We start from the raw sequence: 63,746 nt of genomic DNA, 5'->3' as shown, positions 1-63,746 counted from the left end.
TTGTCTCAATATATTCATTTACTGATTTTCTTTCTCAATCAACATTTTGTTTTTAAATATGTGTACAGAAAACACTTTTGTTTTTACTTATGGTTGATCACGACAAGTATGTCTTTTTATTAAAACAATCAATTGAGTTACCAGTTTTATTATGAACTTTGATTTTATATAATCTACTATTTAATTTATTAAATTTCATGAAACATTGTATACAATCACAACAATCTTATATAGAATATTTTTAATTACATAAAAATGTATAATTATATCAGCTAAGGTAATTTTGATTATTATGTTTATTAAGTTGACTTCCTTGCTTTCCTTGTACAATGGTATAGATATTAATATTATATTATAAGTTATAGTTACGTAAAATTAATTAATTAAACCAATTAGAGTATCAATCGATCTCATATTTTTCTTTGATTGATTAGGGTATGTTGTAAATTGTATCGAAGGAAGAGACTGAAATGTTTACCTACCATATACTTTTTTTTATAAAGAGATAACAAAAATGTCATTCCTATAATATTAAAACCTTAAAATAGCAATATAATAAAGATTATATACAAATAACAATTATAGTTGATTAGTAAACATAAAAATAGTAAATACGATGATAAGGAAAATAAATAGTTTATAAAAATCACAATTATCAACTTCTTTTCAAGATTACCTATATTAAAGTAACTGGTTTACATATTTTTTGTAATGATATTAAATTTTACTCAATTAAACAAACTCAACTTTTAATAATTAAATTTAGGTTCTTTTAATTATTATTGGACCCTCGGTTTACTAAACTTACTATCATGATTCAAACTTATAGTACAATTTTAATGATTTTATTTTAAAAAATAACATTCTCCAAACATATTGTTTCTTGAAAATATGTTTACTAAGCTTAGGTTTTTAATAAAATTATTCTTAAAGGAAAAGTAGCTAACCTTTTTTTTAGTTGATATTTTTTTATGCTATAAAAATATCACCTTGTTCTTATTAAATTATTTAAGATGGTAAATAAATGAAAGTTTTGGATATATATATATATATATATATATATATATATATATATATATATATATTATAAAAGCTGATAGTAATCTTAAGAAACAAGGATGTGAACTTTTTTAAACTCAGCTTATTTCTATTGAATTTTATGATATATTAAAAGGGATATTGAAATTTTGAACAATATAAAATCTGAAGCAAAGCAAAGCATATGTAGAAATATGCAATTTGGATTTATTCCCATCATTGGTTTTTCCAATTGTGGTTGAGATTCAAGGTATGACTTTAATCAAAACACACTAGGTTGCGTAGACACAACAAACTTTGACCAAAATATGAAGGCAGTTTCTTCCTGCAAAGAATATTGTGCAAAGATAAACCAAAGAATATTTTGCAAAGATAAAATGGTCCCTATATATAAAAATTGTATATTTATTCCTTTTCATTATTGTATATTTATTCTTTTTCATTCTGGATTGTGAAATCTGACAAATTTTTCAACAAATTTACAAATTTTTGGACTGAGGTTCCTGTAAAATTTCGGATTGACACGTCTGATAACTTTATGGATTAGTGCTTCTTGTAACCTTTTGGATTGGTGCTTCCGATAGTACATGAATGACAGTGTTAATCAAAATAAAAAATACAAAACATCCATAATTAAAAAAATCATTCTAGATCCGTCAATCCGTAATTCAAAATATACATTCCAGATTCATAATTGAAAAAAATCATTCCTAATTCACCAATCCGTAATAGAAATTAGGCTTCTGGATCCAACAATTCAGAAATCAACGATCCAACAATTCAGAAATCAACGATTTATGTAAACTTTGCTTTCAGAACATCCTTCATCCAAAAAATAACATGATTCACTTCCATATTCCAATTTCAAATAAAAGATGAAGGTAAGTTAATTTATAAAATTGTGAGGGTAAAAGAAAAAAAAATGTAAAATTACAATAACAAACCGAAAAATATGAATAATGAGCGTCATTTCATGTTAAATTAAACCACTTAACTTTTTCAAATATAAGAATATATGTTTCTGTTTCTGACAATTTTATGTAAACTATTTTTATATTTTAAAAATATAAAAATTTAGTCATTTTTAAAAATCCATTTTTTTAAAGTTGAGAAAGATTAAATCTACGTCTTTTTTAAGTTTAAAGACAAAAAATTATAAAAATCTTGCCACCTTTATCGATTTATAAAGATTAAAAACACAACTATTTTTTTTTTCACCAATATAAGAAATGATGGACTGAAATTCTTTTTTCAAGGAAAAAATTCACTTAACAATCATAATAATACATATTCAAGTAATAATATTTTAATTAAATTTTTAAATTTATAATTTAAAATTCTAATTTATATTATTAAATTATTAAAATAAATTTGTGTATTATCAGATGGTCAATTCACCTCATAAAATAGTCGAAATTGACCTCAATAACATAATCTATACTTAAAAGAGTCCCTTGATAAAATTGTCTTACAATAATTAAATTGTACTATTTTCAGACCAATATATAATATATTATCAATAATATTCGTGCTAATTAAAATTCATTAATATTCGATTAGAACATTAATTCAATTAAACTCTATAAATAGATTGACAAATAACAAATAAAAGAAAATACATATTTATTATCTTTAAATACCGAAAAACTATCTTTAATATTTGATAATTTTTTGCAGGTATCTCAAGCGGTCACCAAGACCTTATCACGCCAGTTTTTTCAGTCCGAAATTGACATAGAAACCCTATAAGAAAATTTTGTATTGTAAGGATTATTTTTGATTAAAAATAGTAGAAGTGTGAAATTTTTTAGGTGGGTAGCTCCACAAAGAGAATTAGGGTTTTCACGTGAAGAAATAGTCGATGTCCCCCATTAAGGTGCTACAACACTGAGAGAAGATGCTTCATTTATATCCGTCATTCATGTCTCTACAATACCCAATTATCGATCACATGTTCTGTCAACTAAAAAAGGGGCCACTGGTTCAATGGGACTGGATTTGCTTTCTGGGTTTTCCTCGCTTAATCTCTCTACCTTCACATTAGCGTCACCATCAATGTTCTATTGAAAAACAATCTGGATTTTGAAGCTATTATTCCTTGGTCCAGTTTTTCATCTTTCCTTGGAGTGTAAATTACGTGTTCAAGTGAGCCAAAATTGCCCCTTCAACAACACCCTTAGAAGCTAGCTAGGCCAAACTTGGAATATTTAGAAATGGAATGACAGCAATAATGTAAGCATGAATTTTGATGAGTAAATGTCAAAGCAAAATGGTTCATGATATATAAGGACCCCTGGGCTAGTAAAAAGTAGGAACCTTGCCAAGTCTGCGTCTTATTCACAAAAGAAGTGTCATTGATTTTTTACAGCAGATACACATTTCGCTTTTACTTGAGACTTAATCAACGTCTCTGCAAATCACATCTGCACTTATTTTTATCTGTTTTCTTTTCACTCCTCCATTTTTTTTCTTTGAAGAGTATTCATTATTCGAATTCTGAATCATCCTCGGAACTGTACTCAAATTTATAGATATATTGCCACGAATTATCATATAATTTGTCCTAAAATCAAAAGCCGTTTCACCCTAAACATACAAGGAAAATGTTACTTAAGGGACACTAACTTGTGACCTAAAGAACATGTCATGCATGCAACCACATCCCTTCTAGCCAGGCTTGTTTCACACTTTCGCCAAGCTCAAGCATCATCATCCACAAACACAATATCATAACCTTTTGAACGATGATTTTGACATCAGAGAAACAAGGGTACACGAAAGATGAAGGCCTAGGCTACAAAGATAATCGGAAGTTACTATAACGGGAATCGTCGTGAAGGACAAACCAAACTGAGAAATAAGAAAAGTGGAGTTGCAAGCTGTAACTGGACTGTGTAAGCTTGCTTAACATGTGAGAAAAGATTCCCTGCCTCCATGTGGTCTTCTTTTGCAACCACCTATCTTCTGTGTTTCTTCCTACTTTTCTTGGGTTGTTGAGTAGTGTGAATACTTTTTTCCTAGGATTCATAATTGCAATCTCTTTCCTTCATATTTTATTTCAATAACAGAAATTATACAGACTAAATACATACCACAAACTAAATTTTAGTTGGCAATGTTCTCATACTAGTTTCTAAGCCTGGTTTACTCGCATTATTTTCTCTTCATCTTTAATTTTGGGCAAAAGAGAAGTTAATGCTACTCTTACATTATCTTCTCAGCATCTTATAATAAAAATAAGAAAAGTATTTGTCAGCATCAATACTTTCTACATTTAGTAACCAAGAGGATTAATTTAGAATTATTCTTTAGAAGAATGCCAATAAAGGAATGTAATAAGATACCACCGTTGAATGGGTACTAACAAATAGCATAGTTGAGTATTACAAGTGTAAGAAAACTACCCATCAAAGATTCCCTGCCTCCATAGTGGTCATTGCAATAACTGTATGTTTCGAGTGCTTTCTTCCTTCTTTTTATGGATACTCATAAAAGATTCCCTGCCTCCTTAGTGGTCTTTACTACTAACTCACGTTCTGAATGTTTTCTTCCTTTATACGGGTTGTTGCGCTCAGTTTAATTAGGTAAGTAGCGTGAATGCAATGCGAATACTATTCCTACTATTCAGGAACACATAATTGCTATTTGTTTTCTTCATCTTTTATCCCCAACCGATATACTGTTACACCAAACCAAATACACACCCCTGATTTAGCTGCTAGGATTCTCCCAACTTTCCCTCTCGACCAGGGTTACTCGCATTCTCTTTTCTCATCATCTTAGGTTTTGGGAAAGAAAAAGGTAATTGCTATTCTTCCTAATTATTCTCTAGTTAATCTTCCTAACATTCTATAGAAAAATATATTACATAAAAAAAACATGTTTAACATCTTAAAAACATTAATACTTCATGCATTTAATAAATAAAGGGTTAACACTTGGCAAAAGATTTAGAACTTTTCTTTGGAAGAATGCAGTACTAACAAACACCATAGTCCGGTAGTGCGAATGCAGAACCGCTCATCAATGTAAAAACATTCATCTCAGACAAAATTATTTCCTTTATAGTCTTTATACCATAGTCAACAGCTGCCAAGAAACAGATTACCTTTTTTCTTTTTTTGTTTTCCTTCAGTTCGATCCCAAGATAAGCATATAATGTAAACACAGTAAGTCTTTCTACAACTAAACCGAACAGTGGTAGTTGAGTTTCTGATGTTTCTTGGCCGTCCTAGTTACTTTCCACAATCACCTAGTACTATGGGATCAACATTAGAAATACAGCTTCTCCCCATGCAGAGCAGGAAGTGGGACAGTAGTTATAATTAACACACAGAACTGCTACCGTTAAACGGTTAGTGATTACAAACAACATTGCGAAAGTAAATTGGATCAAGGTCGTCATATCAGTGGTTACCATCTTCGAGGGTTGTCATTTCTATCGGTAGTAAGCCTGCTGATAAGTGGGTGCCAAGACATTTCCATAGCCACCATATGCAGGATAGTTCATAGGAGCCGCTGGGTAAGACCCTGCAATAGCTGGTGCAGGCTCGGGCGAATAAGCAGCATAAGGATTTGCTGGGGGACTTCTGCTGCCATACATGTGGGGTGGGGAAGGGTATGGTGGAAGAGCAGCTGGGTATTGCCCGTGTGAAGGAGACCTAACAAATGTAGGAGCAGCAGGGAAAGATGATACATACGCATTCGTCAAACGCCCAGCTTTGGCTGGTGGCATTGGACCTCCATTGCTGTTGCTTGCTCGAGTTCTCTTATTGGCAGGAACAGCAACCGGTTTCCTTTTCTCGGTCTTCACTGTCTTCACCTTCTCCAACTGTTCAAGTCGCTTCTTCAGATTTTCTGGAGGGAAATCAGCCTCAAGTTTGTATTCTTCAATGCATTTAATCACAGCCCTGAGTGCAGACTGCTCTTTCCTTGCAGCTAGGTACTGCCAAATTTCATTCAACACGGAAAAAAACAAAAAGATCGTTAATATATTAAACCCACCTCTTCTAATAACTCGAAAAAACAACACCACACAAATAGAGCGCTTTTACCATTTCCTGCCCTTTTTTTTCTTCCAACTAATCAAAGAAGCAACACAAATAGATGAGAAGAATCAGAAATCAGATCAGTATCTAACCAAGTACTAACACTAAGACCCTGAAAGATATCACCACTCTATTCCCCTATCTAAAACTGAATCCTAGCCATATTCTTTCTAATAAGCTGCATCCTCTGTCTATACAAAATAAACCAAAAATAGAAAACATGTTCGAAGCACCAACTACACATTCACAGCTATACTCGTCAAGCATGAAAGAAAAGAAAGTTCAGCCTCCACACATCGAACTAGTAAGGGCTGATTTGAATAAACTACTCCATAACCTTTACTAGAAGAACGAAATAAACCGAATTAAACTACTTTCCTATGCGCTAGAATTAACTTCTGGAAAAGTTTTACTCGTTCAAGTACTAAACCAAACCAAACCACGCATAAGCAAAGACAAAAAGGGAAAAATACCGCTGCTCGGCCTGCATTATTAGGATCTTCCAAAATAGAAGCCGCAACTTTCTTAGCATCCTTGAGAAAAGACTTCAACAAGGGAACAGGAGGGAACTTGTCCACAAGACCCACTTCATATGTAAAATGAACCGCATCAAGCTGCTGCCCTTTGCTGATCAACTCTTCAATCATATCTAGAAACAATACACGCAAACACAACACTTTCAGCAAACAAACAACAAATCCACAAAATCAATTTGCGGAGAACCGTAATTGTAACTATACCAGGCATTTGCTGAGTAAGACCAAGCGAAAGCGCAAGCTTCGGCATCTGTTTCCTCCAAGCGGAAGCAATAACAAGCTTCCTGTACAAATCCAAGTCCTCGTTCTTGACAATACCGAAGGTAACCACGTGCTGCAAGAATGTGTGGACGTCAGGTGTCTTCACGTTTTCCACGCCGCCACGCTCCTCCAAGATGGCCTTCCAAGTTTCCGCTATCTCCGTGGCCTGCTCCTTCACGGTGGGGGTGACCAACAGCCTCGATTTTCCGATGACCGGGTCGACAACGACAGGAATCAGAGACTCGAGGACAAGGACGCAAGCCCAGCCTAGGTCGTGGCCGGGCTTCTCCCCTCTCTTGTCGACCGGAAAGACTTCGGAGATGGCCTCCAGGACGAATTTGGCCGGATCGACGCATTCTGCGAGGGCGACGGGGACCTCGGCGCGTAATCCGTCGAGCTCCTTCTTCTTGGCGCTGAGGAAGGTCCAGAAGCCGAAGGCATCCATGCGGAGACAGAAGGACTTCAGTTTGAGGACGAGGCCGGTGGCGTCGTCAACCTCGCCGCCGCCGTCGTCCGCGTGGTCGTCGAGGAAAGAGGATAGGGCAGCTGTGCGGCGCGTGTCGAGCGTGCGGAGGGCGATCTGGAGCGTGGCGTCGAGGGATGTTTCGCGGCGGTCGAGCAGGCGGAGGGAGTCAGAGGTTGCAGTGTCGAGCGTCCGCATCTTACCTTTTAGGGCTTCGGATTTGTGCTTGAGGTCCTCCTCAAGAGAGGAGAAGTGGTCGGAGAGCTCCTTCCAGAGGAGGGTGCAGCTGGTCATGAGAGAGGTTTGGCGCTGGAACTCGTCGAAGCTCGGCTGAGTCAACTCGCTCAACTCGCCAGGATCGGGGATGGACCCCATGGTCGCGAACTGAAGAGAGAACACACGAAAACCCTATCTCGCTCGCTCACTCACTAACTCACTCACTGCGTTCAATCAATCAGAGAAGAAAGAAAGAAGCAACGAAACAAAGAGTAAAGGTGGTGCTGGTAAAATGAAATGAAGAGTGAGGGAAAGAGCCTCTGCTGACGTGGATGGGTAAGGTGGAGACACGTGTTGTCGTTGTCTGAAAAAGGTGGTTGAGGGGCGATGCTATAATGCGCTGGGTGTGCGTACAGGGAAACAAACTAGGCCAGCTTGATATTAGTTTCTATAAATTATTCATTTTCACTTTTCAAAATAATAAAACAAACACACATGTTGCCGTATATAGTATATACTTGTTTTCTTTATATCTGCTTTTAGATAATGTTTCAAAAGTATAATAGCCCTGCAAATAAGGAAGTAAAAACTCAAATACACTCTTTTTGTACAAGTTTAAGTACTCTAATTTAATCAGATATTATTATGTAAAATAAAAATCACGATTCAATAAACCTAATTAAAATTTTAAAAATCCTTAAACAAGTTTCATATCAACACGTTAAAAATGTTGAATCTAAAATATTAAAATAATTGTAAAGAAATAAATCTCTTAATCTAAAAAATAGTAGCATTCCTTGATAAGAATAATTATAAATATCAACAGTTTATTGGGAAGAATTTCCTTAAAAACACGTTTAAAATAATTATTTATTTATAAATTAAAATTTATTTACGTTAACATAAACAATTTTACACTCCATTTTAATTTATACAAATTAATTTTAACTCAAAACATTTATTTGATTATCTTATTTTTTATTACAAAATTTATTGTCCAAATTATTATTTTTATGTTGATAACTGTTATTTTTATTTTGATAATAATAAAATAATAGATAACAAAGATATTAATCATAGTATGCTAGTTGATTATAAATATACTCAGAGCAATATACAGTGCCCACTACCAAGCCAAACTTGCAATCAAATACTCAAGGGTATGTTCCAGTTAAGACTGTATTTATTCAATTAATCTATTTGAATCATCCTATCAATTTATTTTTATTTATCTTATTAATTTTTTTTTATCTTTAATTATATATTAACTATAAGTATCACATCAAATTGTACAATTAAAATAAGATATAACGGTAATAATAATAATTAAAAATTAGAAAGTTAATTTAAATTGTTTGACTCAGATAACCATTCCTTTTTGTTTGACTGAGAACGTATAAACTGAACTAAACATACTAATTACTTTAGTTTAATGCTTGAGAAAAGAAGAAAAGACAGTACAGTTTTTTTAATAAACATTTAATAAGATTCTATTATTTTTACTTTTATTAATATGATGTGGGAACAATATAATTTTTTTATTAAATGTGTGAAAATATTTTGATTTCAATCATAGATACAAATGCTGAGAATAACATGGTAATCTTGAGAGACATGAAAAGTTACATTTTTAGTTAGAAATAGAGGTGGTAAAATTAGAGTATAGAATAAAATTGATGAGAAGGGAAGAATAAAGTTAAAATTTGTCTTGAAAAGAATGATAATTGAAATGTTGAAGTGAGTTGGCAGAAGAATATTTTAGAAATTAGTTATGGTGAAAAATCCATAAAAATGATTGTGAGAGTGTAAAGGAGAGTGTCCTAGGAAACATTGGAATAGGGGCGTATGGGATGAAAGAATGTAGAATAGTTGTGTATAAATGGTAGAGAGAAGAGAAGATAAGAGAAGAGAAGAGAAAGAACTTTCCCAGAAATCGAAGATGGATCTGATGACAGAAAGAGACAGAGAGGAGTGGAGCTCCACATGGGAAGAGTCAGATAAAGTGGTAAAAGTGAGTGAAGAGAATGAAAGATAAGAGAGTAATTTAAATTAAATTAAAAGGAAAGGATTAAAAACAGACAAACACTATAAACATTGTACAGCACCTGCTATCACACACAGACACATGCATGCTTACAAATCTCTGTCCCTGTTAGGATAACCTATAATTCTCCCTCCACTTCCATCTCTCTTTTTAGATTCCACTCTTTCAATTAATAATACTTATTTCTTTCTAAATTCTCTTATATTTCCTTCTATCACATTATCCTTTCAGCCTTTTTCATTTTCTTTGTTGTGAAATTTTTTAAATGATGTGTCGGTGTACAATAGACCGACATTCATATGACACATGTAAACCATGTATCTATGAAGTGTCCAATTCAAAAAGTATTTATTAAATTTCTTACAATTTTAGTATGGTTCTAACATAATTTTTTTTTAAAAAATACAGTAATTTTTTAAAAATTCAAATTTTATTATATAAATTGTTATTATGATTATAAAAATAAGAAAAAAATCATTGTGAATCAATTATGAAAAACATCTTTCTATTTCAAAAAATAATTTAAAACATAGTTGTGCACATTACTAATTTATATAATTCATAATCGTATAATATATAGATACTCCTACATTTTAAAAAAAAATTATAGAAAATGTTTGGAAATTACGAGAGAGTACACCAACATATTTGATAAAAAAATCATATTATATTGTTTTGAAGCGTCCTTGCTTTTTTAGTAAAAAAAATCGTAAAAATATTCTTAACACACAAGTTACTATTATTTTCTCCTTAAAACTAATTAAACTAAACAAAAATTTGATTTGGAGATGGCTATATTATTCATATACATGAATGTCAAGAGTAATTGTGCATTTATACCAACTTTGAAAAGTAATTATTTATACATATATGTAAACCCCTTTATGATAAGGGGATTCTATCATTCACGAACACGTTAATATACTCTGGAAACTTAAAAAAGGTTACTTTAATTTCTGGGCTTAGACTTCCCAAAAACACAGTATTGATTATATCATCCCTAAAAAGATAATGCTAACGCACAGATACAAATATAAGAGTTTCAAGAGGTTTATTCCGTATATAATACAGTTTAATATAAAAATTCATGCGAGTATCTTGTTCATTTTGTTAAATAAAACTAATTTCTTTAGTGACCCTGCCAATTCAAAAACACATAAATTGGTTTTCTACGAGCACAAGAATAAAAAATAAAAACATGCATTTGCTTTAAATGAGCATAAATAAAAATAAATAAAAGCATACATGATTTTTCAGGCACTTCTAGGCCTAATTAGGTTTCCATGTTGATGAATGAAAATCATTACTACTGAAAGGAAGCTAAAATCTCTACCAAAAAAATAATGTGAACTGAGTTTTAATAGCGACGATAAATTGAAGTTACATTTGGGTAAAACGGCAAACCAGGATAATCAAAACACCAACTGGAATACTTATATATATATATATATATATATATATATATATATATATATATATATATATATATATATATATAGAGAGAGAGAGAGAGAGAGAGAGAAATATTAGACAATACATTATTTACATTTAAAGATATCAGCAATATAATTAGCTGATAGTTAAAGAACAAACAAATTATACACTAACAATCTAATACCATTTTCACTTTCTTCTCATCATAAATTATCATAGACGATAAATTTATTAACTGTTATAACCATTATCATTAAAATCATATCAATAACTTATTTAATTAACAATGTATAAACATTGGACTCATTTAAATGCATATAATCAACTAAACTTATTTAAATGAAGGGTAAACATGAAGAAACCAAAATAAGAAAATACTAGATAAAGAAATGTCCTTTTTTGGTCATTTAAACATATCTACAAAGTAAGAATTGTTGTGCGTGTGTGTGTGTATATATATATATATAAGGGAACAGACCAATAAACTGGTGGGGAGAAAGGCTGCTTTTAACTTTTCTTTGTAATGCTAAAAAAGGGATGTTTTTATAACAAAATATATGAAATATAAAATTATAATGTTAAAAAATTAAAAGCAAATTCTAATTAATATCCTAAAGGTATTGGTTAAAGAATTGAGAAAAAAATATTTTATTCAACTACAGATAAATACATTCCCCTATAATTACGTATTGTGCTCACATGTTTCTCAATAAAAAAAAATTCTTGTATATTTTTTGAACCAATGTAGCAAGAACAGTGGTTAGTTTTGGAAACACATTGAATACTGTGTCTCCATTGCCCAAATGCTTCCCCTTAACTAAGCACTATTAACAAGATAAAAATGGAGCATAAGAAGTTATCCAATAACACACGTGTATCTGAATGCTTATTAACATCCCAAGAATAAGAAGCCGAAAATGTCTTAAACCCTAAAGATAATTATTAATGTCTCTAAAAAAGGGTCCTCAGATGCGAAGTTGCATTCTGGGTGAAGATGTATTTACCATTTAAGTTTAATAACATAATTATAATATACTATAAATTAAATCTAAGATGAATACATTATACTCACTATAGAAACGAGATCGCTTGAAAATAACACAATCCTATTTATCTTACGAACAAGAGATAAACTACATCCCCCAGCAAATATTGTAGCCAGACCAGAGTATATCATCTGCAGTTATTCATAGACACTACTTTCGCTGGTGTACGGACACCAAGATCTAGCTTTACTTCCAACTCAAATAGAATCCACTTATTTCTATGACAAATAATTTCTGAACACCACTTGTTGTGAGAATAATATATAAAAAATATGCATTGGTGCCTTTAACTTTAGTAAGCTGGAATAGAATCACTAAGTGGTGATCGTTGCTATGAATCCAACATCCATTAACTCCACCATAACCTTCTTTATTTGAACTTTAGGTTATATCACCAAAGAGCCCTCCTTCTACAGCCTTGTCGACAAATTCAAAGAAAGGTTGAAAGCAAAAATAGAGGAAACGAACACAATCAACTAGGAATTTGCAGTGGATAGAGGGTTTCCTCTATCAATTAAGCTGAACTGCAAATAATCAATAAGGAGGGCTACTGATAAGGGATTTACAGAGTTCGCAGGAATCATGAGTACATATTTCCATGCCCCACCATTGTAATTAAAAAATGTAAACTGTATACAAAGAGTTCCCAGCCAACATGGGGAAAAGCTAGGATAAGACTAAGACTTTGGACACCAGTCATTGACTTTTAGTGATAGTGCGTTCCAGGTTGTCAGATGGTGTAAAGGCATGCAAATCTTCTTAATGCACCTAAATAGCAACTATGGCAGGAAATTCAGCATAAATTTAGAATTAAAATAAAAATGATGGCAACGCTGCCTCCTATCGTACATTGAAACGGTCAGCACAATACATAAAAGCTTTTATCATCTTCAGGAATCGTCTCTATGCAACTGGAAAGACTTTCCATGTATCCCATTTTACATTGGCATATAGTCCAAACACTACATGGGTGGTTTGTATTCTCTCCTGCTCTCTATGGCAGCCTTCTTCCTTGTGTCAAAATCAACTTTGTCAAGATCAAAAGCAGTCCCAAGATACCCATACAAGACCCTCCTTTTCTCTCCTTTTTTCTCATCCACCTTAACAAGGTTTGCATTATTCTCATCATCCTTTCCTAATGTTTGTGACTGCACACGGGCCCAATCGTTGCGTCCATGGTTTTCCTTCTCAAAGTGCTCAGCAAGTCGAATGGCCTCCTTAAAGCCTGATTGGTCCCCAGCAAATTTAACCAGTGTTACGCCCAAATGACCATCTCTTCCATATAATGACTTTGATTTGCCACCCATAAATCCAAGCTCTGGAAAACCATGTATGAATATCAGATGGAAAAAATATAAAAGCTCACTGTATCATCAGATATGAGAGGATGATGGAAAAATAAACTTTAGAATTTGTTAGGTGCTTCCTAACAAGGAGCGTTTGCATAAATGCTGCCATCAAAGGCACTTAGACCAACTAATTTACATCATCACCGAGGAGATTTTATGCCCAACAAAATTAATGTTAGTCAAGGAAAACTAAGAGGGAGTGAAATCTGAGGGAAGTAGAAGAGAGAAAACAAAGGGCAGACCAGTGAGCAAACTATCTAAATCAAGAGACTAGAAATCATGGGCAAGCAAATGGACTGTTGGAGATAGATTTTCTGTATCATCTAAATTTCTACTCATCCATATAGATGGTTTATTTGATTAGGCCAAAACAGACTAATGTCAATATAACATAATATAACCAAAAACAGGTCTAAACTGAATTAGCTTAAAAGAACAAAATAACCAACTAAGTACTTGCAGTACAACTACAATCACGATTTACAAAGATTAGCTGAACTCACAAGTTAGAAGGTGATGAAAAAGAGAGTTTAAGAGAATAAGCTTATAGCTATTTAAAAGAACAAAGTACACAAGAACTTGCAGTAAGACTACAATCACGATTCACAGAGATTAGTTGAACTCACAAGCTAGTAGTTGATAAAAAAGAGAGTTAAGAGATACTAGTTACAATTACATGGAGCTAGAAAAGTGAGAGATGAGAAAAAATGGAACAAGTCCACCTCAAAAGAAAAAGTATATGCAAGCAGAAAGAAGTAACACTTCACGTCAGTCACTGAGATTTGACAGATAGTAAAGCCAGACCAGGCTGAAAATTCCATTTGAATGACATCAGGTAGAAAAAAACACTAGACGTGTACAGCATTATTCATATAAATTAAAAGCAGAATCCGGGTCAGGAAACCCATAGATAAAAAATAAACTCTTTTCACCTTGTTCAACATCAAGGCAGTTGCATTACCTTGACTAGTTAAAAATGCAGACAAGCTACAAATATAATTTGAATTTCGATCTCTATATATAACATCAATACTACAATATGTGCTAAAACAATGTAGTTTATGTGTGTGCATAATCGATCTGCTACATGTTGGCATGCATAAATGGACAGGTAAGAAAGATATGCACATGCACAACTTAATATTCTCCATCGCAAAATAAACACTCTCGGTGCTTGATGCAAAAACAACATAGTTAAGCAGAAATTATACACAAGTGAAGAGTTGTCCTACAATAACAATCACCAAAACTTCTTTCTTGTTATCCAACCTACCATCATTAAAATATCAATATAGGCATGGGCATAAATGCACAGCTACATTCGTGCATACTTACATAAATGAATGGACATTCATATGTCCAGACACACAATTCAATTCAAAAACATTCCCTCAAGGCTAGGTATCAAATCAAATGAAGAACACACTTAAGCAAGAACTAGATTAACATCGGAAAACTTGGGCACAACATGAAGAGCAACACATCCTACTAGAATAGCATAGTTAATAACAATCACGTCCTACTTTCCTTGTTGTACAATCAACTGTCATCGAGATATGAACACAATTGTGCATGCATAAATGCACAGGTAACAAATAAATATCCCCTAGCAGTTATGCAATCTAAGTAGAAAGATCTATTCATGAACAACTCTCATCTATCTACCAAGAAAACAACTTTAAAGCTAACCAAACGAACTTAAAATTAAACAGAAGAATCATCCAATAATTCAAATTATGAGAGAGGGGCCGTAAAGACATGTTTCCATTCAGGTCACATATACAGTCAACATAATGTGCTACACAATGGAGGCATGGGTAAACATTTTAGGCTTCCAAAAAGTAAGCTTACTCAACTAACACCAAAATTAAGAAAACTTCTGCAGAAGAAATAAATTTAAATTAAAAAAATTCATCAAATCCAAACTCTATTTTATACTCTATTTTTTGGCTTATATGTCCTTGTACCAGTTATTGCTTAAACTTGTTTAAAGGAAAGGACTGTTTTAAAGGATCCCATATTTGTTTGTCAATGACAGTATCTTTGTGCCAAAACCCATTTTGAGCTACTCACCATTGCTTTCCAGTTCTCAGTTCAGTGTGCAATTATAAAAGATATCCAAAGAATGGGTGGAGTGGAAGGGAAGTTTTAGAGATCCAGAACATGTAACAAACCAAACTGATGATGAATTCGGACCAATGTTTAGTAGTTCCTTTTGTGGAAGAAGCCGGGTATAAAGGAGAGGAGTCATCATGAAGTTCAATGGAAAGGAGTACAATGGTCGTTATTGGAAATGAATCTATGAAATAACTTCTCTATATATTTCGACTAAAAAAGCACATATTATATCATCATGTGGAGGAATAACATAGTGCCCCCACACAAAGCTACGTGCTCAAACATAGACACAGATACACATGCTTGTCACTTAACATCAACACAATTTTCACCATGTGATTGTAGTTAGATGCCCCTATACACACACTTTGGCATGCATGAACTTTGCTTCTGCCACCTAACCAACTATGAGATGTGACTCCTGTTCGAGTATCAAACATCCCTCCAATGAACTCTAGTCACGCTCTAAATCAAGAGTGATCTGTATTGATTATTGAGAAGTTGAATCCTGAGGAAGATATACCTAGGAGTTACTAAAACAATTACACCCAGACAACCCAAAATCAATCCAAAAATGAATACAAAATAGCATTCAGTTTGACTCTAAGGAAATTTAATGAATATATAAATTTAACATAAACAATCTAACAAATCTAACCCATCTACTCAACTCAAGCATCAATGCATTATGACAAAAATTCTGAAAACTTAATTCAAGTAAATCAAGAAGGGTAAAATAAAAAACTTATCAACAATTTCATAATCTTGTCAAAGCTATAATGGAAATGCATCCATGGATTTAGAGTGAAACAAGTTCAGCCAATGAGAGCTAATAGCTGCACATAAAAAACTTTTTTTTTTTACATACCAAAACAGAATATCAGAAAGTTACAGAGAAACTAACTATATTTTTTAGATCTAATGAAAACAAAAAACAGTGAATATAAGTTAACAGCTTCTACTACTTATGTCAAACTGATAGGGGAGCAGTAAACACTACTGAAATTAAAAAGACAAAAATAAAAAAGAAATAACCAATATATTAGACAGGACTCATTACTATGCAAAATTAAAAAAAAATGCAAAAGAGCAACCTTGACAGAAGAATCAACTCCAAAAACTCTTTGATATTAATGGAAAGTCAAATATAGTAAAATAAAATCAAAATTTGTATTTTAAATTATGGACGAGACGGGTCTCTAATGTCCAAGTTTCTAGTTTGATGTTGATGGCAAATCCTATAAGATCAAAATGGCTTCTCATCTCCTTATCTTTGAAGAGATAATGCCAAAAGAAATTCCATTAGACATCAGCCTAAAGCAGAGTTTGGCTAAAAGAAATATTGGGAAAGGTAACTAACTACTGAAACTGCTCTAAAGGGTCCACTCAGTATGCATGCAAGAAAGATTTTCCTGAGCTCATTGCCACCGTTAACAGAGACATCATAATAGAAGACGATAAAAAATGGAGGTTCACATTATACCTCTAATTTTATTATCCATTGTTTTGTTTCCCAAACCCTCCATACGGCCATCTCTATTTTTTCCGGTATTTGTGTTATGAATGATCACCAAAGGTGGCCACATGATCAAATCATCCTGATTTGCAGCTGCTTCATCAGAGGATAAAAACTGATACGCCTTTGAGTTATCTGGAGGCTTTGAGTAGTTCCAACCCATTAAGACACACAGAGCTTTGTGCAATCCCAAATGATCAACTTGTGAATCAGCATTATCTGAGTTGTAAGTGTGCATAATGAGAGAATGCATATCTGGAAAATCTTTAGCAGACCTGAAAGTTGGAATATCAAGGGCATTGAAGAATATATTTTAGGGTTTCATCCTGTAAGTACACAGAAAAGGTAAAGTAAAAGTACATATTAATTTCCTTTCATTTAGATTTAAATCCTAGGATGTTCTTTCTGAAGTCACACAGAGAACCAACATCCTAAAGTACATCAAAGCACCAAGGTCCTACTTAAGAAGATCCAAGAGTGGAGAAGCACCACTCGTGAAAGTTCTAATCAACACTACAAATTGAGCTTGGTCCCAAACAGTTGCAGATACCAAGATTTTCAAAGACAAATTGACAACATAGAAAAATTATTCCTTTCTGTGCAATATAAAGGTACATTGCTCTCTCTAAAGAGATACAGAAGGGTAACTCTATTTGGTAAAGAAAATTATCACCAAAGTTTCTGTTCTAAAAAGAGTTCAATTATTTGTGAAGATGTAAAAGTTCAAGTCACCAACGATGCCAAAGACTGAACTTCAGAAGCAATGAACTAAAGAAAATTGACTGGGCATAACCTAGGACTTGTAACAAGGCTAAATTTCAGTACAAAAAGAACAGGTAAGCGAGAAAACTCAGAAGAAAATGTCATCCCCTTAAGGAAGCAGGAGATAAAGTGTATAAGGAATATATGCATGGTTCTAAGGTTCCACAAAAGACAAGAGATGGATGAAGCCCACTTATGTATTTAAGATGATAAGAACAACCTACATCAAGAGCATCTCTATGACCCTCAGAAAATGCCCATATCATCATAAATTTCTTTTGAACAATCAAGCAGCAAAATTGCCCCAGTTGTAATTAATGAATAAATAACATAACAATACTCTAACAATCATTGTACCACATGTTCAAAATATTAAAAAACTTAATATATACAGAACAGAGAAGGCTATGTTGCCTTCATATATTAGAATAATTAAGAGTTTGATGGCACTGTATTACATTTTATAAATCAAGCAACATTAGAGAAAAGGGAGAAAAAAAGGCAAACCGACACACTTTTCCCATCATGTGAAATCTAAGGAGGGTATATACATAAACCCCTTGGATCAGAGAGGCTGTTTTCACAATATGATACCGTGGCCTCTAAACCGTAGGTTATATATTGTTGCTCCAAGGCCCAACATCTAAACCAAGTAACACTATTTAAAAAAAACAAAAACACAACCATTTCCATATTAAAAGGCAGAGAGAACTGTAAACTTTTTACAAATATAAAGCTAAATGAAGCAGAAGTTCTACAAATTCCAGATTGGAAAACATAAGAGCTCTAGCCATGTTATATGGCAACCAAAATTGCTCCAAAGACAAGCCACTAGCCCACAACAAAGATAATCATAAACGCATATGAATTACGAGATAAGCAACATCACAAGTATATCTGATCTAAGAATTTAGTTTCTCAATCCATCAGATCCTAAGGAATCATCAAATCACTCCATAGTTACAACACGTCAAAAAATACCATTTCCCACTATTTCTAACGAACTATAACAGCCACAACAGAAATGCACAAGTTCAAGGGCTAATGGAAATGACTGCATACAGACAACAGAAAACAACATATATACAAGTACACAGAATTCAAGGGCTGACTACATCAGTACTCATTATTTTCCAATTATACCTCTTAACCAAAGATCCTTCTACAAGATTTCCTGACCAGAACCAGACTAAATGAAATCACATTACAAAACTAGTTTCCAGAAGTGTCAATTATAAAATTCATAGCTGACCATCAAACCAGTTGAGATTTTTATGGACTAGAAGACTCGTAACTCTTCATACTCATAAGCATGACATCAATGTATTCTTATTTGAACTGAAGCCGTGCCCAGGTAGCACGACTTCAATTAAAAAAATCATTAACCTTAATTAAATTTGTTCTAAGGTGGCACAATTTTCGCTCCAATACCAAAGTCGTGTCAAGGTGGCACGACTTCACCTTTGCATAACCAAGGTCATGTTATGCATACATGATTTCTTCACAATGAAGTTGTGTCATGCAGGCACAACTAACCCATATATATATATATATATATATATTATATATATATATATATTTATGTATATATTTATGTATGTATAAGGTGGACTTGTCCTGTGATGGGGAGAGCCAAGGACTTCAACAACCCAAGTTGACTATGGCAACCCATCTCCAACAGGCTCGCTTTTTGGAGGCCATTGGTGGGGCAGGCTGGTCTATTTTGCCACCCATAAGTTTGAGAAGACAAAAATCAAGAATTAATATAATGAATTGGGTGCCACACATGAGTATTCTTATTTATAATGAAGATGAAAAACAATAATAAGGAACAAAATCATTCTCTAATAATGGAAATACTTGGTAAGATATTTCCCTATCAAATTATATCATATCTCCCTATTCAACATAATCAAATCATATATCTAACACTCCCCATCATGCTAAAGCATATGTATCACACGAGACAAGTCTGTTACAAATGTCATCAACACAAGACCTCTTGAGACACTTAGTGAACATGCAAGTCAGTTGGTTGTCAAAAGTACATAATGACACTAATTAGATATTTCCCAAACATGACTTTTGTTTTCTCAAAGTGACAATCAATCTTCAACATGCTTCGTCCTTTCAAATCATATCTTTAACACTCCTTTCAAGTTGGAGCATGTGTAGAGTATCACATGAGTCAAACTTGTTAAGATTTGACAGGTCACAGTAGCTCACAAAGAGAAAAAATTGATAGATGAGACAAGGGTTGCCAAAAAGAAAAAATGCTAAAAGGACACCATATCAACCATAAAGTAAAATTGATCAGAGGACATAGCAGTTGGCAGACACCAAAAAAGCTCAAAGGAAAGGACTCAGTGGTAGCTAGAAAGCAAAAATGCTCAAAGGATGTAGCCGTTGCCGGAAAGCCAAAGATGATCAGGGGACATGCCAACTGTCGGAAAGCAAAAGTGCTTAGAGAACACAGTAGTCGTTGGAATGCTCAGATGCACAATGACTGTTGGAGATCAAAAAATGGTCATCACAGAACTAAGTGCTGCTAGTGGTGGAGCTCATTTGCTGAATAGAGCTCATAGAAAAAAACATTGGTGAGAGCCATAACACCATCAGTGAACAGTAACATCGGCAGTGAACATTGACACAATAGTGAACAATGATGTTAGTGATGAACAATGGAACTATTGTGAACAATAAAAGTTAACAAAAAAACCGAAAACATACACAGTTTAAACAAAAATTGCACTTATGAGCAATGGATCCATAGAGAAAGCACGCACAAGGGTTTCCTTCTTACCAGGCTCTTAAGAGAACTAGTGACAAAACAGGTCATAGCAATGGTACGCTATGGTACCGAGTTGAGAACATAGAAACCAAGAAGGAATATAATGAGTTTTGTGTGTTGTGTACACACATGATTATTCTTACTTATAATGAAGATACAAATGATAAAGAACAAAAACAATATCTAATAGTGGGGGGTAAGATAATCCCTATTAAATCATATAATATCTCATAATTTAATGTAATCAAATCATATCTCTAATATAAATAAATCATATCTCTTAACATAATTTATAGGCTACAATAGGAAGAAACAACAAGATCCAAATAATTCCTTTGGTTCCATGTTGCTAAATGGTGTATCCCTGGCAAAATGGCATGGTGGAATTTGTGTCACCATCATAGCCAATATGTGAAAGGAGACCCACTATTGAAGCACCATAGGTCAAAATGACATATTTATATGACGAAGATTTGGCCTTTCAACATTGATAACATTGCTCCTTGTATACGTAAGCTCAAGAGGTAGTCAAAAAATGTTGAATGTTGAGAAAACAGAGAGAATTTGGAAAGTTTCTGTATATTGAAAATCAGAAAATGAATGAACCAGATATTTATCGCACAAGAAATATAAAGCCTATCTAAAGTCTAATCTGACAGTTACAACTGCCACTAAGGAAGTTGTAAAAGATTTATTACAATCAACTAAACATCTTAGAAGAAATAAATAATTGTCACATTGATTCCAGCAAGACTGAAATGATATTCTCTCACAAGGGAGGCACAAGAGGGTTGGCGAAGAGTTGAACCACTTTGGTTTAGGAAAGGCTCACCTTTAGTGCCTCCGAATGTTAAAAAAATAACTAGTTGTCAGTCTCCAAGGCATTAAGAATAAGAAGCTCAGTTATCTAAATTGAGCAGCGTTTCATAATGTTGACTATGATAGTTATGATCAACTGCAGAAAGAGGGATCATTGAAGACTTTGAGAAAGAATGGTGTTCATGTAGCTTATATCCAGACTATTACAAGATATGTATGGTAGTAGAACTACTAGTGCAAAATTCTAAAGATACAGATTACATCAAGACCCAGCCTTAAGTTCTAGTTACTTTAATCTAGTTTGGTGTTATAAATATCAGAAAATATCTACGACCCCAACAATCTTTTATGAAAATACATCTGAAGCCATAAGAGGCTATAACAAAAGCATATGATATTGCATGTTGGACTTTAAAGGAACAAACAACAACAGAAAAAGGTGGTGGTAGTAGTAGAACCGATATGCTACAGGAGGAGGAAACAACAGTAGGATCAGGAACCTAATATTTTCCAAAACCTAAGCTCCAGACAAATCCAAGAGGTAAGTGTTGTCAACTGAAAAAAAGTAATGAACTTCCACTACTCAACTGAACTGTACAAATATACAAGACAGGAAAGATCTATCTTCCAAAAAAAAAAGACATAATTTCTTACTAATTTAGAGTTATCACAAAAATTCCAAAATCCTAGCAGTTCTTTTGTCTCCCTGTATCTACTAAGCTAAAAAGGTAGTAAAAGGAGCGCCTCAGGAGCAAAAAAGCATCTTTTGTTCTGGCAAGTCATACATTTAGTGCCTCCAAAATTTTCAACATAACTGGTTGTCAATCTCCTGTATCTTAGCAGCAAGAAGCTGAGTTACCTAAATTTTCCTACTTACGATTGTCATGGTAAGGTTGTAAAGTTAACCTGTACGGAAAGAACAACGTAAAATAATCATACTATACAATCCCCTCCTCCTTCTTGTTCATCTAACTATTGCCTGAAGCTACCGAAGCCCATATCACCCTCAAGGCCATGAACTAATACCTTGCTTTTAACGATATAAATAAATACACCAGCTAGACAAACTTCGAAGAAACAATGGCAATGATGTGAATTGCATCAAACCTGCCAGTGCCACAAGCAAGACAGTGAAGGCGTCCCTGCTTCCCATCCTCCAAGTAACTCCTCTTCTGCGAGACATTATCGTTGATGAGCTTCGCGAAGTTAACAAAGGCTCTCTTCAACGCGTCCTGATCCACCTGCGAGTGCCTACTGAAATTCGCCCCGTCGTGCCTCGAGTGTTTGGAGGGCCTCATCTCAGGGGGGTCCACCAACTCACGCTTGAGGGGGGTACCGCCGCTGGGGCCCGCAGAGAACTCGCCGCCGGAAATCCTAGAGAGGCCATTAGCGTTACGGAGGAGCTGCTCCCTCTGCCTGGCGAGGTCATCCCGGGAGCCGTCGTCGTTGCCGTACTTGCGCTTGGAGGCGCCAGGAGGGAAGTCGGGGAGGCGGAAGCGGCCGGGGCTGAGGGGCGGAGGGAAGCGGTGAAGGAAGTCAAGAGGGCGGGGCGCAAAGTCCTGGTAATCGAGGGGAAGGGCGAAGTACGAGCGGACGCTGCCATCGGCGAGGACGATGGTACGGCGTTCAAGCATGTGGAAGCCGTAGGCGGGAGGAGGGGGTGGGCCGAGAGGGGAGGGGTCTGGGAAGGGGAAGGGAAGGAGGGAAGGGTGATCGGATGGGTGTTTGGGGCTAGGGTTAGGGTTAGAATTGGGTTTGGGTTTGGGCTTGGGTTTGGGGGAAGGGGCGGCGGAGGTTTTGGGATCGGGTGGGGATTTGACGGAGGAGGAGTTGGGTTCCCAGCGGGATTTACGGTGGGAGGCGGAGGCGGAGGCGGCGGAGGAGGGCGGAGGTTTGTTATGGAGAGAGGATTTGGGATGGTTGCCGCCGGCCATCCTGCAGGGAGGAGGTTGCAAAGGATCTTAGCCGAACCGGCTTAATTTCACCGCTTTCTGTGCTTCAATACTCCTTCCCTTTCTCAACTTTACCACCTCAGATCCACCACTTTAGTTTTAAAACAACAAACAGATTAAAAAACGATAAACAAATAAATAAACATTCTCCTGCCAAGAACCGCAACTTTACTTTTCTTTTAGAGCTCAAGCCTCTGATTCACCATTATCAACAAAATTTCTTCAAAAAAACTTCAAAATTTATTTGCTGTTTGTTAACAGGTGAAAATCTATTTTTAGATATAAATTTATTATATCTAAAAATACATTATGAATATATTTACATATGTATTATATCTATTGTTTGTTTTATGAAATGTCATTTAAAAATAAAAAATTTAAATTATATTAATAATTCTGTTTTAATATTTTAGATTTAATTTTAAAATGGTTATTATTTACATGGAACAAAAATACATACGTATATAAGTTTTGTAATTTTTAATTAAATAATTAAATTTTGCTTGTTGCGTACATAATGATAAATAGAAAATAATTAACATAAGTGATGATTATTTTAATTAAAAAATATTTTAATCTTTAAACATTTAAATTTAATTATGTATAACACATTAAAAGAATTATCGATGTAACACACTATTACTTTGTTAACTTGAGCTGTGATACACACAAAAATGTGGATAGTAATTTCCTCTATTCCTTACATGCACACAAAATAGGTGATAATTTAACTTTTAATTTTCTTCATTTCATAAGACAGATATTATAGATGTAAGTGATATATTCGGAGTTAGTAGTATAACAGAACCATTAGGGTAAAACAAAATTTATCTTAGGAACATAAAAAATACAAATAACATATATAACTTTATTTTTTTCAAAATTTTAGACACTGTGTATTACCTTTTACATAAATATTAGGTTAATGCTAATGAATTGTTTCTGATGGTATTCTTTTATAAAAAAATATTACGTATCTAATTAATAAATATTTTTTTATCTAAAAGCATGAAATAACAAATATATTTTTGGTTAGAAAATTGGACTATGCTATCAATATATTGTTCTAATTATGCAATCCACGTTAACATCTAAATTAATTGGAAAGAGTTACACTCTATTATACCAATAAGGGGGAACTCAAGAACCAATTACAATAATATTTAGAAAAACTGAAATCAAATTTATTTTTTTGGAAGGAATAAAAATATATTTTACAAAAAAATATGAAATAAAAAAAGAATGGAAGGAACCTTTTTTTATGGGCAGTGATACTTAATAAAAATACATTCTTTTCACAACCCAGTAAATTATTATTTTAATTATATTTATTTAATTTAAAATATTATTACAATTGGCTGTCAAAAATATATGTTTTTTTTTTCTTTTCTAGTGTAAAAGAATTTTTTTTTTCCTTTTTTATTCATGGTTAAATGAGCTCTTGGATGAATAAAAAAAAGTAAAGAAGCAGGTAAAATCTGTATGAAATATAAAGAATTGTGGAATGGGGGTTTTAGCCTTATCCCTTTGGATAAGGCTGTGTGGTTGCTCGCAAAGCACAGGTAAGAAAACCAAAGCATTTTCATTTCGATCTTCCAAACGCAATTATGTTCTCTGTGTTGTGTTCAGTTATTTCTTGAAAAGTTTTACTCTCAGAATCCAGTCGTTAAGTTCTCAATGCGCTTTAAACTTTTGGAATTTTATTGTCAGTTATGCTACCGAGATTTTGAACCGTTCATTGTTGTACTCGGATGTTGCTTGCTAGTTGGTAGTGTATGGTTCTTGAATTTATATAGAGCATTGCAGTTTTTGTTTTATTTTATTTGTAATCCGATTTTTTTGCCCAATGGCGGCGCCGGGTGGGTGGTAGCCGGAGCTGGGATGGGGGGAGGAGGAGGGCAATTGGTTATGTATCACTGTGTGTTTGAATAATCATGTGTACAAGTGTCAATTCAATTGTAGAAGAAGTTATCCATGCTAGAAACAAATTCTTGATTAACTTGGTGGAATGGTGCTCTTAACTTAAGAGTATTTAGTGGGTTAACTTGGTGGAATGATACCCTAAGTTAAGAGTCTTAACAAGCATGATTGTGAGATTACTGCTACCTTGTATTTTTAGTGGATGTAGCTCTGCATTGAGGAAATTTACAAAAGGAGGATGGCAATTATCCTTGCAGCAAATATGTGTTCGATCACAAATTCCAAGACGGTTGAAGGGATAAGAAGATTTGATATTGAAGGTATGTCCTAAAATTTCAAAATGCTTTTGTAGGGCATGTTGGTGACACCTTATGTGGTTTTTTACGTTTGGATGAAAGCTACTAGTTGTAGCTTTTGCACCGTCTAACCATTTTGACGTGATCTGTTCCCGGTGAACATGTTTCCAATCATAGCTTAGTATTTTGCATGTTTGCTGTTTCTGTATTCTTCTTCTTCCTCGAGGTTCCTATTTCACTATTTGTCATGCTAAAGGGATTACATATTTATTTTGGATTGTTATTTTCTGATTGATTATATAGAAAGAATGACTTATTCTGATGAAGAAGGAAAAAAAGTAGACTCAATATCAAGATTATACATAATTTGTGAGGACAACATGATATACTGAGTACAGTAGGTCCTACGTTTATTGACAACTTCTGCAATATAACAGATAAACTGCAATCCAGGTCTAATATTGCATTGCCTCATCTGGAAGCTTCATCAAGTCGCAGGCATCTTCTAGCCAGTGTTGGCCCTTCACTGGTTACCTTGACTTGTGGTTTATCACCATCAGTGGTATGGGCTGAAGAGAATTCTGGTGATAAAGAGGACGAAGATAAAGGGGTTATTGGGGCCATCAAGTCATTATTTGATCCTAATGAGAAAACAAAGTCTGGAAAGGTGTTGCCAAAGGCTTACTTAAAGTCAGCAAGAGAAGTAGTGAAAACACTGCGTGAATCTTTAAATGAAACCACTGATGATATTGCCAAATTTAGAAGGAATGCAGATTCAGCTAAGGAGTCAATTCGGGAATATTTGGGCAGTTGGCGGGGAAGTCAGACTGTTGTGCAAGAAGTATGGATTTCTACTTGAAACTCTTTAAGCATTGAAAATTCAATGCCTTGACTAATATGTGGAAATTTTGTTGCAGATTACCCTTTTAAAGATGTATATATATGATCATGTTTTGGATGCCTTGCAGGAATCATATGTTATTTTGGAGAAAGTAATAAGATCTTTGGCAAACTTTTACTCGAAGGCAGGGCCATCAGCTCCACTGTCGCAGGAAGTTAAGTCTGAAATATTAGATTACCTAAATACAGCTGAAGATTTTTTGTAGAACATCTTCCAGAGTGTTATAGAAATAACACCATTTATAACTCCCTGGATGCTACATGGCATGTGATTAAGCAAAATTATTCCTCAATCAAATTAATTTAGTTCCGAAAGATTGATCCAACTTTTCTTTTTTTCATCTGAATTTTGATTGCTAGTTTTGGTTGATGATTATTCTCCCGTCTCTCTAACGTAACCAAACTGAGAAGACTGCTAAATTTGAGTCACTTGATGCGTTATATCGCATTCTTTATCTCTAAAGTCCATATATTGAAAGCGAAAGATATCTTTTTATTTCCATATTTTACCAGTTAATATGATATGCATTAAGAAAAATTAAATTGCGATCGAATAATAAATATTATTTTAGAAACTAGTTAAATTATTTTATACCAACAGCAAAATAAACTCCTCTTTATTTACAATTCTGGGGAGTATGTTCAATCATATGCCTCCGCCGCAGCATACATTACTTTTTAGCAGTAAATTTTTTATTTTCCTCTAGTACATATTTTCGAGCAATTTTATGTTGTTTTTAACTTCTTATGTTCATTTTTCAAATTGAGGGGAATTGCTATATTTGGCAAAGTTAACGGAATATTAAACTGTTAAGCTATTTGAATTTAAAACATTTAATAAAACTAACCGATAATTTCTTGAAAATTGATAATATACATTTTTACATTGTTGAAATTGTTAATTCTTTAAATAGCTAATACTATTAAAAATAACATAATATTTTTAAAACTTATCCTCATTTTATATATTCTTATTAAATAAAATTAGATGTTTAGATTATAATTTGATACAATATAAAAAAACAAAATTCGACGAGAGAAAAGTGAAGAAAACGTGGAGCTGCCCAACGTAAGGGTTAAAGAAATTTTCATAAAATGGTGATCATTAAAAGATAATCTAAAAGCTTTTATAGCTTCAAGTGTTAGAAAAGGCAGTATTTAAACAAAGTTAAAAACTAATAAAATAAATTCTTTCGCTAAAGTGCTTTATTTTACTCAATAATTGTTTTAAGAAAAATTAAAACTAATTTGACTACTCTTTGAAGAGGAGACTATAAACAAGTTTCCAGACCACTAAAGTTTTTTCCCCATTATTCATTTTTAAATGTACACCAGAGAAATGATTTTATTTCTAAAATAAATATGCGTACAACAAGCATTTATCATCACACCCAATTCTGATATACCAAAAATATATGAAGGTCCACCAGCAGATATTAGCTACGAGACAGAACCCCTTTCGAGCTGCGCAGAGAAATCGATTAATAGTATTAGATTTTCACATGACAAGACAACCACATTCATGGAAATTCACATAGTTTTCATAGACACATTGCAAATTAAATCCAAAGCATGAAAACAAACAAAAATGATTATTATATCATTTGAAGACAAATCATTAAGTTGGTTTCACCCTATGCAGCAGAGATATCATCTTTGTTATAAACAAAAAGAGGAGAAATATAAATGGTTTTCAAGTAATACTAGAAGCAAATAATATGGCGAATGAAATCTAGCTATCGTCATCTTAGCACAAAATCAAAGGCACCATACCTTGGTACAGTTCCAAGGCGACGTGGATCATACTCTGTTGCTTGTCGAAGAGCCCTAGCAAAAGCTTTAAAGGTTGCCTCAATAATATGATGGGAATTTTTTCCAGCAAGCTGCGCTCAGAATATATATATATTCTGTTACAATGTTTTCAGAATAAAAAACATCAACTAGAAAAGAAGCATAAGCACCAAGTTGGATTATGTAGTCAATCTGTCAATGCACGAAGAATATAGAAACAATATCTCATTTGTCTAGCCTATGTGTGATGGATTTGTGCCTTCCATCAATGTGGCTATGAGATATATCAAAGATCCTAGCTTAAACATCTATAACATCCAGTATGCTTAATTCATAAAGATATGCACAAATATATTTACAAATTGAATGACTATAACTGATGATGACCAAAGTTCTATGTATTAATACCTGCCGAATGTGAAGTGTCATGCCAGACGTGTTCACCAATGATTGGAAGAAATGTTCTACCAACTATAAACGAGGATATCCAGTTGGATTCATTAGTATATAATAATAATAAAGGTAAAAAGACAAAAGGAACAAGAAGCACTGGAAACATCAGAAGCTTGAAAAGCAGAATTCTAAACTTAACTAAGCAATTGAACAGGTATACTACCTGAGTATCGTAAGTCCCAACCCTCTGAGTGGGTATGTCCAAATTATAACCTAGATATGGCCGGCCAGACAAATCCTGGAAAAGTGTGCAAGGAATTCATGATGGAAGAATAAGAAAGAAAACAAGAGAAATTTTGTTGCATGACGAAAAGATGAACAGAAAGTGAAAGACCTCTCATTCAAGGGTTTCCCCTCACAACTATGCAGCTGTTCTATTTACCCAATGCTAAAAAGTTAGATGTTAATTCCCTCCACTACTACTCCTATTTAAGCAAAACTTCTGTCCTTTCAACCATCTAACTAACAACTGATGTGGTGCTCTAATGTAGTTATGCAAATAAATTTATAGTCAAAAAGTAAGCTTGTAATAGTGATCACATTGGACAGAAGAACTTCCTCATTTCAATTCAGAAGCATTGTGTATAAGTACTACTAGAGCTGATTATGATCGAGTCTCACAACAAGCTCATATATGTGGAGCCTCTTTGCCCGAAGCAACTAAACTTTAAAGAGTAATTTGATTTTATTTATGCACATAACAAATATGACATCGTAAAATTATTAAGGTTGCACATAGAAGAAGTCCTAACACATTTTGAAGTGTGTTTATCCATTTACTGTGTTTATAAGCAATGACAAATCACACTTTCCCACAACACATGTTAAAATTTACCAATAAATTACTATTTCTACAGGTAGTATGCAAATTACCAGCGAAACATGTATTAATGCCTCATCAAGTGGAGCAGAGAAGTCACCAAACCGGTTAATACCCTTCCTATCACCAAGAGCCTGTAGCAAAGCCTGAAGATGTAGTGACAGAAACCTCTTAGTTTTAACATGATAGATAAATGAAAAATTATTAAAAAAAAAAAAGACCGGTGTAATTACAAATCCCTGTTGCTATAAGATTAGAATTAGCATTATAATTGTTAAAATGATCAACAATTACTTAGATGCCATTGAGCATAGAAAGCAAAAGGTAATATATAAGTATATAAAGATACAAATTGCGCACCAATCTTCAATGCAAGATAATGAAGCATGTTTTAGTTTGAATTGAAATAACAAATATAATATAGAAAACCAAAAAAGGAAAGAAAGAATAAGCATATTTAATGGATTGCATACTGTTCCAATGGCAAGGGCGACGTCTTCATTTGTGTGATGATCATCAATATGTATGTCACCTGTAGCCTTTACGTGTACATCAAACAGCCCATGTGAAGCAAGTTGCTGAAAAACCACAGCAAAGTTTAGTTTCCAAAATTATCTCCATTGAATGTTTTACATCCTCAGTAGCCTTTAGTGTTCCGTTTTCAAGCAGAAAATAGACTCCTCATCACAAAGTTCAACTCTTATCCAACCAGCCTTTCATCTCTTTCATTCCACATTACCGTGTTCGTTAATCTATTATAGCACGAACATTGATGAAATTATATGCATTTTCATTTTAGATGTCTTTTTCTAAGTTGATGTTTTAATTGATTTTTTTTGGCTCCCATAACATTTATTTTCTGCATCATACATGTATATGAACAATGATTGAAATCTCAAATAACATTTTGAGGCAGATAACAACAACGGGATTTAAAAAGTAAATAAAGCAAAAAAAACAAACAATCAGAAACATAAAGCATCCTTAGCTATAATGCACTAAAATTGAGTTGAAATTACTGACATCGAGCATATGATCGAGGAAGGGAATTCCACTACTACTATCAGCAACCCCGGAACCATCCAAGTTTATTTTGACTGATACATTGGTCTCCTTAGTGACCCTTTTAACCTCTCCGATTCTAGCACCTAAAAATGATGAAAAAAAATAGAGCATTAAAACGCATTGGAAAAAGCAAAATCTCAAAAAGTGAAGATTAGAAATAGAGGGTTGCATTGACCTGAGTCAATAGGCAAAGTCGTCGTCGCTGAATCATTGTCTCCCACCACGGCAGCGGAAAAGACGTTTCTGGTAAGATCCATTGGAGTGAGTTTGCGTGGATTGAGCGAAAGGATTGAAGCTTGGAAAGGTGAAGGCGTGGGGTTGGGTATTGCGTTGAAAACCCTAACCCTAGAATTGAGAAGTGGCGAAGAAGGAGATGCTGGAAAAGAGCGAGCAGCAGATAGTTCCATTGAGAGTGTAGCAACAACGGCAGCACCGCGCCGATCTTCTCCGAGGGTGATTTTGGTCCACAAAAAAACTTGGGAAGATTTTGGCAAAAAGAATGTCAGGCCCATATAAATTGCAAGATTATTTTGAGCCCAAATAACAGGGCTTGCTAGGTCCATTTTGAAACCTAAGATGGGAGAATCTCTTCCTGCACCTCCATACATTTGTTTTGCATTCCATAAACATAAAAATTTATATTGAAAGTGTTTTTTAAGATTTTACAATCTGGAAGTTAAAAGTGTTTTTAAAATCGTGGAATATAGAAAAGTTTCTGCATAATCCATAAGTATTTTTTTTTTCGGATTATACAATTTGAAAGTTATTTTTAATTTTTAGATTCTATAATCTAGAATATATTTGTTTATCTTGAAATAAGTTTGTTAAAAGATTATAAAATTTGCATTCTATAATGTACAATACAAAATTGTGTTTCGATACATTCTGAAATATATTTTATATTTTCAATTGTATAATTCAAAATATAGATTTTCTGAGGATAATGAAGGACTAGTATCATTGTGTAACCCAAACACCATTGCTGCACTAAAGCTTTTTCTTCCTACACCCCATAATTTTTAAAATAACCATTTACATACTGTAAAGGTGACTTTCATATTACCTATTCTGGATATGTTCTAGAATTTTTGGAACATGATTTCAATAATAGAGTTTATGCAATAAGATTTTCAAGCTTTCAAAAACACATTAAATATATTCTAGAACGAGATTTTTAAAAATTCTATAAGATATTTGATGATACCTTATGAAATGAGTTTCTTATAATGAATTCTTTTTCAGAATGCATTTTCAAATTATGTTTCAGAATTTCTTTTTCAAAATTTATTTTTTGTATTCAGATTTCTTTTTTGTAACAAGATTTTGATTTTTGAATTGTATTTTTTAAATTTCAGATTTAAATCTAGAATAGAAAATAATTTAAAAAAAAGGTAGAATGCATATTAAAATTGATATGATGGACGAAGAATTTGCCATATAATTACACTTCTTTTCAAGACCAATACTTAAATGATTATGATTAAATTGCTCGCCAGCGACCACAACGGGTAAATGGATGCTAGAGTAACTCTAGACCAAGATTGTTTAATTCAACAAACTTGATGACTAAAACGTACAATACAAAATTTAGGACTAGAAATCGTAAAATTATTGTGACCAGAAGTATATTTAAACTTTGATTCTTTTTTTTTCTAATTTAGATATCAAACGAAACCATTTTTAATATTCCATCGTAAAATATTTATATAATGGGCTAACCTTTATTTCACTAAATTTGACCGATAAAGCATAGCTCTGAGTTTTTCCAAAGGAAACGTGAAATAGTAGTTTGCATGAGAGGAAAATAAAGACTCTCATTTGCTTTTTTAAAAAAAAAGCAAATGATATGATGGACGAAGAATTTGCCATATAATTACACTTCTTTTCAAGACCAATACTTAAATGATTATGATTAAATTGCTCGCCAGCGACCACAACGGGTAAATGGATGCTAGAGTAACTCTAGACCAAGATTGTTTAATTCAACAAACTTGATGACTAAAACGTACAATACAAAATTTAGGACTAGAAATCGTAAAATTATTGTGACCAGAAGTATATTTAAACTTTGATTCTTTTTTTTTCTAATTTAGATATCAAACGAAACCATTTTTAATATTCCATCGTAAAATATTTATATAATGGGCTAACCTTTATTTCACTAAATTTGACCGATAAAGCATAGCTCTGAGTTTTTCCAAAGGAAACGTGAAATAGTAGTTTGCATGAGAGGAAAATAAAGGCTCTCATTTGCTTTTTTTAAAAAAAAGCAAATGATATGATGGACGAAGAATTTGCCATATAATTACACTTCTTTTCAAGACCAATACTTAAATGATTATGATTAAATTGCTCGCCAGCGACCACAACGGGTAAATGGATGCTAGAGTAACTCTAGACCAAGATTGTTTAATTCAACAAACTTGATGACTAAAACGTACAATACAAAATTTAGGACTAGAAATCGTAAAATTATTGTGACCAGAAGTATATTTAAACTTTGATTCTTTTTTTTTCTAATTTAGATATCAAACGAAACCATTTTTAATATTCCATCGTAAAATATTTATATAATGGGCTAACCTTTATTTCACTAAATTTGACAGATAAAGCATAGCTCTGAGTTTTTCCAAAGGAAACGTGAAATAGTAGTTTGCATGAGAGGAAAATAAAGGCTCTCATTTGCTTTTTTTCTAACGGAGAAAACACAATAACATGTTTTCACAGGTTACCTGTATCTTTGGCTGCTCAAAATTTCAATGGGAAGTTACATTTCTCATTTTTTGTTCCAATTCTCTCTATTCAGTCTCTTGCTTATTCGTGAAGTTGTTCAGACTTCAGATTCAAGAAAATGGCCATCTTCGTTGAGATCACAGTGTAATTAGATTGAAGAGCTAAGAAAGTTTGTATACCAACTAAATAAAGAGGGGGTAAGAAGGTCAACTGCTGTCCGTTTCATCCCAGCATTGAAACAACTTAGTGTGGTATCTTCAACCTGCATATATGTTACTTATTGGGTACCCTTCCAGAATTGCCTTTTCCATAATCTTTTCCGAGTTAAAATAGAAAAAGGCATAACCGTTCTCTGCAATGTTGTTGGAATACAGTTCAAAAACAATAAAGGTAAGTAAACCTTGATTTTGAATCTATGTTTTCTTAAGTAATGAACACATAGTATAAGATTTAGTAAATTAGGCTGAAAAACCACGAAAGAACAAGACTTATACGTACGTGATGCAAATGCATCACTTATTCGTACGTGATGCATTGCTCAAATTTCCAAAAAAATACAATAGGAACTTCTCCAGTAATCTAAGGATATCAACAAATAACTGAGTAAAATCGAGGACATGAGAGAATAAGAGTAAAGAAAAGAGCAATAAATATATTATATTTTGGAGAGTAATAGGAGAGAAGCTTGAACTTTCAGTGTCATTAGAGCATATCATGCCTCTTATTTATAGGTAAAAGGGAAAGCTCAAAGAAAAACAATTAGTCATTCCGCGGGATTCGTAAAGATCGCCGGAAACGGAGGAGACTCTCTCTGCAGATTACCAATCCCGGTGGCACCAGATATGGAAGCTTCTGAGGTAAGCGGGATACAAAGCGGCGTCATCCTTAAAACAGCTTTTGACTCGCGGAGAAGAAGGAATGAACCGTCCGAGATTTCTGCAACTTCAGCAATGTTCTTCAGCTAGATATCATGCAACCTCTTCGGCAAACCCTCATAGATTTCTTATAGATGGATTTCACAATCCTCGCAGGGAAGAAAACATCTTTCGGCAATATCATTTGCAATACTCCCAGATTTACAACAGAAGATTAGTGTTGTCTTTTGCTTGTAAATACATAATAAAAATTTACCTGGATAACAGGTGTGATCATCCTAGGTCCACTTTGAAGTTACTCGAGTTCAGAAAATCATAAAGAAAAAAGTGAAATAATTGCAGCAACAGTACAAATATATCACCTGAAATTGCTTTTTGGTCCATGATGTATACTTCCACGATGTAGAATAGGCTATTGTCATTGAACAATATCCGCATGTTATAAAAGCTTCAAGCAATCTGCAATGATATTTAGCCCGAGTTAATAGTCGAAGAATATGACAGGTCAATGTTTGATTTAGACAATTATAATTTACGCCTTTATTTTTATCTTAATATTCTAGGTTATGTGACAGTTGTAGTAATACATGACTACATAAGTTATGTTACAGACTTATAAAAGGAAATTGAGGTCTCAGATTGTCAGGGAGTTATTCTGTGTTTGTGCTCAAACCCGGCCCAAAAACCAGATTTTTATCCTTTTTAGAATACGATGTGTTAGATTAGACTGCTAGACTACTACCATTCGGCTTTATTAGACACTCACTCAAAAGATAGATTCTGAAATTTTAAAAAAAATGTATACTATAATATAATGTACTATTCTTAAAATATATAAATACATTTAAAGGCCAAAATAACACTTGTGATGAATGCCTCCTCCAAGATTTCATGTTCTGACCATGATGGAGCAACTTCTCGAAAAGGAATTCGTTCACTCCGGCCGGCACATAATGCAAGCCAATGCTCAATCACACGAGAAACAACTTGTTAGTTCTTCTCAGTAGTCTCTATCCTATACAGTGGCCCCTCATTTATTTTTATTCCTTTTGCCCTTACTGCATCATAGCTTCCTTACAAAAGATTAATCTAGTTTCATTTTACCCACTAACATTTCTGTGACCAAGACAGAATCCCAATATTAGAGCAAGTCTCCCCTCTAACCAAACTGGCTTTAAGAATTAAGTTTATAACTGATAAAATAGAGCTAAAGAACTTCATATTAGAAATGAAATAAAATATCTTAGGCAGAAAGCAGGAAAAATCATAACATTATAATAAGTTAATCTACCTTTAAACCAAACAAGACAATGTAACATAAGTAGACTATTCAAACAATACAGAAACAAACACAATGATTTGAGTCTTATTGTTAGCAATACGAGACATAGCCCTAATTTTATGCTAATCTCAAGCAAATTGCTTTATTTATTGTTTAACTACAGAACATATTAAATAACATAAATTGTACTACAATTACTACACAAGGACACAGTTTACTTATGGTAAAAGAAAATATAGCAGTGAGGTTTATAACAAAATCATGTAAATATAGCATAGTTTCTAGCATAATATATCAATGAATATTTCTAGAAAGATAAAAATTAAATTGAAACTAAAATGAAATAGAATAACGTTATCACTTCCAGACTAAAGCGGCATCAATCAATTAGTTATCGATTTTACACATACCTAGAAGTTAGAACCTTTAAAGACAAGCGTGAGAGTCACTGAATTATCTGAAGTGGTTGATTTGATTCAAATCCCAAGTTGCTGAAAATGACCACTTTGGTAGTGAGACTTCTTCTGCTATCTTGATTGTCTCAATCATAAATATTCTTTCGTCGTCAAAACTGTAGAAACGCAGAACGTATATATTGTGGCTTCTGGCCAGACCCACACCAAGTGGGTGCAGACACGGATCCAAAGATGTGGATAGAAAGAAATGGCAAATTTATGCTTTCAGTTCAATGTGCCATGAAACCCCTGGTCAAATTGTAGTCTACACCAAATTTAACCGTTTCTTCTACCAATAATCCTGACAAGAGCAAGAACCATCCTTGAAATGATGAAATCGGGTTGTGTCTCTAACTATAATTTCTCTTTTCACTAGCTTAGAGATGTATTTTATGGCAGAATGGCAGTCATTACAAACTCTAAGGTTCTTCATGATCCTCAGTGTAGCATGCTCTGGAGTATTTATTAATGCAAATGCAATGGCAAGTTTTTCACTATGATGTCTAAGGATCTGTTCTTTCACTTCTTGTTCCAGGTCATGCAATACAGAATTGGTGTCAGGAATAAAGCCCATTTTCTTTATCTCATTCCATATTTTTGAAATCATACGGTAGATTGCATCTCTTTGCGGGTGAAGTGCATCGTCAACCCCAAAAGTATGGACTTTGTTTTGGATTTGAACCCAACTGAATCCTTGTTCTTTCTTTACTGCTCTGTCCTTCATTGACTTCCTAACCTTAGCAGCATCCTCCCATTTACCACAGGCTGAAAGTGTATTAGCAAGTGCTGAGTAAGCCCCACTATTATTGGGATCAATAAAAAGCAACTTTTTAGCTGCTACTATAGCCAAATCAACATTTTTATGAACCCTACAAGAAGACAAAAGTGAACCCCAGGCTACCACATCTGGTTCAATGGGCATAGTTTTGATAAAATTATATGCTTCTTCAAGCAATCCAGCACGCCCAAGAAGGTCAATCATGCATGCGTAGTGGCTAGAGGTGGGTTCAATGTTATGAACATTTTTCATCAAATTAAAGTAACTTTTACCCTGTTCTACCAATCCCACATGTGTGCAAGCAGACAACACACTAACATAAGTAATGTGATCAGGCTTTAGGTTAATTTTCAACATCTTTTCAAACAGTTCTATGGCCACATTTCCAAGTCCATGTTGAGCTAGAGCCAAAATCATGGAAGTCCAAGTCAATGTATCCCTGTAGGAGCATATCTGATTGAATATTTTCCTAGCATCTCTGATGCTACCAGATCTTGAGTACATGGTAATTAATGCATTACCCACAGAAATTGATGATGCTTCTTCCAATCTTATAGCAACTGCATGAAGCTGCTTACCATGATCCAGAGAAGCCAAGCTTGAGAAGACACTTAATAGTGCTGCCAAAGTATAACTATTTGGCTTTGGACCTTCTCTTATCATCGACCTAAAGAGAGCCAAAGCATTACTAATTAAGCCATTATGCGCATAACCAACAATCATGGCAGTCCATGCAACTACATCAGGACACTTCAGCGAATCAAATATCTCTCTTGCAGGGTTTAGATCCCCAATTTTGACATAGCCATCCAACAGTGCTGTGAATGCTATAACATTAAGACTCGATGTTCCAGTTAATTGTACAATCCTTCGAGCAATTTGAACAGCACCCGACTTTGCATACATTGAAATCAGAGCATTCCCCACTGGCCCGGCAATGTCAATATCGACTCTTACAATATGTGCATGGATTTGTTTCCCAAGTTTCAAGCTTTCGAGATTTGCACAAGCTGACAGAACACTTGCCAAAGTGAACTTATCCGGATTCAGAGATGAACTCTTAAGCATAGAAGAAAATGTTTCCAGGGCTTTGATGTCATATCCCTGATGACAGTACCCTGTGATGATGGAGTTCCAAGAGACAATATCTGGATCACTGATTTCATCAAAGAGAGAAAGTGCTAGGTCAAGTCGACCGAGCTGCATGTGCATTGAAATCATAGTATTGAAAGTTGATTTGTCCTTCAGCCTCATCCGCTCAAAAACAAACTTTGCCTTAACAGAATCACCACACTTTGCATACATGTTAAGCAGTGAATTTGCCACAGGAACAACCCCAGATAGCCCCAGTTTAACAACAAAGGAATGAACCTTATTTCCAATATTCAGGGCCTTACTTGCAGAACATGAGGCAATAACATTGGTAAATGTGAATTGGGTAGGAGAAATTCCAGAAGAAACCATGCGAAGAAACGTGTAAATAGCGCTATTGAAAAGACCCAAGTCGTTATACCCCACTATCATGGTGGTCCAAGACACAGAATCTGGCTGGGGAATGTCATCAAACACTTGGCGTGCATAGTCCAAGTGGCCACCCTTAGCGTGCATGGAGAGAATGGTGTTCCATGAGAAGGTGGTCTTAAGGGGCATTTCATCGAACACGCGGTGGGCATCGGAGAAGGACCCGGTTTTGGCGTAAAAATTGAGGAGGTTGTTCATCAAGAAGACGCCGAGGCAAAGGCCATGTTTGATGATTGGAGCGTGAATGCATCTTCCCAGGAAGGGATCCCGGGATTTGATTGCGGATTGGAGAAGGAAGGGCCATTTGTCGGAAGGGGAGGGAGGGTTCGGGTTTTGCATCAACACAAGCATCAAGTGGTGTTGAAGTGGTGGCAGTGTCTCCCTCCCAAAGTTGCACCAGCATCAAGGCTTCCCCAACAGTTTTTCAAACACTACTTTCGTTTCCTTGCCTTCAAACTCAGCCTTGTGGAATTGTTGTATAGTAGAATTTCTTATCTCCCTGCACTCATGGGTGAGTTTGGATCAAAGAGAGAAAGAAAAATGTGGGAGAGTGAGCTCACATTGATCTGAAAAATAAGATGGGAAATTTGTAGTAGATTTATTGGTGTTAATAAAACAAAATAATTATGTAATATTGTAATGTACTAAAATATTTATGATTTTATCTAAAAATTAGTAATGTTTTGACGTCACATCTACTTTTTTATACTATTTATTCATATAAAAGAGTCAATTGATATATATATATATATATATATATATATATATATTCTAGATAAATAATAATATTTTTCAATGGATTAAGAATGTGTTGTTTTATTGATTGCGAATGTTTTTTGTATGGATATGTCTGCCAATAATATCATACTCTTCTGCCCCATAAATTTTAACAAAATCTCATCATATCAGTAAAATTACCCAAAATTACAGACTTCTGTTTTGCCTTCCACAACCTTGTCTTCTCCTAAATAAATCAAGTTGAATTAAATTTACATTAGTAAAAATAATTTAGCATTATGAGAAATTATTATGGTCAAAATTTTACCTTCACATAGAAAAAAATTATAATTTTCAAATAAAATTCAAATATATTAAACTTAAATTATTTTATTTGAATACTATGGTTTAAATTTATCAAACTTTGATTTTTTGGATAGAGTATTTTAGCTATCAACAAATACAAAAATTAGTTCTTCGACCTTGGAGACATATAAAAAAAAAACTATTCCTTGAAAAAGTCTTATTAAAACAACTATAAAAAATAATTTCATTAAATTGAATAAACTCTAAAGAGAATATTAGAAAACTAATTATTGTTCACATTTGCGAATAAATAATCTCAACTTGAAAATAATTCATATTAATATTAATTAAACAACTCCTACTTGTATTAGTTGGAAAATAATCTTGTGTGTTAATAGAAAGTCCAAGTTCATATTAAAAAAAAAATCATCACAAGGACAGGAGAACCTTAATTAATTAGTTAAGAGATAACGTGAAATACACACACAAAAAACCTAATTATTAATAATAAAAATAATATATAATAATGTTAAAAAAATAATATTTTACATTAGTTGAATAACATCGTTAGTATTAAAACAAACTTTTACTAATGCCAATTGAGAACATAATAATATCGAAAAAATAATAATATTGACCATGATGATCAAATAATAATCATAATCAACTTAAGTCAGAAGAAAAGAGAAACATGATAGTAAACTAATAATATATGACATCAACCAAATTAATAATATCTTGACCAATGTCAAACTAAAGAAAGAATATGAAAAACAGGTACATAAGTTTTGGAGACACAAAAAAAAAAATATAATTTAAAAAAATCACATTTTAGATCAAATATGAAATTATTTAATTTTAAATAGTCAAACTACTTTCATATGTTCATAACATTGTAATTTATTTACAAAATTTTTATCCAAACAAAATTCTTTTTCCACAAAACATACTAATCTTTTTATAAAAACAAAACATTATCCTCTAAATATTTACCATGTAAGGTTAAGGTATAATGTTATAAAAAAAAATTATATAATCACATAAAATATGAATACATTGGTTGGGAACCACCGTAAACAAATTATTTCCACTATATTAGGTGTTATTTTATTTTTTCAGATTATATTATATCGAATTTTCTTTTGACTAATATGAATATGACTTGCTATTTTGATTTTTTTTATTTTAATTATTGTGATACACTGCTTTTTATGTTAGTGGTGTTTATGTTAATTATATGAATGTAAATTGTTTTCAAAATATTGAGCATACAAAATTGTTCATTAAAATAATTATTCCATTTATATGTAAATAGTTAAAGTATTAAATAAATAATCATAATATACTCCTTAACCAAACACAATCTAAAAATTAAAATTTTCACAACTCTCTTAACTACTAACAAAGTTAAATTTATACTGGTAATATCCAGTCTTAAATTAGGACTATCAATCTTCTATATTGTCAAGTATATGTAACATGTTATCAATGCAAAATATGTATTATGTTTTATAGATTAATTTTTGTTTGAAAACTAATAACTACCTTTAATAAAGTTTTGATTTTGTTTTATATATAATTTTTTAAAAGGAACGAGTTCAATTATACTAAAATTAATGACTTGTACCCAGCTTGTTGAATTATTTAATTTTGAATAAAGAAATGGTGGTGTTTCATAATTCAGCTTTTACTCTAAAGCGGCTGAATAAAGCAAACAATAAAGGAATTAGTGTACTTGTGTTTATGATGAGATTCATTGCATTTGAATGGCCTACAATTTTCCATGTTCTGTTTTCGCATATGCCACTGCGAGTACACTGTCCTTGGTACAAGGCTTCAGACAAATCCCTATCTTTACCATAAGTACCATTATGCTTTGTTTGGAACACTCATTCAATTTGAGAAAAAAATATAAGAAGAATGTGAAGTTGATTAAAGTAAATAGAACGAAAATAAAGATTTTTTTAAAGAAGAGTGTGAGTAATGTGTTAGGTGTATGTAATTAAAATTTTATTCTTTATAATTAATAAAAGATAATTTAAAAAAAAGTAATATAATTTTTTTAAAAAAATATAAAATAAATTAAAATAAATAAATTATTATAAATTTTAATATATAAATTTTTTTATTTTAAAATGATAATAAATTAATTTAAATTTAATATAAAAAATAATTCACTTTAATATATTATTAAAATAAAATATTAGTATTTATTTATTATTTTAATATTTGTTTTGATTATTTATTTACAAAATCATTAATGTAAATTATATTATAAAGATTTATTTATTAAAAAAAGTTTTTTTTTTCAAACTTTCTTCACACTTTTAAACTCTGAAAGTTTAAGTTTTTTTTTTGTGTTTTTTTTTCTTCTTGAATTTGCTTTCATCTCATTTCTTACTAAAGAGTATTTAGGGTGTTTCTATCACATCAACAAATAGACCATTAATGAAGAGAGTAACCAACAACACTACCAATATTTACATTCTCTCTTCATAAAAAAAATACATACTTTCTTTCTATTAATAACTAAAATTATAATTAATCTATTTAATTTATCATTATTTTAAGAATAAAACTTATAATAAAATTGTGTTTAACTTATTATTTTTAACTCAAAACTTTAAAACAATAAATATCTAAGTCTTTTTTTCATATATTTCTATTTAAGCACATATGTATTCAATATAAATACAAATTTACACTTAAAATTCTAGCCCCATAAATAGCTCAAACATAGAAAACTTAGAACATTGACTTAGACACGTATATTGAAAATAGTTTTAAGAAAATTCAACTAAAATAATTATTTTTATTAATACATGTTAGAAATATATAATATTAAAACTAGAGGAATATGCTTTTTATAATAACTTCTTATAAATATAATTTATAATTGAGCTGTTCTTTATTTTCTATTAAAGTGTTCATTTTAAACTCTAGCAACATTGATTATGACAACAAATAAATTTAAAATAAGAATTTACGATTAAATATTTTATCTTGAAGTAATTTTAAAATATTTAAAAAGCAATAAGCATAACTTCTTCTTTTTTCTTTCTTGTACCTTAAGCGTGTTTGAAATGGTCACCAAATCACTCATGCTCGAAAGCTATGTGTTTGATGTCCTTCGAAGTGGGTCCAGAAACCCACTTAATTAAATGAAACTTTGAGCCAGGTGAAAACATAACACCTATAAGAATCATGGAAAATTGACAAATCATTTTGAGTTAGGAAAACAAACATTGAAACTGAAGTGAGATAGATACAATTTATACTCATTACAACACTTCACATCATTTTTTGAACACAAGTGACTTCTTAAGTAAAAATGGACCTTTGCAGTTTATTTTAAATCTTAATCTTGAAAATTCCTTTAATGGCTATGTTCATTTTTTGGCCAGAAAAATTTGCAGGCAGGGGTGCTTATTTACTAGGCAATACTATTTTGTCAGAGCCACCTTTATCTGTAGCTTTCAAATATCTACCACTTTGGCCAGTTTTAGATATCGAGATGCAAAACATGTGGCCTAGCTGTTCATATCAGCAGAACATTAAACATCACATAAATCGATGGACCATTTCTTCTTTGCCTTTGAGGCTCCTCTTTGGCCTTATTTATCAAAATGGAGAACCTTTTCAGTAATATAAAGGACTAGAAATTTTGATATTTTATATCAGTTTCAGTTTATCACATTGCTAAGGAAGAAGGAACTAACAATTAGATAGTTTCCTAGTTGTACAAGTATCTGGTTACATGGTACCTCCATCTCTGGAAAGGTTATTGTTAGTCCCGAACAATCACATAGTCAAATTTAATTAGTTATTTTTAAACTTAACTTGGTTGCTTAGAACCATACAAGAATTTATCTGATTTATAACATTATTTAGCTGCCTTATTACTCATTACACTAGACTAGTGAGAAAGGTTAGGAATAGATAAATGGATAAAAACTTATTTCATAGAGAGCACTGAGAGATCTTACTGACACAGCATCTATATCATCTATAGTATATAATCCTTTAGGAGATGGAGCTGAAATTCAGCATCTCAAGGGAAAACTGTACTTGCGTTAATGTGACTATGTTAGCCTGTGCATGATTTACATCTGGCATTTTTCATACTAGGTCACGTCAACATAATGCAAAAGGGAGCCCACAAGAGATAGGGTCGTTTGAGCAAATCCTATCACTGCAAGGCTCTGATCTTCTTTCCCTAAATTTAAGAAAACAGGCTATCAGTTAATGTAGTTACATTTGGTGCCCACTTATGATTATGAACTTGGGTGGTTTCTAGATTCTAGAAATCTATTGCATCAACAGGAAGGGAGGTTGCCCTCTGAAGTGAGTGTGGAAAGAAAGCTCCTGTAAAGAAATTCTTGGCTGTGAGCATTCGCTCAGGACTGTTAGACTGACTAAGCTCATCAACATTTTGAACCATTTGATCAGCATAATTGTTGCATTTCTCGTCTTCAACGGGAAAATGCTTCCCAGAAAATATAGATCTCAATTGTGGTTTAATCTTTACTGTCTTCAATTTGGATATAGCTGATAACCTCTGAATTCCATCTTTCCCACAATTTAATTTTTCTGTGTCAGGAGATATGCAAATAAATTTTGGCTTCACCCCCAGTTGTTGGTCTCTAAGCTCCCTTAACTGCATTTGGTACTTTGCTTTGAGCCATCTTAGTTCTTGCCTAATTTCATTTTCATAATCCAATATAACACAATTTGGTGCAGGGTTTGAATGAGGCTTTTTGGTATTGAGATCACTTTCTCCATACACATTAACAGTTTTTCCTTCCTCCTTGATGTTCAAGGGGTTTGTTACCTCGTGAGTTTGGTCACAGTGTATGTCCTTTAACTCTTCATTGTATAACTCTGGTTCATCTCTCTGAGCCCAAATATCTGTATAATGAATGCCATCTGAACGGCTTGATGCATCCAGTGCACCTTCGGTACCACTTGTTGCAGACCCTTCAACTTGGTATGTTATCTCTTCAAATCGGCCATGAATTGCAGCACATCCAGTTTTAGAACAATGAAGAAATTGAAGGTTCTTGCCACATGGATTATTTGATGATACATGATCAAACAAGTAACCGTTTGCAGCACAATTGAGGCAGACACCTGCACTTGAACATTCTGACTTTTCCTCTATTCTGGCTCCTGTCCTCCACTCCGGAACCAATGTTGCAATTTCATTGTCTATCATATTTGCTAAATCTGCTACATCTTGATCAGTTATGTCAAGCTCAGCTACCATTTCATTTGCAACGCTGAATGCAGTATCAGTCTCAATGTCAAATGGGAAGTAGATGTTTCGAATTCTACCTATTTAGAGGAATCCTTAGTTAATTTCGCTTATTTGCTTATGCAGCAAGCATCAGAAGAACAACAGAATATAGAATAATCAAAGACTAAGAGTTCCAAAAGAAAATTAGAAATTGAAATGCTAACCTTCCTTATCTGCTATTCTGAGTCTCAAAAAGATGCCATCATCTTCTCTTCTTCTACTTTTGATTGTGGTGTTAACCTTAGCCAAATTGTCATCCTCTTCACAATCAAAGAGACCGATTTCACTTGATTCAAAATCGTCTTGATGATAATCCAATTCAGATAAGGGTCCATAACCACCAAGATTATGAATGTACCCACTGAATGAGGTGTTGTTAATGCTATAAATTCCATTCAAAGGCTGTCTGATTAATGGGGTTACTTCATAGCAATATCTTTGATACTGCACTACTTTGGAGTCAAATCCATAATCATCAATTTGTAGAAAAGGATCCTCCAAGAGTTCCTTAGCTGAAAGTCTGAGGGACGCAGTTGCTAAGCATTTCTCTACAAACTGCCTTACCTCGGGATTGGCTACTTTGTAAAGAGCTTCTGGTTTCTTCCCCTGTAAAATATGCATGCAGATTAGTGGACAAAGATGAAGAATCAAATAGGACAATGAATCGAGGTAAATTAAATAAAAGAACAACTTTTGCTTCATACAGATACAACTTTCTTGTAAATTTGAGCAGGATGGCTGCATTCACTGTAAGGATATTCAAAAGTGACCATCTCTAATATGCACATTCCAAAAGAGTATATGTCAACCAACTCATTGTAATCCTCTTCATAAACTTCCGGAGCCATAAACTCAGGTGTGCCTGGAGTAAAACAAAGAAGAAAAAGCAAACACAGAGTTTTAACCTGGCAAAGTGTGCAGACATAGAAAACTAATTATCATAGTGGAAAGTAACATTTTCATATTCATCTTTTGGAATATAATCAAAGGCTTTCATGCTGCTTTTCTACGCACCAACACAACGAGCAGCATTAGATTTGCGGAGAATCGCAGCAAGGCCAAGATCACCGATTTTGACTTCCCCTTGGTTGCCATTGATGAAAATGTTATCACACTTGAGATCTCTATGGATCACAGGAGGATCATGGCTGTGCAGATACAGAAGCCCTTCCAAAATCTGCCTACACCAATGCTTAACAGCTCTGATGTTAACCCGTCTGTGCTTAAGTCTGTACCTGCTTATACAATGAATATAATAAGCATACCTATTTGTAAGCAAAACATAGAAGCAGAAGCTAGAATTACCCGAACAAATCATTCAATGGAAGATATTCATATACGCTTACATGCATAAAGATAAGGAGATGGCTTACTGTCTTAGAGTCCCAGAGGTAAACATCTCAGTGACAAAGTTAATGTGTCTGTTGGCAGTATCAACCCAGGAAGTATAGAACTTCATGATGTTCTTGTGTTTCAATGTCTTGAGAAGATGGATTTCACTGTATAACCTCTCAAGATCTTCAGGATTCTGCAAAAAGTCAAAAAGCTTTACTTGATTCCATGCTACTTCTATCCCTTCATACTCGTCAAATGCTCTGTAGCTGCAACAAATGCATCTAGTCTCATAAAAAAGAGAGAGAAAAAACTCATTTTGTTGAAACCAACATAACTGTTTCACTCAAACAACAAAATGGAGAACATCTCAAGTAGTTAAAAGATTTTGTTTGAAAAACTCGGAGGTGGGTATGCTGAAAACCAAGAGATTAAGGATATCATGCATACACTGTCTTGGAAGCTCCTTTGCCGAGAATTTCATTGTACTGCCAAACATGAAATTCAAATCCCGGAATCAAAACAAAAGAATTGGAACATAAAGAACTAACAAATGTTTATGAGTAAAAGGAAAGGCATATATACTCTTCCATATCTTCCTGTGGGATCAGCTTCCACAAACTCACAGCACTCTGCCTCAACACATGCAACACCATTCATGCTTTGTTTCTTATTATCTGTTCTCTCCTTTGCTTTAGTTTATGAAGACTTTTACTTCCTCTTCTGCGAGAGAGATAAAGAACACGAGAAGAGAGGAAAAAAAATAGTAGTTTTGTCAATGCATACTAGAAGGAATATTGGAAAGTGTGATGACTAATTACTTTGGTTTTCTGTGGATGAAGAGAGAGAGAGAGAGAGAGAGAGCCTAGGAAGGTCCATGAAACAGACAAAGTTATTGCCAAGTGCCAACTAACCTAAACAACAAGGAAATGCTTCACAAGGTAGGAGAGTGATACCTCAGTCATACCTCTAATCTACCACCACGCTTCTCTGACAGTAACTGACAAACACAAGCAAGCACACACACTCTCTCTCTCTCCCCTTTTCTTCCAGCCTCCTCTTTTTACATCTCATCACGAGCTGTAAAACCATTATCACTCTCTAATGAAACAGCTTGCACTGCATGGACCAACCAATGTTTTATAGGCTTTCATTTTAAACAAATATTTTATGTGGTGCTCTAAGCACGGGAGGAGAATTTGGGTCCTGTGCATTTATGGAAGGTTAGACTTTGTTGCATAATTGAAATTTATGAAAACCTTTTATAGTTAGGAATTTGGGTGTCCTTTGCTATTGTTACTATTTTAGTGAACTTTATCAACCAATGTTACTTCTCTCCAACGGTGGCTTCCTTTTTTAGTTCTGCATTGTGGACAACAACAGGTAATACATCATATTTTAGTTAGGAGTTATCAAAAAAAAGTTGCACACAAGGGCTTGGTCTAAATGATCACCAAACTACTCTCTAAAATAGAACTTTGTAGAAAAGTAGTGGCCTTTCACAAATTGGTGTGATTTTTTTTTAGTTTATCAAAATTTGTATAAATTTACAGAAATATCAATATCTGAATTTTTTGGGTTGGACTTTCGATTCACTCATATTTTAGATTGGACTTATGATTGACAAGTTTATTAGGTTGGGCTAGATCAACTGAATCTCTCCACTTTTCCTCTAGATTTCCTCTTACGGTTAGGTGTGTGTACCTGTAAGACACTTTGATGCCAAAGTCAGAATCAGTTTGATATAATTATCAGATAAATCACTCTACATACTTCTTAGATTAATGACATATTTATAATGTTCTCTTATAGGAAGAACCTATTTGGGTTTTTATTTTTGTACCTAATATCTTTTTTAAACACACACCTATTAATTTGAACATATCATTATGCATTTTGCTACAATAAGCATTTATAATTTTATTTATTTATATTTTTTACATTCAATCTTTCGGTTTGAACTTTCGACATAATCTTTCGGTTGACCTTTTCGCCTAACAATACATATATGACTTCTATTTTCATTTTTTATAATTTGTGTATTAAAAGTATGACTTTTTATTTTAAAGTCGTATTTGTCAAACCTAATTTGTGAATTTCTATAATTTCCTTAAAGTGCTTATTTTGATATATGAAAAGAAAATTTGACAAAATTGCAGAAAGTGGGTTTGATGAGAGAAACTTAAAGGTATATATGCGAAAAGTGAATAGAGTTAGGAGGAGTGGTGATTGGAAGAGGAGAGATAAGTAGTTAAGAAGTGAGTGGGAGGGCCCATAACCATATTAGGGGGTTCTGATAAAGAAAGGGGGACCAGTGCTCTTGAACTCTAGCTAGGCCTACCCTTTCAACTTGGCTATGCTTCTGGATTTTCGGAAGGGAATTGCTTTCCAACCTCAAATTTTATTTTTGCTTTTTTCTGTATTTTATAATTTAGTTATCAAACTTTTATCTGGATTCTAAATTCCTTTTCAAGATTTTTTTCCTTCAAATAGGAGTGGTTATAATCGATACCAAATGTCGACATCGTTAATTTTTTTTTTATCATAATTGATTTTGAACCTCATTTTTTTTAATAATATAGTTGTTAAATTTAATTTGTGTTCTTTTCCAAGTATGTATGTAAGGACCATAAAATATAAATAATATATTAAAATATTTTATTATTAAAGTGAAAAGTTTATATAAATTAATAAAACTAATTATTAAGGTTTTATTTTAATATAATCACCATTTTAAAAAATATTTCTCTTCTACTTTTTCTTTAGATTTTTTATTTCATCATTCATCATATTGACAATCAAAGACTATCTTTAGACTCATCACAGTGAATAGAATAAAATTATCCGGTCATATTTTTTATTAGAGTAAATTCAATTCCACTTTTTTTTCTTTTGAGCTAGTTTTGAGTTTTCTTGTACCTAAATAAACGTGTTTTACATGTGATATATGTGGTTTTATGATTATTTTCTATTAGTTTAGGGTTTTAGTAATGTATTTAAATCATTGGTTAAGATTGATACTCAACTGTTTAATTAGGTAATGAAAACTAGTTTTACTTTTTAACAGTACCTTAGGTAGGTTTGAATATATGAATATGAAGTGACTTTGTCACTTTCCTGAAATGTCTTCCAATGAACGAACATTTGAGTGAAATAGATGCGTTTTGAACTAATAAGTGATATAAAATAGTTGGATGTTCAATGTTAGTGGAATATGTTTTAATGTATTTATTGAGTTTGTTGAAATTGAATTAGATAAATTGAAAAGTTGTAGTATTATTGATTGATGTACCATTTTATTATGATCTCTAGTAATTTAATGTAAAATTTGGTTGGTTTGATCTATCTCAATTGCATATATGAGTACCTCAGCAGTTGTAGAGTTCTTAATACTGTCCTTTAACTTCTTTCTTTGCAAACTCCTCTCTCTTCATTCCTAGTCTCGAATCTCGGTCTTATCGTAATCGAGACTCGGAGGGTACTTGCAAAAGACACTTCAACGCTCAAGTCAGCAAAGGTATTCAACACTCGATTCTCATAACACTGTATACGATGACATACTTGATTATTAGAATATGTGCTATTTATATTATTTTAGTGTGCCTATCTTATTGGGCCGAATTAGGGAGTTGGGCCATGCTTAGGGATACATTACCTAACTCTTAATCATGGATTAACTTCGCTTACCTTGATTGAGCGTAATTGGATTTGTGCTATCGATTGACCCTATGGACGTGGGCCTTCACCTCGGTCGGTCCAGTGATGAGGACCAAGACATGACATCAGTCGTACGACCCTCACCGGTACCGTATTTAAATTGTATGGATAAAAAAATGTGTTTTGAAAGAAAAACTTCATAAAAATTAGTAAATAATAAAATCCATCATTACTTCATGCAATAATATAATATCTAAATATGATATTAAATGTTGAAATATTGTCTATTACTACAATTTTACTCTATTTTTCTTTTAAAAAAATAGTTAATTTGATTAAGAGTTTTTTTTATAAAAGTTTTCATGTTAGATATTATTATGAAACATGACATCTCAGCTAAACTGACACCCCAAGTAACAACAATCATCTGCCATCACATAAAAAAAAAATATTATTAAAAGACAAAAGAAATGAAATACAAATAAATATGGGGGACTAGACTAAAACCTATATATTAACAAAAACGATACATATATAGGTCAATACTTTCATTCTTTTCCAGTTTCAACAAGAGCAATCCTACCATTTGAGTGTGTGATAAGAAGATTCGTTGTATTAGACTTTTTTAAGATAATTTTTTAAGAGTTTTATATTCTATTTTTGCACCTAGTTGATTTTTTTAAAGTTTTGTGATTTTCAAAAAAATAAAAAAATAAGTGAATAAAAACACAACCATTACTAGTAAAAACATCACAAAACTTATCTCAATCACCAATGTTCACTACCAGTCATCATCAACCACCACAAAGCACCACCACCACTTAAAAATGAGAAAAACGCCACACTCTTCAAGATACTCAAAAGAGTATTATTGAAATTAAAAAAATATATATAAAAATGTACGGAAAAATTTTCAAAACACATTCATAATTTAGATTTAATTTTAAAAGTGATATAAAAAATTGTTTTAAGTTTCTTCTATTTTTTTATAAATGTTGAAAATAAATCCAAATAAACCCTTAACCTAATCCTTGTTAGAAAGTTTTATCACCACACAAAGAGACCTAAATATTTAAAGTGCTTTTGTAGGAAGCTATGCCTGGAGCCCACATACATGTCTGCCGACCATCATATAGAGGGCGGTGGCAGCCAGATAAGGAAAAAATGATGGTGGCTTGGGACAGCTAGAAACACTTGTGCTTTTAGGTGTATTTTTATTAAAATGAAAAATAGTATAAAACCATTTATAATTTTTTATTATTGAACGATAAAACTTAAAAAAATCTTTTTAATTCTTATACTGTGGATTAAAAATTGGTCAATAACTTAAAAGAAAGAAACTAATAGTATGTTGGTTGTCATAAGAAACAAATGATACACGCTTTCTAGCATAACTAGCTTTTACATATTTTCACCAATATGATGGAGAAATTCTCTTATTATATTTTATAGGAGAATATTTAAATGAGTATTAATATGTCGAGAACTATATACTAAATTATAATTGAAAAGAGAAAATAATATTTTGTGAAATTAAACAATTTTAAAATTATAATAAGAAACTATTCACTTTATATATGAACACTATATTATGATACCAAGTTAAATCACTATCTTTTCATTTGTTTTACTTTAGCTTGCTTGTTTTATGTGAAAATTCAAACCTACCTAATCTATAGCATAGCATGTGATGGTGGTCTGTTAAACTCTCTGAGTATAAAAGAGAGTTGTTTATTGCTGTTTGTCTCTGAACCAAGTAGGGTTGTTTTGTTTGTTGAGAAAGGCTAACAACTACCACAGCAACACATTTTTAAAATATTTTATTGTTAGTAGAAATCAAGGAATTTTTAAACTCATTCTATAAATTTCATAGTTTTATAACTGCAAATGAATCTCAACCAATAAAAAAACATGTTTCAAAGACTGTTTTTTGATGAAGGGGTGAAATATTAAGAAATGAGTTCTTAATATAAATATGTCTGAAGTTTTTGTCTTTTTATATAAAAAAATAGCTGCATGTTGAGTTAGCATGCATTAGCTCAGCAATGTGCCAAAGAATCCTCTTACAAAGTTATATAATCTCAGATCTTATGGAACTAACACATTTTAAGAAAAAGAAAAACATTCTAGTGTTATCCGATCTTTGGACTTGGATTATGTCCACGACAAGAGCTAAAATCAAAAGAACAAAATCACAATTTATTGCTCTGGTTTCTTCAAATAGCTTCATATATATTTTCAATATAATAGTCGTAATCTGATTTTGTCAATCAGCTTAAAGACAAAGTTCAATCCTGTTGTCATATTTGCATGTGACATTTTCATATATTTTACTGTTTTTTTTTTAAGAACTTGAAACCTGGCTCATCTGCTAACAGCCAAATATCTCTTGTCATGCTGCCAGATTTTTGTTAACTTAAATTGAATCTTTTGGTTTGCTAGGAAAGAGAGCACAGCTAATCATCTTTACATTGATTATTTATTTTATTTTGTGGCTTCAAAAAGTCGCAAGGAAAAAAGCAAAAGTATCAAGTGTTTTATTTTTTATATTATTATTATTATTGGTAAGAAGTATCTTTTTTCTGCTATGGTTAATTTGACTTTGATTGAATCTTCCGTCCTAGTCACTTTTTTTAATTTCTTTTGCCTACTCCAAACTTTTACATAGGAGTTGAATTTCACTCCAATAAATGATATGTTGGTAAATAATGTGGTTTAGTTTAAGAAAGTATTTTATTTTGTAATTGCAAAAGCGACACTTCATTTTTTTTCCTACTTCTAAAATTTTGTACAAGAATATTGATTTTTTTATTAAATTTTCATAGTTTCTTACGCAAATTTTGAAAACTGAAAAGGTAAAAATTAAATGACATTTGTAATTTAAAATGAAAACAGATTTCTTTTTTGGAGTTATGATTTAAAACATTTGCATGGAGAAAAAAAGATAAAAACAAAAACAAGAACATCAATCCCACAGATTTTCTGCATTTTATATTACCTGAATATGATTTTATTTTACAACAAAAAGTATTAAGTAGATCCACAGGCAAGCCCATAGAGCCTTTTGAAGTATGTCAACCCATGAACATAAAGTTAAAAATGTTTCTTTTTCTAAATAACCAACTTGATTCAAGGAGTAGATGAACCCACTTCATAGACTAGTGGACTATCTATCTAAGGAGATGTCATCCAGCTTTAACCCTTTTGGACAGTTCTAGTTTTAACCAACTTAGAATCATGGTATAAGGAAACTTGTATCATTCTATTTCTCATATGGTAATTAACATGGTGGAGCAGGAAGTCAATGACTTGAATGCTTGAGTTGTGAGCAACACCAGAAGAGTCTTATCCTGGGATGTAAAACTTGAACATACTTTGAATTAAACTCTATTGTGGATTGTTCGGCTAAAGCGTATATGCTCTCTGATAAGTTATGGGAATCCAGCTTTACTTTGGCTTGCTTCCCATTTTTTTTCTTCGACAATTGAAAACAAACAGTTAGATTTTAAGAAGCTTTTTTTATTATATTTTCGTTCAAGTCCTTTTCCATATAAACAGATACAAGAGGATAATAATGTTCACATAAGTAGAGTATGGGGGAGAAAATAAAATAGTGCCAGACCTCAGTATTAGAGATTGATTCTCTATTTTTGTTCCAATTCTCTCTATTCGGTCTCTGACTAATTAATGAAGTTGTTCAGACTTCAGATTCAATTGTCATGTAGTTGATGAACCAAGGAAATATGGAATTTGGCAATGTACAAGCCAACTAAAGAAGGAGAAGTCAACTATTGTCCGTTCATCCCACCATATTAGCAACTCAGTGGGATCTTCAACATGCATATATGTTACTTATTGGGTACCCTTCCATAACTGCTTTCTCCATAATCTTTTCCTGGTTAAAAGAAAGGGAATTTCGGTTTTGTGATTGCAATGTTGTGAAATATTATTAAGAAGCAAGAAATCTTAGAAAGACGAGCAAAGCTTGATTTTTGAATAAAGTTTTCTTTTTGCTTGTAAATATATAGCAGAAGATTAGCATTTTATTTTGCTTGCTTTCCCCCCCCCCCCCCCCCCCCCTTTTAAATTTATGTAGAAGTAATACATAATTTACCTGGATAACAGTTGTGATCATCCCTGGTCCACCCTACAGTTACTCTAGTTTAGAAAATCATTTAAAAAAACTGAATAAATTGCAGCACCAGTAGAAATATACCACCTGAAATTGCTTTTTTGTCCATGATATTTCCTCCCATGTTTTAGAATGGGCTGATTTCCATTCTGTTGGAACCTGAATACTATCCACATGTTGCAAAAGCCTCAAGCTATCTGCAATGACATTAATCCCAAGTGAATGGTAGAATATGATAGGCCAACATTTGATTTAGGTAGTTATAATTCACGATTAGGAAGTCAGTAGGCATTTACTTTTATCTTAATCTTCTAGGTGATGACAGTTGTAGTCATACATAACTACATAAGTTGTGTTATGGACTTGTAAAAATAAATTAAGGTGTCAGATTGTTATTCCGTGTAAGTTGAAGGAGGGAGTTCCTTGTTAGAGGGATATTCAGTGTTTGTGCTCAAACCTGCCCTAAAAAACAGATTTTTATCCTTACGTAGAAAGCAGTGTGTTTATTTCTTGCGGCCAACAATTAGTTTGAACCACTTCAAAGGTAACAGAAACAATCATCACCCTTTAAACTGCCACCAATCGGCTTTTTTGACACTCCGTCAAGACAGATACTGAAATTTCTATAAGAACCAATGTATATTTTAACATGCGATTCTTAAGAATTTGAATATTAAATAAATGAAAACATTGAAAAGCCAAAATAATACTTGTGATGAATGCCTCCTGCCAAATTTCATGTTCTGACCATGTGGGAGCAACTTCTCGAAATGGAATTCCTTCACTCTTGCATATCCTGCACATAACGCAAGTCAATGCTCAATCACACGAGAAACAGCTTGTTAGTGCTTCTCAGTAGCCTCTATCCTATACACTGGCCCCCCATTTCTTTTATTCCTTTTTCCCTTCCTGCATCACATTTACCTGACAAAACAATAATATAGTTTCATCTGTGGCCAAGACAGAATCCTAATATTAAAGAAAGCAAGGCTCCCCTTTAAACCAAATTTAAGAATTAAGTTTATAACTGTTATAATAGAGATTAGAACTCCATATGAATGTAAAAAAGAAAAGAAAAAATAGAATTCTTAGGCAGAAAAAAGGAAAAAAATATACGTTTGTTCACCTTTAAACCAAAGAAGACAATATATCATAACTACACTATTCAAACACTACAGAAACAGAAAGGCAATGCTTTAAGTCTAACTGTTAGCAATACGAGATACAGCCCTAATTCTATGCTAATGTCAAGCAAATTGTTAAACTATACACCATATAAATAACTTCAATTTTACACAAGGGCATGGTTTATTTATGGTCAAAAAAAAATATAGCAGAAAGATTTATAATTAAACCGTACTCAAGCACTATTTGGCGTATTGTTCCTGGAAGGACACCATCACTGATAGGAGCTGTTTGTACTTCAAAAGAATCACACAGGGCCTTCCCATCATTTGAATTCCAAACCTAAAATGAAACAAGAAATTAACACTAAAAGATGCACAAACCTGTCATTAAAAGCAGAAGTAATGCATAAGTTTATTTCATAAAATGTTTCAAACCCCACACATGCACAAGAATATTAAAGTTTGTTCAATCCAACCCCAGTATTTAGCATCAACTTTAGGTTCCAATTTTGGAGAGTGATGCATAAGTATGCACACTAATAAAAATAGGCATATAGAATCTCGCATAAGATAAGTATGAATATAGTAACATAGAAAGTTAGAAATTAAATAGATAGATAAAATAAACTCACATTGCAGCAAACAACAAAAAAATTTGTCACACAACCTTCCAGGATCTGATCCCCATCATTTGACAGCAACAGTTCCGTCACTGAGGGAGGCCTGAGCTTTTCCATAGGCTTCCTAATCCTGTATTGTAGCAGAATTTCCAACTATGAACTTGAAGGAACATCAACGCAACAAACAGCAAGAAGATGAAAATAAATATGTAATTCAAAATGCACAAACTAACCTTACCCAATCTGAATATTTTGCAGCTGCAACATTCCTCCCATATCCCACCAAAGCCAAGTGTACACCATTTCCCCAAATACCGAATGTAGGAGGAACATAAGTTTCAACGTGCACATGCACATCGAGAATTTTACTCATGTTTTCCTTGCTAACAGTTTCACATGCATTTAATTCCTCTAAATTACCACTAACAAGAGTTGTAATGGCCAGCTCCTCACAATCTTTCCTTTCTTTTAGAGCAATTGGCAAGACTTTGCATATCGAATCATTAACAAGCAACTGAACAGTGGGTTGCCATATTGACAAGGTTACTGATGATGGTGACAAAACTGCAGAATGATTAGATTTAAATAGAAGCCATGGGGCAGAATTTGATAGAATTTGTACAGATTCTGAAAGTCTTTTTATGTGCCTTTCCCAAAATAACAACCATGAGGCATTGTTGTAAGTACGTGATGTTGTGTAAGCACCTGGACCAGAAGTTAGCCAAATAAGTTTAGAAAATGTATAAGGAAATCTTGCTATAGCTTATTTACTTATTTTACTAAATTGTTACTCATTTTGAAAGTACCTGGATGAGTTTCAAGGAAGTTTTTGACTGGAGGGGCATCTGAGGAGCCCAAAAGGATGCCATTACTGAGGAGAAACCTTGAAGCTGACATTTGTTAAGCTTCCAGACATGAGAGGAGGAGAATTCAAATCATATAGCTGTTCAAAAGATGAAACTGCTCTTGAAACACAAACAGAGTAGTTTGTCTAATTATCTATCTTAAAAGGCAATAAAAAACCATGTGCACAGTGCACTGCCAATAGTTGTCATTTTTAGAGAGCTCAGGGTAGAAAGACTATAGTGTGATACATGCTCTAATTCTAGAAGCAGCAAATTCAAAAGATGGCAACTACATCATATGATTGTTGTCATTTTTAGAGAGATCAGTATAGAAACAAAAGAAAAGAACCTGGACCCTGATAAATAACATAGACATGCCCTACTAACTACAATTTATAAAGAAGAAGAAAACAGAAATCACATAAATTTATTGGATACTTACTTCACATCCAACTTTTACCAGCAGACAAAAGAAAAACAAACAGATTTCTACCTCTTAATCAAGCATGAACCCACACCACAGTTTTCAAGGGGAAAACGTAAAATGGAAGAAATATGAAACCAAAATAGATCAAAAATCAAGTGGGGAGGAAATAGATGATTTTTTTTTCCAGATTTTAGGCAGACATTACAACTTAGCTAGGCAGTGGCAGCAATTTTCAACATTAGCGATACACTGTTTTTCTTTCAATTTTGTTGTTAACAAGAAAAGGAACACTAATTCCAACATTAATATGTTAGCATATAAATGGGCTTTGGTACAGATAATAATGCTCCATGGTATAAGATACTTGTTGAAACATGAAACAATAGTATCATTAAACAAGATAAGACAAATCGAAGGTTGAGATAAAAGAAAACAAGGTAGCAGAAACCCAGAGAGTGGAAATAGTGAAAGAGATGAAGGGTTACCAGAGGCAAAACACCCACCCACACACGGCAGAAACAAAATCTGGACAGAAACAAGTAACCCTGTTGCTTTGGGAGTTTTATACATTTCTTTTCCTTGTTTTTTCTGATTGACAGCTCTTAGTTATTAACACGTTAATTTCTGTTCTATAAATTTCACATATATGATTTTAAAACACAAAAAAATTGTTCAATTATACCATCCAAATAAATAATTTAATCAAATATTTTAAAACACAAATGGGTTAAAACAAAATGAAAATTGTACAATTAAAATATAGAATATAAATAAAAGGAATAAATATAAATGAATATAAACACAAACACTGCTGCCTTATTATAAAGTGGTCAACTAAACATGAAAAAAAAGGAAAATTTGCAATAATCAAATTATAGTAAATGATATTCACATCTTCTTTTAATTTTAATTTTAATTTTTCAGTAAGATATTCACACGTTTATAATTTTTAAATACACATCAACCTTCCTTGTATCCTTATATTTACCTATATTAACCTTTTTATACTTTTACTAAAGGGACACCCACTTAATTTATTCATAAAAAGTATTTTTTCTATTTATTTTTGTTTAAAAATATTTAATTTATATATTTTAAAACTTTAAATTTCATAATTTTTAGTTAATTTTTAATTATATTATATTTTAAAATAAAATAAGATAAATGAGTATTACTTTATTAAAAATATAAAGTAAATGGGCTTTATTTATTAAAACTGGATGATGTGAATGTGATTTTACTTAAAAACATAAGATAGCTTCTTCCTTCACCCATTTCTCTTGAATCTCCATAAACTTTTAAAATATCAAAACCGTAAAAAAGATAAAATAAAGTATTGTTTTACATTTTGTTCACAGTGAAAAAGAAGGTGCTTATTGTGGTGGTGGGTACACTGTTACGGTTGTGGTGCTTAAGCTTGTGGTTGAGGTGGTGCATTCTGATGGTACCTGCGTTGTTGCGATGGTGGTGGTAACTATTGTGAGTGCCGACAGTGGTTGACTCGTCATTCTCCTATTTCTTTAGTAAGTTATCGACTCTTAAATACTCATTTTCAGATTATGTAATCTGCTCCATCAACGGATCACGCAATCCGGTGCCAAAAACAACAGTATTTTAGATTAGATAATCCATATGTATACCGGATCCAAAATGTACAAATCTCACATAAAAACCAAAACTACATTATTCAATCTGAAACACAAAAAATGCAACTTCTAGATAATTGGATAAACCTATCGGATTATATAACCCAAAACGTTGAAAACGTAATACCTACCGAATTACATAATCCAGAACCTAACAAAAAAACCAATTGAATTATATAATCCGGAACCTAACTTAAAACTTACTAGATTACGTAATCTGATACCTATTTATGCGAATGGTTACCGGACTCCACCGTGCCTTCCGCCCACATTTCACTTCAAAATTAAAATCAATAAAATTACTAACATGTAAGTGTTGTAAATGAAGATGAGAGTGAAAAGGGAAAGCTTTAGAAGGAATGAAAGCTTTGAAATATGGAGAACTTGAGAGAATGAGAAAGCTTGAAGGAGGTGGGAGATGGATGGAGGTGTGGGGAGCTGGAGTGAAGGAGAAAGGGAGAGAAGGTTAAAGTAGATTAAATTAAATTAAGTTAAAGTTATATTTAATTTTTTTAATATTTTTTATTGAAGGGTATAATAATAAATATGATTTTAGTATGGGGTGCCAGAAGAAGCTGTCAAAACATAAATAGCCATGATGTAAGCTGCAATTTTTTCTTAAAAGGATGTTTTTAATTTAAATTTTTGGAAAAGTAAATCTTCCCACAAAATGCTCTTATATACAACATAATTAACTGCATGTTTAATTAAGTTTTTAAATCTCTTTTTTATTTAGAATTTTAACTGAGTTTTTATTAAAAAATTATTTTATTAAGTATCTTAAAATTATATATTTTTGAATCGAGTTATTGTCAATTAATTTTACTATCATTCAATTTTTGTTGTTTTGATTTTATGAAATGGGATTACTTTATATCATCATAGTTTATCCCTTTTTATTTAAAAAAAATTAAAATTAATTTTTTTATAAATTTAAATATTTTTAATTAAACTTTTATGAAAAAATATTATATTTATTATTAAAATCTTTATATTTTTCAATTTAATTTCTATAATGTGATTTAATCTTGACATCTCAAATAGACAAATTTATATCATAAAAAAAATAACACTTTAGAGTTTTAATTATATTTATAAAAAAAAACAATATTATTTAGTGTTTATGCTTGATTGATTTGATTTTTATTTTAACATTTAATTTTAAAAATCGAAACCATGTAATGTTTTATAGAGATAATCAGGGTTGTAGAAATTTATTTTATGGTTGTAGAAATTCATTTTGTGGTTATTTAAGTTCGTGATATTATATTTGATACTGTAAATAAAAAAAAATAAACCATCACGTCATTTAAGTTAATAGTAAGGATGATGATATTTTGACACTTTACCTTACACTTACAATAAAATATTAATATTTATAATAATAAAAAAAAATCTAATATATTAATGAAAATATAAGTAAAATACAATATGTTAAAAGTAATTTTAAAAATTTTAAAAAACATTGAGTTGAGTGTAAAAAAATCATTTTTGTAATAGTAAATATTCAATTGAAGAATATAAAATAATTTTTTTCTGACATAATAGTGACTTTTTCTCTATGGATTACTCTAATTTGTTGAAAGCTAGGGATTTGAATTGAATTAGCTTTTGTACTGTAAAAAAATTATGTAGTTCCCACGCTATCTGGTTGCTACACAGTGTGAAGTGTTCCATTATTGTGAAGAGGTATGATATAAAAGACTTTCACATTCAGCACATTACACTACACTGTTAAACCAGAAGACCTGTTTCCTTGTTACCTAACATCCTGTCACTCATTTTTAGATTGACTGAATTTAAGTCTGTGCTTTCACAGGTCAACTTCAACAATGGAAATTAAAGGAACCAAGTACCATATCAACACCTTCATATACACGCCTTAACCTAAACAAACCTATTTCTAAGAAATAAATTTCAATTTCTTCTTTCTTACCCTATTCTCCCCAATAACAGCAAGCCAACTTTCCAACTGTTGATAACTGGTGCATAAACCAAAATCATTCAAGAAGATATAAAGATAAGTAATTTTTTGTATATAAGAACTTGGTAAATGCTTCAAAAGCAAAAGCTAAGAGTCGCTCTATGCTACTGGTGCTACAAAAGTTAAAGGAAAAAGTAAAAGTAAAAGTAAGATAGAAGCACTCTATAGTATGAACATTATAAATACTTTATTATGTACATTAATACTAGCCACTTCTCAATTTTGTCTTGTGTCCAAGAGCTTCATTTTTTTTGGATGGCATAGAAGGTGAATGCGGTTCCACCAGTATGGACCAGAGGACGTGCACGTCTTCATAGGGGCAAGACTTGACATCTTCATACAGAATGTAAATCCCTCTTCCTGAAATGTTGGAAACAAATGTGAAAAAGAATGATGTGGAAGTGGGGGGAAAAAGGAATCAAATCATGCAGTGCCCTTAGCTGTTAGCAAGGGGAAAAGGTATAGTGTGTTTGTGTAGAAAACACGTTTCCTAGAACATTGGATTGTCTTTTACTTGATTTCAAATCCCTATGAAATGGTAAATAAGTGAAAGAGAAAGAGAGCATTGGTGTATATGATGATCGGTTCAAGAATAAATAGAAGCTTTGTGTAAAGTGGTTAAACAATCTAAAAAGCGGGACACAGGCACTGCTGGATTTAAACTAGATGCAGACATAAGAGAAAACAAAATAAGCATGTTGCTGACAAAACATGATCATGGAACGTACTCTTCTTTTGAGTTGAATTCAAGCGGAGCCAGAACTTCTTCAGTGGAGAGAGGAGGGATTGCAGCCACCCCATTTGGTGAAGAAGTGGGTGTGGCTCATGCAGAAGAAGTAAAGTGGAGGAGATAACAAGAGGGGTAAGAGAGATGAAGAGGAACCATCTAGGCTTTTCTTAGACAAGGGTGAAGATTTTGCAAGGTCACTGTTATATATTTTGGGACGTTTTAAATACCATAATAGGTCACTCATGAATTAAAATTTGTTGCTGGTATATTGTCCCTTTCAAACAATTTCTCCCTTGCACAAGAAGAAGCCATTCCACCAATCAGCTATGCATCTCATCTCACACTTTGATCACCACACAATAGCTTGGTGCCCAGTTTACATTTCCCAGTGCCTTATTCCACAAGATATACTTCAACTTTTTCACATAACTTGATGGTAAAAGCAACACATTGGGAAGGTTTCATATCTTGACATATAGGTATCCCTCTTGCATTTCAAGCAACTACATGGTTCCTTAATTTTGTTAAAAGTCTGCTACAAGGCTTTCTTTCACACCAGTTCACCTGTTCCACTAGGATGCCTTATAAGAGTGAAAATTTCTGAAATCTCTTGCTGACTCATATACATTTCACACATCACTCCCACTATGACTTATTAATTATTAGTTAAAATTGATTTTGAAAAAATGGTGTGATCTGCATTTAAATGATGTTTGGAAAATTGTTATAAAAATTGATTTTGAGTGTATACTAAAATGGGGTTTACTTGTTTGTAATCACAGTCACTTTGCTATATAATATTAGTAGAAAAACCAAAAATGTATATTCATTCCTCACCTAACACTCGTTGTTGGACAAATATTGAAAAAGGTCACTACAGAAAGAAACATTTCATCTACAACTGAAAAAATCACTACAAACATGCATTTCAAAGCATGTACATTGGAATTTAAAATCCAGAAATTAAATCACGAAGATTTAGCAATTTGTCTTCTGGTCCACTAGATAACATGCATACCCTATTGTCGAATTCGTGCATAATCAGATACATTAAAAAGCCAGGTCTTTCTTTTTCATCCATGATAAGAATAAAGGGCAGTGCACAGATTTAATGCTGTACAAGAACATATACTCTGTTTAGATTGCTGAAAGAAATATAAAGAAAAAGACAGAGATACAGAGAGAGCAGAGAAAGATGATTCTAGCACACATCATACATCACTTGGTACTCCATCAAAATGATGTTATATCAGGCTTATGTAACAGTTGTATGTGTATCTATCTTATATTGCCTTAGAACTATGAAATTGTTTTATTTTAACAAATAATAGTGAAATTATATCATTTAAATTTGCATTTTGATGTGCGATTTGCATATTACTTTACAAAACAAAAATCATAGGATTTATAAATACTTCAATACATTTAGGTAATAGATCCTTACATTTAATTGGAATATGTTTGGATAAGCTTTTCATAATTACTATAAAAAAATAAAATAAAAATCTATAAACTAAAATTAGTGTGATTTGATTCATAGAAGTTATCTCCTATAAGAAAAGTGTTAAGTCTCTAGAAATATCGTTAATGTTATGTAGAAGTTACTTGTATGGACGTTTTGCCTCTATTTTTTTTAATCTACAATACAGTCTCTTGGGCCCTTGCTCTATGTGAAAGCCCAACATTGGGTCTTCTTATTAGCAATTACTTGCTGTACCTAATTTTTTTGAACCTGCACCCGATGTCTTGTGTGAAATGATAAAAATGTTTTTTTTTTAGTTTTTAAATATTCTATATTTAGATTTTCGGAACCATTTTCTGAATTTCAGAACCACTTTTTTAGAATTTCTAGATTTTGTTTTATGAATTTTTTTAATATATATATATTTCGAAATTGATTTTTAATGAGATTTTAGTTTTTTAATTTTATTCCATAAATTCATTTTCAGCCACCAAAAATCTATCGGATGCAAGTAAAAATCATAGGGTGCAAGAAGTCTGAGCTTAGGATAAAAGAAAATAGACATCTTCTTATATCATATCAATTTTAACATCCACTCTATCATCTTTTAAAATTTTAAAAAATTACTTTTATTTTGAATTTTTAATAAATATAATTGAAAGTCAAAAAATATATTTTGAAAAAAAATCCAGAACGTAAAATTGAAAATGTATTACAGATAAAAATTTCTGGAATTAAAAAATGTGTTCTGAAAATCTAAATTCAGAATATTTTCAAAAAAAGAATTCTGAAAGTAATTTTTGTCCAGACCCTCTTTTTATTTAAAGTTATTTCATTATTTTGTAAGGGTATTTTCATCATTTTTAATATTGGTTGCATGTTGGAATTGATGTGGTGGAAGGAGAATTTGCCAAGAAATGGGTTTGGAGTTAAAGTCCCACCAAGAACCATTCTCATGCCAAATCACTGCTATAACGTAATGCACTAATACATAAGCTAATTTAATAATTAACAACTACAAAGCCGAACTCTGAATTGTAAAAGACTTCTAATGTTTCCTTCAATATTTTTTTGATATCGTAAAATATTCCATTGAAGCATTAAATTTTATTCAACAGATTTATCTCTTTCAATAATTATATATCTTTTTACCGTATGATGACAATAATGAAGTTTGTTTTAA

The 63,746-nt window shown here is 32.6% G+C and overlaps 8 protein-coding genes across 33 annotated transcripts; 1 reads left to right on the top strand and 7 right to left on the bottom strand.

Annotated features, from left to right (window-relative positions):
- Positions 1-5,081: 5,081 nt before the first annotated feature.
- LOC137827835 (FRIGIDA-like protein) lies at positions 5,082-8,029 on the bottom strand. Its single transcript, XM_068634188.1, has 3 exons — positions 6,827-8,029; positions 6,560-6,735; positions 5,082-5,983 (listed from the first exon to the last, which is right to left on the bottom strand). The coding sequence occupies exons 1-3, from the start codon at positions 7,719-7,721 to the stop codon at positions 5,477-5,479; spliced, it is 1,578 nt and encodes a 525-aa protein (XP_068490289.1). The 5' UTR covers positions 7,722-8,029; the 3' UTR covers positions 5,082-5,476.
- Positions 8,030-12,563: 4,534 nt separating this feature from the next.
- LOC137827727 (RNA recognition motif XS domain protein) lies at positions 12,564-23,697 on the bottom strand. Of its 2 annotated transcripts, XM_068634016.2 has the most exons (3): positions 22,549-23,697; positions 17,037-17,344; positions 12,564-13,404 (listed from the first exon to the last, which is right to left on the bottom strand). In XM_068634016.2, exons 1-3 carry the CDS (start codon positions 23,373-23,375, stop codon positions 13,049-13,051), a joined length of 1,491 nt encoding a protein of 496 aa, XP_068490117.2. In that variant the 5' UTR covers positions 23,376-23,697; the 3' UTR covers positions 12,564-13,048. The 2 variants fall into 2 exon arrangements, with proteins under 2 accessions (XP_068490117.2, XP_090161058.1); XM_090304932.1 differs by lacking the exon at positions 17,037-17,344 and having other exon boundaries at positions 22,549-23,606.
- A 1,149-nt stretch (positions 23,698-24,846) lies between these two features.
- LPA19 (photosystem II 11 kDa protein-like protein) lies at positions 24,847-26,824 on the top strand. Of its 2 annotated transcripts, XM_068635221.2 has the most exons (4): positions 24,847-24,955; positions 25,513-25,633; positions 26,047-26,450; positions 26,578-26,824. In XM_068635221.2, the coding sequence occupies exons 2-4, from the start codon at positions 25,552-25,554 to the stop codon at positions 26,713-26,715; spliced, it is 624 nt and encodes a 207-aa protein (XP_068491322.1). In that variant the 5' UTR covers positions 24,847-24,955; positions 25,513-25,551; the 3' UTR covers positions 26,716-26,824. The 2 variants fall into 2 exon arrangements, with proteins under 2 accessions (XP_068491322.1, XP_068491323.1); XM_068635222.2 differs by lacking the exon at positions 24,847-24,955 and having other exon boundaries at positions 25,021-25,633.
- A 967-nt stretch (positions 26,825-27,791) lies between these two features.
- On the bottom strand, positions 27,792-31,134 carry LOC137828351 (imidazoleglycerol-phosphate dehydratase, chloroplastic). Its single transcript, XM_068634876.2, has 8 exons — positions 30,814-31,134; positions 30,597-30,721; positions 30,047-30,151; positions 29,627-29,719; positions 28,917-28,991; positions 28,709-28,771; positions 28,283-28,392; positions 27,792-27,973 (listed from the first exon to the last, which is right to left on the bottom strand). Exons 1-8 carry the CDS (start codon positions 31,043-31,045, stop codon positions 27,946-27,948), a joined length of 831 nt encoding a protein of 276 aa, XP_068490977.2. The 5' UTR covers positions 31,046-31,134; the 3' UTR covers positions 27,792-27,945.
- A 2,869-nt stretch (positions 31,135-34,003) lies between these two features.
- On the bottom strand, positions 34,004-38,864 carry LOC137828592 (pentatricopeptide (PPR) repeat-containing protein). Of its 2 annotated transcripts, XM_068635232.2 has the most exons (3): positions 35,939-38,864; positions 34,609-34,705; positions 34,004-34,502 (listed from the first exon to the last, which is right to left on the bottom strand). In XM_068635232.2, exon 1 carries the CDS (start codon positions 38,631-38,633, stop codon positions 36,273-36,275), a length of 2,361 nt encoding a protein of 786 aa, XP_068491333.1. In that variant the 5' UTR covers positions 38,634-38,864; the 3' UTR covers positions 34,004-34,502; positions 34,609-34,705; positions 35,939-36,272. The 2 variants fall into 2 exon arrangements, with proteins under 2 accessions (XP_068491333.1, XP_068491331.1); XM_068635230.2 differs by having other exon boundaries at positions 34,004-34,705.
- A 4,391-nt stretch (positions 38,865-43,255) lies between these two features.
- On the bottom strand, positions 43,256-47,169 carry LOC137827902 (putative serine/threonine-protein kinase WNK9). 9 transcript variants are annotated; one of them, XM_068634268.2, is made up of 8 exons: positions 46,890-47,169; positions 46,519-46,656; positions 46,384-46,421; positions 45,975-46,202; positions 45,616-45,839; positions 45,306-45,463; positions 44,766-45,207; positions 43,256-44,639 (listed from the first exon to the last, which is right to left on the bottom strand). In XM_068634268.2, the coding sequence occupies exons 2-8, from the start codon at positions 46,591-46,593 to the stop codon at positions 43,606-43,608; spliced, it is 2,199 nt and encodes a 732-aa protein (XP_068490369.1). In that variant the 5' UTR covers positions 46,594-46,656; positions 46,890-47,169; the 3' UTR covers positions 43,256-43,605. The 9 variants fall into 9 exon arrangements, with proteins under 9 accessions (XP_068490369.1, XP_068490372.1, XP_068490373.1 ...); XM_068634271.2 differs by having other exon boundaries at positions 45,616-45,836; XM_068634272.2 differs by having other exon boundaries at positions 45,616-45,836; positions 46,901-47,121.
- Positions 47,170-53,088: 5,919 nt separating this feature from the next.
- On the bottom strand, positions 53,089-57,353 carry LOC137828306 (D-aminoacid aminotransferase-like PLP-dependent enzymes superfamily protein). 15 transcript variants are annotated; one of them, XR_016523307.1, is made up of 9 exons: positions 57,227-57,353; positions 56,276-56,412; positions 55,703-56,174; positions 55,482-55,599; positions 55,083-55,189; positions 54,433-54,646; positions 53,810-53,919; positions 53,705-53,737; positions 53,089-53,485 (listed from the first exon to the last, which is right to left on the bottom strand). XR_016523307.1 is itself a non-coding variant. In XM_068634807.2 (9 exons), exons 2-9 carry the CDS (start codon positions 56,364-56,366, stop codon positions 53,423-53,425), a joined length of 1,080 nt encoding a protein of 359 aa, XP_068490908.1. In that variant the 5' UTR covers positions 56,367-56,412; positions 57,227-57,353; the 3' UTR covers positions 53,089-53,422. The 15 variants fall into 15 exon arrangements, 5 of the variants coding, with proteins under 5 accessions (XP_068490908.1, XP_068490911.1, XP_068490909.1 ...); XR_016523314.1 differs by having other exon boundaries at positions 55,708-56,174; XR_016523311.1 differs by having other exon boundaries at positions 54,433-54,518; positions 55,708-56,174.
- Positions 57,354-60,402: 3,049 nt separating this feature from the next.
- Positions 60,403-61,304, bottom strand: LOC150025750 (uncharacterized). The gene is made up of 2 exons (XM_090305100.1): positions 61,100-61,304; positions 60,403-60,731 (listed from the first exon to the last, which is right to left on the bottom strand). Exons 1-2 carry the CDS (start codon positions 61,170-61,172, stop codon positions 60,577-60,579), a joined length of 228 nt encoding a protein of 75 aa, XP_090161226.1. The 5' UTR covers positions 61,173-61,304; the 3' UTR covers positions 60,403-60,576.
- Positions 61,305-63,746: the final 2,442 nt, after the last annotated feature.

The sequence above is a fragment of the Phaseolus vulgaris genome, chromosome 7, assembly GCF_051622355.1.
Source record: "Phaseolus vulgaris cultivar YP4 chromosome 7, ASM5162235v1, whole genome shotgun sequence".
NCBI classification, from domain to species: Eukaryota; Viridiplantae; Streptophyta; class Magnoliopsida; order Fabales; family Fabaceae; genus Phaseolus; species Phaseolus vulgaris.
The sequence above is the reverse complement of the archived record's forward strand: the minus strand, read 5'-3'. Positions and strand labels throughout refer to the sequence as shown.

Excerpts from the sequence above, each read along its gene's own strand:
- LOC137827835 (XM_068634188.1), bottom strand. The coding sequence starts at position 7,721 with ATGGGGTCCATCCCCGATCCTGGCGAGTTGAGCGAGTTGACTCAGCCG. Across the intron at positions 6,736-6,826 it reads TCTTACTCAGCAAATGCCTG|ATATGATTGAAGAGTTGATC; the intron begins GTATAGTTACAA and ends TATTGTTTCTAG. Across the intron at positions 5,984-6,559 it reads ATAATGCAGGCCGAGCAGCG|TACCTAGCTGCAAGGAAAGA; the intron begins GTATTTTTCCCT and ends GAAATTTGGCAG.
- LOC137827727 (XM_068634016.2), bottom strand. The coding sequence starts at position 23,375 with ATGGCCGGCGGCAACCATCCCAAATCCTCTCTCCATAACAAACCTCCG. Across the intron at positions 17,345-22,548 it reads CTTGCTTGTGGCACTGGCAG|GTCTGCTAAAGATTTTCCAG; the intron begins GTTTGATGCAAT and ends TCCAACTTTCAG. Across the intron at positions 13,405-17,036 it reads AATGGATAATAAAATTAGAG|AGCTTGGATTTATGGGTGGC; the intron begins GTATAATGTGAA and ends ATGGTTTTCCAG.
- LPA19 (XM_068635221.2), top strand. The coding sequence starts at position 25,552 with ATGGCAATTATCCTTGCAGCAAATATGTGTTCGATCACAAATTCCAAG. Across the intron at positions 25,634-26,046 it reads AAGAAGATTTGATATTGAAG|ATAAACTGCAATCCAGGTCT; the intron begins GTATGTCCTAAA and ends GCAATATAACAG. Across the intron at positions 26,451-26,577 it reads GTCAGACTGTTGTGCAAGAA|GAATCATATGTTATTTTGGA; the intron begins GTATGGATTTCT and ends GATGCCTTGCAG.
- LOC137828351 (XM_068634876.2), bottom strand. The coding sequence starts at position 31,045 with ATGGAACTATCTGCTGCTCGCTCTTTTCCAGCATCTCCTTCTTCGCCA. Across the intron at positions 30,152-30,596 it reads TCCTCGATCATATGCTCGAT|CAACTTGCTTCACATGGGCT; the intron begins GTCAGTAATTTC and ends GTGGTTTTTCAG. Across the intron at positions 29,720-30,046 it reads TCGCCCTTGCCATTGGAACA|GCTTTGCTACAGGCTCTTGG; the intron begins GTATGCAATCCA and ends CTACATCTTCAG.
- LOC137828592 (XM_068635230.2), bottom strand. The coding sequence starts at position 38,633 with ATGCTTGTGTTGATGCAAAACCCGAACCCTCCCTCCCCTTCCGACAAA.
- LOC137827902 (XM_068634268.2), bottom strand. The coding sequence starts at position 46,593 with ATGAATGGTGTTGCATGTGTTGAGGCAGAGTGCTGTGAGTTTGTGGAA. Across the intron at positions 45,464-45,615 it reads TAATGCTGCTCGTTGTGTTG|GCACACCTGAGTTTATGGCT; the intron begins GTGCGTAGAAAA and ends GTTTTACTCCAG. Across the intron at positions 44,640-44,765 it reads CAGAATAGCAGATAAGGAAG|GTAGAATTCGAAACATCTAC; the intron begins GTTAGCATTTCA and ends TCCTCTAAATAG.
- LOC137828306 (XM_068634807.2), bottom strand. The coding sequence starts at position 56,366 with ATGTCAGCTTCAAGGTTTCTCCTCAGTAATGGCATCCTTTTGGGCTCC. Across the intron at positions 55,600-55,702 it reads AAATATTCAGATTGGGTAAG|GATTAGGAAGCCTATGGAAA; the intron begins GTTAGTTTGTGC and ends GCTACAATACAG. Across the intron at positions 53,738-53,809 it reads GGACAAAAAAGCAATTTCAG|GGTGGACCAGGGATGATCAC; the intron begins GTGGTATATTTC and ends GAGTAACTGTAG.
- LOC150025750 (XM_090305100.1), bottom strand. The coding sequence starts at position 61,172 with ATGGGGTGGCTGCAATCCCTCCTCTCTCCACTGAAGAAGTTCTGGCTC. Across the intron at positions 60,732-61,099 it reads GAATTCAACTCAAAAGAAGA|GAAGAGGGATTTACATTCTG; the intron begins GTACGTTCCATG and ends CCAACATTTCAG.